Below are 69,819 nucleotides of genomic sequence, written 5' to 3'. Positions count from 1 at the left end.
TGCCCAGTCTCTCTGTCATGCTCTCAGTCTCAGCCGAGGCCCGGGTGTCGATCCCCGAGGACATGACGCTGAATGCCTATCTCAGGCGTCAGCATGTGGGGATTGGGAACAATCTTAGATTCAATACTGTTTTCCAAATCAAGCCTGAGGAATTAAATGAAATCTTACAATGTTATCTCAGGTCGAATTGGTCACTCAAGTGTGCTGCCCTGATAGACTGAAAACACAAGCCACTTACTTTTTATCATCCACATGCCACAGATTGCATTAGAGACTGCGTGTGTGCACAATGTGTAAATAGTGAAGTGCCTGCGGATAGTTTATGTCATCCAGTCCTTTAGCTCTTCAATGAAAATTGTGTAGCATGTAGCAATGCAATTCAGTGTGGTATTCAAAGGATAGATTATAATACACAGGACAATCCTCATATTCTTCCCTGTAATATGCATGCAAACAGCACCACCGTCCCCAGCCATGCAAGCTTTTGTGGGTTGTCTGTGTTCACCAGATAAAGAGGAAGAATGGTTCTAATAAGCAGCAGAGAGTCTCCACAACCAGTGTTTCCGCGGCGCACATTTGTTCTCACAAAGGCTAAATGTATTTTGAGTGGCAGATTAAGGATATTGGTCAGGGGTTCTGCATTGTCAACTCTGAAAAGTGGGGTAAATGTGTGTTCGGATGATAATTCACACATTCATAGGCTCAACGAGGGACAAAGGAGCCGTAGTGTTCTCGGTTTTGGGAAATGTGTTCCACAGATTGTTAATTATGGGTAACATAATCTCATTAAGTCCTTTTGCTTTGCGACTCAATTTCTTTTACAAGCATTAGTCATGATTGAGTAGTTTAGGGTTTTAAGTTCCTCTTTTGTTTGAGTTCAAAAAATGTCCGTCTTCATAAGGGCCTGTTTTGTCCAATTTGTATTCCACGAGGATTCCTAATGTCCAGCAGCAGCACAGTTTGTCTGTAATATCAAACCGTCTTGGTCTGGTAAAGACATCAACATTCAAAAATGCTATTTATCCAAAGATTATTGAGATTCACATTTCCATTATGGTTTTGGCATGTTTTAAACTTCATATTGATTCTCAGTACAATACACCAGTGGTGTTAGAGGTGTTCAGATCCTTTACTTAAAGCTATAATCCATATTTTAGAATAAAAATGTATCAAGTGAAATTAGGTCACTCACTGTTGAACCGACTTCTGGAAACTTCTCCCTTATGCCAATAAATCCCCCTAAATCCTTTTAAGAATGGCTCATTCAAATTTAATAAAAACACAATTATTATTATTTTCATGTATTTATATATTAAAGAAAACATACTCATTAAAATGATATTCAACTTTAGTCAATATATATATATATAATGCAGACACGGCCACTTTAGAATGTTATATTATTATATCATTGATTATTATTATAGAACCATTAACATGTTAAGCATCATTGTAATATTACCGATGGTTGAGGTGGAGCTAAGTATACTATAATAATAAATATAATCGTGGGTAATTTAATTCTGGGCGGAACCAATAAGTTGATTGATCTAATAATTAATCAATAATCAAAACTTTCAGCTTCTATAATTTCTCGATTTGCTCTTTAGTCTTTAATAATGGATTTCATAAGCTTATACAGCTGCTCGATAAATAAAGTAAAAAGTGCATTTCCTTTGAAATGGAATGGAGTAGAAGTATAAATTAGCAGCAAATTAGATTCTGTACCTCAAAAACTGAACAGTTACTTTAATATATTTACATAGGTAGTAACCACCACTGTAGAACAAAGCCTCAGTTTACAATTGTTCTTTCAAGGTGAACATTAACAAGTATAATCAGCTATCTGGGTGTTTTGTAGAACAGAAATCTCTCATCTGATTCAGGCTCTGAAACAAAATCTAGACTTCCTCTGTTTGTTCCCTCTACACATTCAGATGTTGACCGCATGTACAAGAGAACATCTATTTTTCAAAAATATCTGATAAATACGGACGATTTTACGCCACATAAATATCAAGGCGACCACGATCATTGTTACGGTAGCTGTTTGCAAAGAGGATTGATTTTGAGAGTAGGGTTCTCTGTGCCTCGTTTTCACCAAATGATCTCAGTAAATCTTGTGCTTCATCAGGGCCGACAGTCAGTTAAGGCACACTGCAAAACATGGTGTCTCTAGTCTCCGGAAGGTGTGATTGAGTCCTTGAGAGCTCCTTGGATAGACTGACATGGTAATCGCTCCTCTGTCAACATGTGTATCCATGTTAGCTGCCCTGGCTATCCATGTTTATTTTAGACCAGCGATGTGTCATTAATAGCTCCGTCCACAGGACTGATGAATAGACTCTTAAGTCTCTGGTGTTTTCATGACGTTGCCTTCCCTCCGAGTGCAAACATTGTGAAGACAGATTAGTGCTGCTGCTGTGGGTAAAGAAGATTAGCAGAGATTATTAACAAACATGCTGGATTAAAATGACAGTATCACTCCCCTCTTTACAGATATCCCAACTGTGTGGTTAAAACAGAACTTTGCGATCAACTGCTCGAACCAGCAGCATGGTTAATTAAAACATTACGTCTCAGCATGGTAGCAGTCATCACAGGGATTGGATGCAGCGCTGCCTGGATTTAATCGTCTTGGTCCCAATTAAAGTCAGATTTACTGACATCAGTCACAGTTTATCACAGTGATTATGCTCAAGCTCTTCAGCAAAGAGATGATACAGAGTTTATGGGAACTGCCACTAATTGGAGATCTCACTTTGTGTCCACTCGTCATTTTTTTCCAATATTGGAATCGATGAAAAATGTGTCACATCTGCATAACTACGTTTGTACCTATATTTGTTTAAAAGACAGATTTAAATAATGTTATCATGCTTCACTAAACTAAAATATTGTTTGATTGCAATGACTACTGATTATACGTATGTACTTTTACTGGAGTAACATTTTGATTGCAGAACTATTACTTGTAATAGAGCACAACTAAATATACTTTTGTGGCAAAACTTAAGCTTTTTGTGTTTAACACCACTTATTTTATTGAAATGAAATCAGCATCCAAAGAGAAGACTATACCCACATTAGACATGGACTCACACTGTTTATCTGATTTTCAGATAATGTTAACTTAGGTTATAAATAAATGTATTGATTCCCTTACTTAAGCAATTTTCATCCATCTGAAAAAGGAAATCAATATGCATCTTGCAGGGACGTGATGACGATGGATCATTTAAGCATACATCTCTAATAATGGCATCGTGTTTTCCCTCAATGGTTCCACTGTGTATCTTTGTACTGCAGGTGCTCAAGGTGTGGCATGAATAGGCTAAAGCAGTATGTCAGAATATAAAGCCGGACCTGTAATGTGTTGATGGGAGCCGGCAAAGGATGCAAATTCTGTCTATCAGATACTTTCCCTGTGCGGTTGTTGGATAAGGGAGAATCCTTGATCATGTATCGTTAGGTTCTTCACAACATATAAGATAAATGTGTATCAGCTGAGAAACAACTGAAAACAGTATATTTCAAGGCCTGGCCTGTAGCTACAGTATGATAAATGTGCGGGTATTGCACAATACTTTTAATGTCACAGAGGTTAAGTAAAACATTTCACTTCTTCACCTACACATGCAAATGCAGGCGTTTTATTAAATGCACATAGGTTTCCAAAGACTTATTTAAAGGTTTGATGCTGAAACATTTCCATAACCTCATACTGAATTTTTACGACTGTACTAAAGTGAAGCCGCAGTACAGATCCCCATGGCATTGAAAATGTATTTTACTGTAGACTAAAACTTGAAGAGTGAATAAAGATTTTTTTTTCGGGAAGAGTTGGAGTTAAACTTAAAGACAGCAGGAGGGGATTTCAGGAAAGGTATTTTAAGATGTGGTGTGGAGACAGACATTTAATTCTCTCATATTCTAATTGCTTCGCCCTTGGTAACACATTCCTAATATCTGCCAGGCCATAGGTGGGTCACAACCCAGACTTTGGAAAGCAGTGCTGTAAAGAACCAAACCACCAAATGAAGATGCCTTTAGATTAATTGCAGTTTAATAGGGGAGATGTGTTGCACCTTGAGGTATCACATGGTAGAATCCAGTGCCATCTAGTGGTAAGAAGATGGCAGTAAACAGGAGTAGAATGACTGTGTTGCTGGGATTTCATTCATTTTATTTTATCAGTCCCTCAGGAAAATTATTTATTAATTCAGCCACTAGAGAAACAAAGAGGACCCATATTAAATGATAGTCATTATGATAAATGCATTGGAAACTGCAAGGAACTGCAGCATTTCTGGATGATGTATGAAAGAAGAGTAGAGTAACAGTTGACACATGATGTAATAATATTTTATTATTTTTAAAATACAGTCTTTGTGCTTTCTCGCCTCGCAGGTTTCCATGGATTGTTGTTACACATGGACCGAGGCCGTGCCTCCTGTCTTGGCCCTGCCTGACACCTACTGCTACTAATATTATTATTATTAGTCACATTTCTATTGTTACTGCTCCCATTAATGCTTTTATTATGACTATCGTTATTTTGGTTCTATTACTGCTGCTGTTATTATTAGTAGTAATTATCATTATTCTGCTTACTACTCATATAAATCATTTATGTCATATGCATTGACGGTGTTGTAGTTCTACTATGTTGTTCAATCTGTACACATGACATCTACTGCACTTCTGGTCGTCCTCTCAGAGGGATCACTTCTCTGTTGCTCTCCCTAAAGTTTCTTCCTTTTTTCCCCCCGTGTAATTTTATTTTTGGTTGGGGGGGGGTTCCTGTTCGGATGCGAGGGTCCTGGGACAGAGGATGTTGTAAAGCCCTCCGAGGCAAATTTGTGATTTTGGGCTCTACAAATGAATTGAATTGAATTGAATTAAAGCCTGTGCAGTGTCGTCTGTCTATCCATAAAAATAAAATCATACTCAGCATGTTCATCCATCTGTTTCATGTGCTGTATTACCATCCTGGCCCGTTTTAAGTTTTACTGCCTCTTCACAAGTCCTCAACCCCACAGCCACACTCTGCCTCTGCTCCTCGTCCAGTTTCTTGTAGTTGAAGTAATGCATGATGAAGAAATATATGCCAGGCACCAGCATAAACACTCCGCACGCATAGTACATGGATTTATACTCCCCATAAATATCAACCAGAGCTCCTGAAAGAGAAGATGCACACTTCATTGGTCACCATATCAATTCCCACATTTTGTTTATGGACTTATAATCTGAAATAAAAAAAAAAAAATAATAATGTCTCATAAGTACACAAACCTGAAAGTGGAGGTCCAAGAAGCACCGGTCCACACTCAATAATGGTGACAAGTCCAACTGCACTGGAGAAGCGATGAGCTCCAACAAGGTCCATCAGAACTTCAAAAAGCAGTGCACAAACCATCCCAAATGCCAAACCAAAGATGACCGCATACACAACCAGACCCGCATATCCAGGTAACAGTGGGCATAAAAGGTGGCACACACCATTGAATGAAACTGCAAAACTGAAAAAGTATTGGATCCGTGGCCGAATCCACTTGCTGTTGCCAATGAAGCCAGTTAATGGTCTCACAAACATGTCCACCAGAGCAAAAATAGAGAGCAAGAAAGCTGCTGAATATTCATCAATCCCTTGATGTTTTGCATACGGAGCCATAAAAACCACAGGCGCGAAAAACCCAAAAAACATGACCACATTACCGATGAGATAAATGAGGAAGCCCCGGTGTTTGAAAAGTGAGAGATCTATGAACGTGTGCAAACAGCCCTGCCTCTTGCTCTCATCTTGGTTTTCTCCAGTCAGGAGGTCAGCAGACTGCTCACTGGTGTCTGAAGCAGCAGTTTCCACAGCAGATGCCTTGTTACGCTCTGGTGGTTCAGTCTTTGGTTGGGTATTTTTATTGACTGGTCTCATCAAAGCGCCAGCTACACAGCAGTTCAAAACGATGGATCCCAGGATGAGGAAGCTGCCTCTCCAGCCAAAAGAATCAAACAGAAACTGATTGAGAGGAGCCAGAGTGAATAGAATAACTGGACTTCCTGCCATGGCGAGCCCGTTCGCCATCGGCCTTTTGACCTTAAAGTAGGTCCCTATGATCGTCAGGGCCGGCTGTAGGTTGAGGGCGAGTCCAAAACCTGTTGAAAGAATGGTTCATTGATTTACCATTTACCAAATAATAACTTATTCAAATGTTAATATTCAGTGTCACACAATACAAATTTATAAAACTACACCATAAAAATTATACTATAATTGTACAACAATAAATTGATGAATCGACAAATCAAAAGAATTATCTGCAGATGAATCGGTAATGAAAATAATTGCTTGTTTCAGCCCTAATTACTATTTTTGACACGTTTCATTTTATGGCCATAGGGGTCGAATACTTTCTAATTCCAAGAGAAAATCGGCCACTTCACGTCTGTAGAGTTATTTTCTGTGCCACAGTAGGTGAAGCGCTTGCACGAGATTTAAGTTTTAAGTCTTTGTTTACTTGGTGGTATTACTATGACCGTGTGTTCTGGCGTACATGCAAGCATGTGGGGATTTTCTAAATCATCGGATTTAGTAAGACATTCTCAAAAAGAATAAGGTCACTTAACACAAGTCCTCGTATTGTTCTAATGGCAAAATATTTACACATTGTACAGAAGGTGGAAGTTAACCCCCCACAGTGGCAGAAAACATCACTAGTGGACTGACTTTGATGATCAAAAAACTCCTGCATCCTCCCTTTGTCAGCTGGTCACAACCAGGCCAAAAAAAGCAAACATTACAAAGAACAGCAGCAAACTTTGTAGTAAAATTCCTCAAAATCTAAATGAACTCCTGCTCATCTAACATGATTTCTACTGAAAAAACTAAAATTGTAATTTACCACCAATAACCCCAACACAAAGATACAGATGCATGATAGTCCGGCCAAAAGAAGCAAGCACCATGCATCAGCGCTGACCACGAGCCCACCGACCATGACCACAGGTCTGCTGCCAAAGCGGTTGACCAGTACGCTGCTCACAGTAGGTGGAGCGTCTAGACGAGATTTAAGTTTAAAGTCTTTGTTTACTTGGTGGTATTAGTATGATCGTGTGTTCTGGCGTACATGCAAGCATGTGGGGATTTTTTAGAAAAATATTTACACATTGCACAGAAGGTGGAAGTTAACCCCCCACACAGAGGCACAAACGTCACTAGTGGACTGACTGATGATCAAAAAACTCCCTTCATCCTCCCTTTGTCAGCTGGTCACAACCAGGCAACATAAAGCAAACGTTACAAAGAACAGCAGCAAACTTAAACATAAGCTTAAGCAAACTACTAGCAAACACTTGCTCATCTATTGTGATTATTATTAAAAAAACTTAAATATTATTTACCACCAATAACTCCAACGCACAAATACAGATGCATGATAGTCTGGCCAAAAGAAGCAAGCACCATGCCAGCGCTGACCATGAGCCCACCGACCATGACCACAGGTCTGCTGCCAAATCGGTTGACCAGTACGCTGCTCACAGGTCCTGCACAGAGAAGAGACATATCTCATTTTCTTGGTACCTTCTTTCACTGAAGGTTTACAGCTGTTTTTGGTTAAATAAAAAGGACAACAAATGTATGATAGAATAACTTTGCTCATCCAGAATGTAGATGGGGAAACATGAAAAGGTATGATTGCCACTGACCTCCAGCATACATAGAAGCGAGCATGACGGAGGACAGCCAGGCAATCTCGCTGTAGGAGACGGAAAAATATTCCTGAATCTCCTTAAAGTAGATGGTGAGGGACTTGGGAAAGGCATAGGAGAATCCTATGGAGATGAAAGAGCCAAAGACAACAGCCCAGCCCCAGCCTCCATCTGGTGGTGTGTGGCCTACTTTGGTTGCTGTTGCAGGGGGCATGTTCGATCCACCGGCTGAAAGTAAGAACAGTTAAAAGAAGTAAGCAGAGTTAAAAAAAACAAAAAAAGTGCACATTTTCAAAGCTGTGGTAATTCTTACATGCTGCAGACCTTAATCACAAGAGCTCACCTCTGCACGATCCCTGAAACCGTAATGGTCACGCTATGAACCTTGTTGTAAGAGGCTGTGGCTGCCTCACAACAGGAGGACCCTGCTTTAATTAAGGCCTTTGATCTCATCACGTGTGCTTGCATGCCAAACACAAGTGACCATATAGAGCAACAGCCCTCCTGGAGACAACATTTATTTTGTTTGCATTCAACAAGAACATGAGTCGCTTGGGTCTCAGCCACAGATGTTCCGTCGAAGCCTTGCGGGGCTTGTGGCTGTTGAATACCAACAAAATAAGCTGTCTTTTATCTTAACTAAAATGACGAGGCGATATTAGCTTAGAATATAACCAGAATACCCCAGTAATTTGTTTCAGCTATTCAGAAATAATTATGAAGAGCACTGAGAAATCTTTAGTAAATTAATACATTCTCAAATAACACTAAACCATTAAACTTACAAACAATGTATCTATCTCCAAAAGACCAATAAAAGATATCCCCTATGAGAAATGGGTTATCTTTAAAAACTAGTGTTCCCCTTAATTCCGCTGACAAAAAAACAGAGTGGGACCTCTCGCAAGAATATCACTACTCTGGAGCGACACAGTCACCACGCCTCCCTCCGTCACGCTCTCCCGGTCAGCTGCAGCGACTAATTCATTGATACAGTTTGAATGAATTTTACTTTATTTTACTAAATAAGCGAACGCGAGGACGCGAGACAGTTTTAGATGTTTTCTGTCGAGCGTTTGCGTTGAACACCAGTGACCTCTGTTTGTGTTACTCAACCGCTTGTGCAACGCATGCATTGTTGGCTGCTAACGTCAGTGGAATAGTAAGTGCAGTAACCATCTGTGTAGCCAGTTATCTGCCTGTTTAATCAGTAACTTTGCCGCTGTGGTTGGTCCAGTGTATATTTTTGGAGATGTTGTCCCAAATGAGAGTATGTTTAGTCTCGGGTTTGACCAGATTGCCCGGTTGTGTAACGTTGACGTCCAACTCAAAGGCGGCTATTAGAGTGGCTCCTGCCCTCTGCAGACATCACCAGCATCGGACCTTCAGCTCGGAGTCTGTGGGTGTCAAGGTAAACCTCTCTGTGTGGTAATATAATACTGTACATATAGGTGCATATGCTGGTGAAGGAGCCCAATAAAACAAACAACAAATTTTAGTTATTGTGGATTTTGACTTTTTTCCTTAGTTAATATTTCTTACTGTTTATTACTTATTTATAATACTTGTTTTGATCTTGTTTTATGATGTCTCTTGTTTGCACTATCCACTATGCTGCTGTAATAAATAATAAAATGATTAGCTTATCTTATCTAAGCTTCTTCATAGTCATTTTTATGATATTTTCCTCTGTAAGCTGCAGAATAATTGCAACACAATGTTTGCTTTTATGCATAATGTTCAGTTTTTCAATCAGCGCTGGGACGGAGCCAATTAACGTAAATTGGACAAAACTGATGCGACAGTTGAATGGTGAACTTTATAATAATAATAATAATAATAACTTTATTTATATAGCACCTTTAAAAACAGAGATTACAAAGTACTTTGACAGACAAAGACTTTCCCTGCCAAGTGTTTGTACCTTAGACGTGCGCCACTTTCGGTCAAAGATGCTTGCTTAAAGAAAGTCCACCACTCTGCCGCCTTGATAGCAGAATATAAGAAAGATAAAATAAAAAGTGAGTGCATTGGCATTTTCTTTTCTTTTTTGATACAGCAAAAGGAAAACGGAGTGGTACGTCTGTCTCCGAGTAAACACTCTAAACACACCGCGTGAAAAGCACGTTCATTTCGAAAGCGATATTTCCTCAAAGTTCTATGTGTAACAATTTTCAGAAAGTTAGCAGCTAACTCGTAGCTGGATTGCAGTCGAGTCCCGACCAACAGTGGAGGCCAGAGGATAAACAACAAGTTTTTTTTTTTTCCCATTTAACATAACTTTTAAACAAACATCACGTCAGTATCTGAAGCTTGTCACCTTGACGTCTCTGAATCCTGACCCCCGGAGTGAGTGGGACCGAGCAGCCTCGTGTCCTGTCCCGTGATGCTATAATGGTAACTACAGCTCAGCTGCAAGAGTGGAGACTGAAAATATCTTGTGAGCTACGTTAGGGGTCGTCAGATATCCTGAACCTGGCTCTAAATGTCAGGTGACGTTATTCGGAAAAAAAGATTACAGTATTCAATAATGCAAAATAATGCAGCTTGAGATATGCAACTTAATATACTAAATGCAAAGTATGCATTTAGTTGACGTCCAACTCAAAGTATGCATTAAATGACCATTTTATTTAATTTTGACTTAACTTTCGTTTTCAGGTCATACTTTTTCACTGACTGCGTTATTAGTTATTATGGTTAACCTTAGTTTTCATCTATGTTTTCATATGTTTTCCTGGTGGATATGGTTAAGATTATTTGCAGTTGTCTTTCTAATAACGTTACTGGTGAATCAATTATACTGTTGCAGGTAAACCCTTATGAAATACAATTTATTTTAGGCTTACATCTTTCTTGATTTTTTTTAATTCATAAAAAAATGAATTTGATTAGTGTAATACAAAACCAAATACATTATGTTTAATATCTAATATAAGTATATAAATTGTAATATTTTTGTTGAGCTCTACAGTTTACACAGTATTTTTTACTGTCCCCCGTTAGAGCATCGGTTATCTAGAAAAATAGTAATGAGACCCCCTCTAAAACGAACCTGCTTCAAACACTTAGTATCCCACATTCATGAATATGCAAGTTACCAAAGTCCATATCCTGCTCTGTTTCAGGTGCTGTATGATGGGCGTTGTCTTATATGTGTGACAGAGATCCAGTTCCTCCAGTTCCTGCAGAGGAGCTGGCGTGGGAAGGTAGAGTTTGTTGACATTGCCCTGCCAGGCTACGATGGAGAGAAATACAAGGATGTCAGCTACGAGATGGCCATGGAGGAAATGCATGTGATTGATGAGAAAGACGAGGTAAACTTACATTTCGCCGGCTTTACTGGGACTGTAATATTCTGCGTGTCAGGTTTACATTTTGGAAGATTTTTGTTTTGATTAGCCTACATGTATTTTTAAATATATAGTATTATGCCAGTTGTCTAACGTCAGGTTTATATGCAGGTTCATCGTGGGATACCAGCTTTTGCAGTCATGTACAGTGCAGTTGGCCTTGGCTGGTTGGGAAGCCTCATGATGTGGTCACCTGTGAGACCATTCATGGACAAGTCCTATGCCATCTTTGCCAGGAATCGCTTAAAGTGGACGGGGCGTGGGGAAGAGTGCACCAAAGGACACTGTGAAAAGAAAACACATTGATTCGAGACCACAGAAAAAATTAACTATGTTTAATTGTGTAATATCCATTCAGTCATTATCTTTAACCCACTCATTCTGTTCAGAGTTGTAATATGTTTTAAGTTAATGGAACGTTAAGAAGAACTGGATAAATACCACGTGGTCTGTCCGGTTAACCCTCAATATATTATGAGCCTGTCTGCAAAGGTTTAAAGGTTGTTCTTAGCTGAAGGGAAATATTGGCAGCCTTATTAAATATGCATGTTAGAGCCAAAAATGGTATTATAAATACAACTGTACTTCTTTGTGTGTACATTGGGTGGCGCTGTATTCCTGTCCGGGGCTCGGGTATATAGGTCCTGAAATCACTGTGTTTGTCAGGTGTTTGACCCCGGAAGGGCAAAAGGTTTTGACCGCGATACTATACACATTTTACTGCATCGTGAGAAAGAGTGGCTTTCTGTACATTGTTCCACGACGAAAATAAATGTGCTATCGATCAGCAAACAAAGGTCTCTGTGATGTGTCAAAAGCACCACACCTCACAGATAGTTTAGCATAGCCTACCGCAAGCGCGTCAACCAGGCTACTCCGAGGGAGGAGCACCTCAGGAGCTTACAGCCACACGACTGGGCTTCTTTAACAATGCATATTTCGAGGCCATCATTTGATGCAACATGTCTTTACTTGTAAGACTGTGAGTTTGATTAAACATGCTTAAGTCAAAGTAAAGAAAACAGTAACTACAAATTTATCCAAAAATTAAAGTGACAGTAATAGAGAGTCATGGAGATGTTGAGGTTTTCCAATCTACTGGAAATGGGAAGGTTATCAAAAATGGATGTATTATAGAAAAAAACATATAATTATTAACATCACCATCTTCTGGAGTCTCTTGAGTTCTGGACAAACATGACGATGCAGAGAAAAAGCTTTACTGCAAACGACTGAGGGTTATGGTGTACAATGTACAACACTGTCGTACTATGACACATATACAGAATAGAGAAAACCGTGGCAGAAATGTTGCACAACATTCAAAACCAGATAGAGAACTAAACTGTCAGGAAGCTGCCACTAGATGTCAGTGTAAGTCTAAAATAATCACCTTTGAGTGAAAGTGTTCCTCATGAACTGTGCTGTATGGCAGTCTTGATTATTTGCCAGATAATGATTGACCAGTTCATTTGAAGGTGCCTTTTAACAGATATCAGCAGAACAAAATGGGTGAAATCATTATCTAGCGTTTCTGACATACAAGGAAACAACTGAGTGAATTGGCATGCTATTTGTAATTCAATCCACTCCTTGTTAGTGATGTGTGTGTGCTGGTGGACAGAGCCTCTCGTAACGATTGCAATGCAGAACAGCGTGTGCTTGTCAAAGGTTATGTCAGTTGTGACTGTAGGACAGCAATGTTGACAGAACATACTCTGTGATACAAGGCAAACACATTTTTGATTTACACACTTCTCGTAGTTTGGTTTTCTTTTCTTTAAATTACAGCTTGCAAATTACTTAATAATCATTAATTGGCTACGACAAAAGGTGAGCGAGTAAGGGACGGTTTGTGCACTTTGTGTTTAAGACTGATGCAGAAATAAATAACAAGTGTTGTTGTTTTATTTAATTCTGAGAACGTTTTTGATAATTGCAGGGTAGTTATGGTTTTACTGAGTAATGACGCAGGAGCAATCGAAATTAAATTAAAGTGTATATTGTTTTAAAATTATGATATATTTTCAAAAAATGACAACGATATACTAAATAGTTTCATATGTTACATTTTTTTAGATTATGAATAAATGCTTGACTGTAAAACAATGTTCCACTGTGACATTGTTCACACCCTTTTAACTGTACATTGTTAGTTACAGTTTAAATTAGATGCTTATTTCATGACGTAGCTGCTGTGAAAGGACCCGTTTGTAATTACTCAGTCTATACTTCTAAATAAAAATACCCTACACTATACATAGTTACACTGTAACTTGTAGGCTCTAATCTTAAGCATGACTGCATTCATTATATCTATTAAGCACCACAAACTTAATTCGACGTAATTGTTTTGTATCACATGTTGTGCACGGTTTCTAAGAAGCCTTTTTGTTTTCGAGGAAGGTATGTTTGTGTTGTACTGTGATGTAAGCAGCAGCTATTTTCAGCTCACTGAGACCCTTGAATTGTCACCCCCCTCTCTAATATTAGCTTCCAGTCTGGCAGTCAGCAGTGACAACACATGACTTTAAGCCTGTGTGGGCTCACAAAGCATTGGTTTATGCTTGTCCACCCCTCAGCCCAGCTCAACCAATAACAGTTAAGTACTGCATGAGAGAAAGTTTTAATTAAGTAAGGTTTTGTGAAAGTAAACCTTTCACAAAACCATATTGATGTTCCTCTTAAACCAATCAGACGTTCAAGTTAAACTTGAATCAAACACGTGTTCAGAATTCTTAAAGTTTTAAAACTTCACAAACCTGTAAACAGGCGAGAAATAATGAGACGGGTGACAGGTCCTCCTGCTCGGTGCAGCTTCGCTCTGCAAAATGAATAAACGACGAGAGTCCGTCCACAAAGAGAGTCCATGGGAGAAGCAAAGCGCCACACTGCCTTCTGCTGGCCACTATGAAATACTCACTGTGTATTATATTATTCTATATAAGAATCTTTGAAGTCAAGGCAATAATTGACCACTTTGGCTCGTATTAGAATATTCCTTTCTTAGAAATACCCCCCACCCCCCCATCCCACCCACCCAAAAAAACATTTTTTTGTGCGAATAGTAGAGATCGTGATATTGCAAGATACAAGCAAAGACAATGTTGTCCAGTCAACTGGAAATGGCCAGAATATCACAAATGTATGTATAATGTTGTGTTAACTTGCTTGTTTTGATTTATTAGTGGACAGTACACAAGCTACTGCGGGCCGTAGCCTACACCAAAACAACAGTCAACACTGCTAAATGTTCTCTTAACAGGTTTGACAATCCTCACCCGGGCATAGAGTAACTCTCAACAGGCTAGCAGGACAACAACAACATCCCACCTCACTCGCTCTGCCAATCCCAGGTACGCTCCCTTGAGCCACCCACCCCCATAGGTCGCTAGAATGATTGACAGGGTTAACAATTTCACAGGTCATGAGACCCTGGCTGACCTCCTGAACTCAGTAAATGCAATAACCATTACTCTGGAACAACTTCTTCCTGTAAACACAATAACACTTATAACATAACAGGTTAACATTACACGTCACTCAGTCCGTTACAATATTAGCATCCAAAGAAATATGACTAAAAAGCATTATGCTATTTCAAAAAACATCTTAAAATCAGCACATCAACACAATTTTCTCCGTTTTGTGATCAATAATTCAAATTATTATTCTCATCATCTAGAACTCTGTGTAAGTCAGTCTGACATGTTTCTTCTAACATGAACATTGGTAGTAGACAAATAAGCAGACAACAGAAAATTTGGATATTGAGTTAAATATTGACATAACATGATAGTGCAGAGAAAAAGCTCTGCTGCAAAACAGAGAGAGTAATGATGTACTGTATACAATACTGTCACATATCCTGTTGCATAAATGGAGTCAGCAAAATGCAAAAAAAAGTCAAATATCGTGTTGCACAGCATCGCAGATTTAAGTTCACTCAAAAGCAGATAGAGAACCAAACTGTCAGGAAGCTGCCACTAGATGTCCTTGTAAGTTTAAAATAATCACACTTGAGTGAAATTGTTCCTCATGAACTGTGCTGTATGGAAGTCATGATTATTTGCCAGATCATGATTGGGCTGTTCATTTATCTGTTATCAAATTTTTTTTTAATGACATTGCTGTTGTAAAAGGACCAATTTGTACCTTGTAATTACTCAGTATATACTAGTAAATAAAAATACCCTTCAGCAACATAACTTGTAGGCTGGAATCTTAAGCATTACTGCATTTAATTGTATTCATTAAGCACGACAGACTTTATAAGACGTAATCGTTTTTCATCACATGTTGTGCTCAGTTTCTAAGAAGCCTTTTTGTTTTCGAGGAAGGTGTGTTTGTGTTGTACTGTGACGTAAGCAGCAGCTAACTTCAGCTCACTGAGACCCTTGAATAGTCTCCCCCTCTCCAATTTTAGCTTCCTGTCTGGCAGTCAGCAGTGACAACACATGTCTTTAAGCCTGTGTGGGCTCACAAAGCATTGGTTTATGCTTGTCCGCCCCTCAGCCCAGCTCAACCAATAAGAGTTAAGTACTGCATGAGAGAAAGGTTGAATTAAGTATCAAAACACTGAAGAAATAGTACCTCTGACAGTTTGTTAAAAGTGGTGTACTGGATACTGGAGAATTGTGAAGACAGAAGAACTAGGTGTTGTGTTTGAGGTAAATCCTTAGTGTATGTTATTATCTGGCATTTCCTGTCAAGGTTGGAGTAGCTTTAAGCTACTTTGGTTCATGACCTTCCCTCACTCAAGAGGGAAACAACCTTTGTAGATCTGTGGTTATTGTAAAGTCAAGCTGTTTGCCTTTCTCTTTGTGAAGGCACCACAGAAAGTGTTCATGAATGCATTTTATTTAACATAATAGAATAGTAGAAAAATGCTCGAATGCTTGTAGAGATCTCTGGGTTCTCAAATTTCTATCTAACATTGCAGAAATAGCAGATCTATTTTTGTTTTGGATAAATTGAAGATCGACGTTAGTATAATTTGAATCCAGTTTTCTGTAGAGGATGAATGCTAATGACTGTGGTGATCCCTTGACTTTACGCCACCAGTGGGATGTCATTCTTTGTTGTTATTGTAATGTCTCTACAACTACTGGATGGATTGCCATTAAATGTGGTACAGGCTCTCATGTTCCCTGAGTATGAATTGTAATCATTTTGATACCCTGATTTTTCATCTGGCGCCAGGTCAACATTTCAAATCGTCCAATACTTTTTTGACCAAACACCTCCAAAAATTCCATTACCATCAGCCTCAACTGTACTTTGTTTTATGTAGTTAGCACATGCTGACATGCTTACATACGGAACTAAGATTCTGAACATGGTAAATATTATACTGCTAAACATCAACAAACTACACTGTCCTTCTGACCTTGTTAGCATGCTAATATTAGCATTTAGCATCACTGTGCTAACACAGTCTCACAGAGCTGCTTCTATTTCTCTAGATTCCTGTTGAAAATGCTGCTCCGACCAAAATCGATGCAAGCTCAAGCGTGACCTTTGGACTTTGATTGCTGCTCACCAATCCGGGTCAAACATGGGTCGCTACCTCAGCACCAACTTGTGTTCAAGTTCGGTGAACAAGACATTGAGATCATACTGCAAAGTTAGGTACCTAATGAGCCTTCTTAGAAAGTACCCTTGTCTGGCTAAAGCAACACTCGGCCTGGACCTCCACAGATATTACCTGCTATCACCTCCTCATCTGTCCAGATTTACAAGAAAAGGTATATTTAACAATTTAAACCACAGTGCTGCAGGCTCTGCTTCTAACCACTTCCTCAGAGATTATACCAAAGAACTGAATCATCTCCAGGTGGTGCATTTTTACTCATCCTCCAATAGGAATACATTCAAACCTGACGCTCCAATTGGGATTTACGAGGAGGCTCAGAATGGTTTCCTTTCGAGTTCACTGGGAGGACGTCTTGGTGAATCATTTAAAAAATTGTCCAGACACATTAATATTTATTTCCAGAGAAAGGATGTTTCTCTAGCTGTAAATGCCGGCCTTGTTGTCACAACTCCAGAATGGCTTGGAAGGTCACAGAGGCGTAGTCAGAGTCAAACTGCAGTCAAAGAGCAAAATAAATCAGGCAAAGACACAACACAGACCTTGAAAAGCAAAGAAACACAGAATAGCTCGGGAATAAGTCCTTCAAAACAAGACAACTTTGGACTGCAACTATTTCACATCAGTTCTTTGGCGACAAGATTTGGAGAGAGCTACAGTTACGTTGCTGGTCACGTTAACTCAGTCTTCTCTCGCAGTTTTAAGAAAGTTCAAATGCAGGAAAATTTGGAGACCATGTCTTCCTCAAGAGGGAAAAACAGAAGGCTGAAGAAGAGACAAATGCAAAACACTTACATCATGAATTCTAAAGAAGTTGAAATGTCTGAAGTCAAATCAGGTGCCCATCAGCCAACAGTGGAAACTAACAATATCTCCAGCAGCTGGGAGGAGGGCTACCTCCATTTTGCAAGACACATCAATAAATACTTTGGTGCCAAAGTTACCAAAGAAGTTGATCAAGATCAAAATAGGAGAGAAGAACTTCCTGGAGAAAAGAATAGCACTTACAAGAAACACTTTTCAGCACAATCTACCTCACAAACCCAAGGTGCCATGCCACACCTGAAGCAGGACGAACCTATCGTCCATGAAACAGGAGGCCTTTTCCACAGCAGTAATACCACTAACTTCGGAGATAACTATTTGCAAACGGCCGGCCACATCAATAAGTATTTCAAGGGTCAAAGTGGATTGGATGAGGACACTGATGGAAATCTCTTTACAGAGATGGATCCTGGATCTGCTACCTCTGAGAGACTAAAGTCTGTGTCCTTTATGGACTGCCTTTACAACCCCACAAGCGCCATCCCTGACTTGCTGGGTGCTTATCTGAAACTGGGCCCCTCGAATCAGACTCGTAAGCCTGCTATGACTTCACCAGAGACAATGCTGAATAAAAAGGTGAGTTGAGGCTTCATTGTTCAGTGATCAAGAACATGAGAAACTGAGAGTATAAAAAGAAAAGGATTGTTAGTCTTGAAAGCGACACAGTGTGTCCCTTATAACATGAGCTGACACGTCCTATTATGCCGAATCTCATTCTCGTTTGTACAGCATTGCTAATTAAAATGTAATACGATTTCAATTTTAACTTGTGCTCAAGTCCCCTACAGTTTGCAAAAACATTGGTGGTATCGTTACAAAAGCTAAGCCACATGCATGCAAAGTTGTATCCAAATGTTTATTAGTAATCTTTGGTTGTGTGTTCTCAGCTGGTATTGAGTCGGAGGCAGGCAGAGGAAATGACACGGGGGTTGATTGGCACTCTGTCACAGGTTTCGCCTCCAGAAGCTCTGGCTCTCTGCGTGGAGGCACTCAATGAACATCTCATCCGTTACCCATCATGCAAAGCAATAATGTGGCAGGTTTGTTGGAAGTGAAACAACATTTTTGACAAACAACAAACGTTTGACAAACTGATTGGACCTCAGTGAATTCTCAAAGAAGTTTCTGTTTCCAGGAGAGAACTGCAGTCACATTGTTGAGAAAGCGACGGGCCTACAGAGATAACCAGGTGCTGCAGAGTGCCTTAAGAGAAAGCTTGGCTCTAATCGGCTACGTGGATCCAGTCAAAGGTTGTGGGATAAGAGTGCTCTCAATTGACGGTGGTGGCACAAGGTAACTGACTTCAAATTGCGTGTTTCATCCAACCAACAGTTCAAAACACAGAGAGAGAACTTACTAGAATATAAAAAGACAAAGGAAAGTAGCAAAGAGTGAATTTTTGACAAGTATTAATCGATTATCAAAATAGTTGTTATATATATATATATATATATAATATATTTATCAACTAATCGTTTCAGCTGAACCCTGTTTAAGATGGTCTCTGTACTGTGCTTTGTATAGAACTACTTGACTTAATCAACTCATCTTAATATGTTTATTCTTCACTTAATATTCATGATATTCAATATTTTCTCCCTGTCTTTTCCAGAGGTGTGGTGCCTTTGCAGGTATTACAGCTACTGGAAGCTCAAACAGGCAAGAAGATCCATCAGTTGTTTGACTACATCTGTGGAGTGAGCACAGGTGACAAACAACAGACCGGAGAGTTACTAAGCCAATATTAACGATATAATTTATGCCTAACAACCTCTCGATGCTTCTGAGTCTGAATCTATCTGTCTTTCTCTGCATGTGTTTATTAAAGGTGCCGTTCTGGCCTTCATGCTGGGTCTTACCCATTTTTCTCTGGAGGAGTGTGCGGACATGTATCGTCGTTTTGGCTCTGAAGTGTTTCGGCAGAACCCGCTGGTCGGCACTATGAAGATGGGCTGGAGTCACTCTTACTATAACACTGAGACCTGGGAGAAAATACTACGGTATGCACAGAATGGATTCTAACACTATGTACTCCAGTGTATGTGGTATATTCTCAACATGTTAATAAGACAGCAACAATCTGGTCTGATGGAATTTTCTATTTTCATCCTGTTTAGAGAAAAGCTGGGAAATAGAGTACTTATCAAAACAGCCGGAGATGAGTTGAGTCCCAAGGTAAGAATACAACTATTGCCGTGGTGGTTGATTTCACGATTTTTGTGTCAAATCACCACGAAGCTCACAGCATTGATAAAATAATGTTGGATTGATGAGGTTACAGCTTATTAAGTAGAGCACGCTATTGTGAAACAGAATATAATCTGCACACATTCTTTTATTTTCAGCATTAAAATTGCAGTTTGCACGTGGTTTTGTAAACATCTCACAGAGGGTATTGTTGGCATCTGCTCAGGTTTCAGCAGTCAGCGCTGTGGTGAACTGGGGCACCAGTCCAAAGGCCTTCGTCTTCCGCAACTACAACCACAAACCAGGCTCTCTCAGCCGCTACGCAGGAGGCTCAGCTTGCCAGATGTGGCAGGCAGTGCGAGCATCATCAGCTGCCCCAGGATACTTCCAGGAGTTCCCCATAGAAAGCGACATTCACCAGGTAGGAAACTGCTATTCTGCATTTTCAGTGAGTTTTCAGTTCAGGCTTTCAGTGACAGACTCAACATTTTGCTGCTAAAGACAGAGAAGACATTTGGTAAATGAGTGATAAGGGAGTGTGTGAAAATAATTTAGATGGGGAGGGGGGCTGAACCTTCTGTGTCCCTTCATAACAAAACAAGGTCCTCCCTAGCATCAACACCTTTTTTTTTTAGTCCTTCCTCTTGACTAAGAGAGAAAAAGTAGTTCACCATTAATAGCTTGAAGTGCATACAGGATTTTAGATGGTGTAACCCAATTATGTTTTATTGGTATAATGATTTTAACTTAGCCACTAATTACTAAAATTATTGCAAGATTGTTGTCCACTGCAAACACACCTTTATGACTGGTAGTGCACACAACAGCCATGTTTTTAATGCAACTTAGATGAAAAAAGATCTGGGATGAGTAAACGTTTGAAGACCTTTGCCTGCTCTGCATTAAAAATATTTCTGCCCCCCTCCCCGCCTACTAATCAATTTCATATAGTACTATGAAATTGCAGTTATTGCTAAAGCTGTTGAGTTCCATCATCTATTTCAAGCTTTAATCAGCTTCGATCAGGATGTTAAAAGGGCTCTGCATTTTGGCTCACACACATGGTTTATTAACATATGGTGTATATGTTAGAAAGGTCCTGTACATTTTTAGATGGATTTCTGTACGTGTTCGTAGGATGGAGGAATCATCTTGAACAATCCCTGTGCCTTGGCCGTCCATGAGAGCCGTCTACTGTGGCCCAACCAGCCCTTCCAGTGTGTGCTGTCCCTTGGCACTGGCCGCTATGACAATGCTAAGAGGGGACCTACCACCTCCACCAGCCTGAGGGCCAAAATCAGCAACCTGATCAGCAGTGCTACTGACACCGAAGGGGTCCACACACTTTTGGACGAACTGCTGGCTCCAGACGTGTACTTCCGCTTCAACCCCATGTTGAGCGCTTTGGTGTCCCTGGATGAGAGCCGGCCACAGGCCCTGGACCAGCTGCAGAGAGACAACCAGATCTACCTTGAGAGAAACCGGCCCAAACTGGCAAGGCTCTGTTTGGTGCTTGGGGCGGAGCGCTCAGCTGCAAGCAGGACTAAGGACTGGATGAGTGAGAGGGCCTGGGAGATGAAGCAGAGATGGGTGTGAGTAGGTACAGTATGAGGCATGTGTACACAATAATGCATACCGAGTACACACTGATACCCAGCGGACAAAATAACAGTTTGCAGCTGAATTCACAATTACAAAGCAAGGTGAGTTGTATTAAGTTATGTAGCTTACTGATCAGCAGAATGCATCAGCCTTCAGAGGGGGTTCAGTAGAAGACAACTTAAAGAGAAACAAAGAAACCAGATAGTTGCTGCTAAGCTTCATGAAATTCATCAAGGTTATTATATAATATGTTTCTGCTCTTTGGTCCACTTCTTGTTATACATGCAGGCTACTTTGAGCCAAATCAATATGATGTTGTCAACAAGCCTCACTTACAGTATACCACGTTCATGCACTTTATTAAAAAAATGTGTAATGTGCGCATGTGACATAATGCCCTGTCTAATTATTTCTGTTAATGTTGCACTTCTCAGTGTTGTTGAATGTGACATAAAATATAAATTATTCTTTCATGTGACATCACAGATAAAGTAGTATATTATTGTGCAATCGGGCATTGTATCATTGTATGTTTTGAATAAATTCATATTTATGAAGACTTTTGTTCTTGTCATGAGAGTTTTTTTTTATTCTGTACACATAAAACCAACACCATTTTTTGCCAGCCCAGTAAATAAATCACCCTGTTCTTGGCAAGTTGTGTCAAACTTTATCAATGAGGGAAAAGTCATCCAATCATCTTAATGTGACGGGTTAAATCCCCCCCCCCCCCCCCCCCCCCATGTGTGTGGAAGCTGTGTCCTCCCTGTCCACAATAGACTGACTTTGTTCCAAACAGAAACGCTTTGTGTGAGAGAGTGCGCGTTCGTGCCAGCCAGAGTGAAGATACAAGGTCAGTAACCCACTACGCATCTAACGCACTGCAAACCAACAGCACACATGAAAAAATACAAAACAAGACTTGATCTCTTAAGCAAGCTGCAGCTGATTGTTGCTAGATAAGAGCTGAATGGCACCTAAGCCTAAACCTCAAACTAGTGTACGACATGTTACTTTATTTAACTATTTATTCACTGTGGAGATGACGGTATACTTATGTGAGGATTTCACAATGGATTTATTATTATAAGCTCTCAGGCCCCGTTTGCCAGGCGTGTGACCCAGACTCGGGACAGCCGTCCTGACGGGCCACATGAGCCTCTGTTATCCTGCGTTGAGCTGATGGAGTGATAAATAACACAAATATCAGATGCTGCTGGAAAAAGTGAAGCTCACTGTGAAGAAGATGATGTGAATCTACTGTGACAGGAAGAAGAAAGGAGGGGTCTGCTTTCACTGCACCAAGGAGAAGGGGCCAAGGAGCAGAGAAAACACCTTAAACTACACTCGAAGGTAGGACCACTAACAATCACCATTTTCTACTTTGTTTAGATCATTTTGAATATCATCTTTTGGATATTAACTACAAAGAATTGGAGCTCATTAAGACACTTTAGAGTAGCATATAGTGTATCGTCATGTGAAGGAGTGCTTTAGTCCTTACAGCTGTTGGTCAAGACGGCTCTCAATGGAAGTCAAGGTTTTAATGATGTCATAGTCTGAGTTGAGAAGTGGGACGGGTCTACAACTGCATCAGCAGATTTGTATCAATGAACACAAGATTGTTCAGCTTTCACGCCTTTCAGATGACTGGCATGAATTCACTTTTTATGTGGCGATGTTTCAGTGACAAGTGTGATGTGCATTTCACTTCATGAACTACGTATCTTACTGAATAATGTCGGGAAATTAACTTTAAGTTTCCCTTAAATGTTGCACATAGCACTAAATATCCCTTGGTCTTTATATTTTTTTTGGATTCTGTGAATGGTAATGTAATATATCTATATAACAGCAATTTAATGGATTGCCATGATAATTTCTACAGACATTCATGGTCCTCAGACAATGAATCCGAGTGAAATGTTTAAACAATTAGGCTGAATTGAACTTGGTTCAGACATTCATTTTCCCTTTTCTTTGGTGATCCTCAACAGTTGCCACCATCACATCGTCCAATACTTTGTTTTATAACCAAATACTTCCAAAACTAAATACAAAAACTCTATTAGTTAACATTACACAACATGTTAGCATGCTGAAATGAGCATTTAACTTCAAGTACCTCTGTACCTAAATACTGTCTCACAGAGCAGCTAGCATGGCTGTTGAATCTTATTCTTGTTACAGGATGCTCTTGAGAAAATATTCTGTTACTGTGGATTACCGTTACCTCACTATAAAGTCAGAATCGCAGAGAACTTGAAGTTTGTGAGACAATAATGTTTTGATAGCACAGTGGTGATGACTCAATGCAGCTCAGTGTCCCGGAGTCTCTCTCTGGCCTTTTCTTGTGAGCCCCCTGATGCAGTGACGTCAAAGTGCAAATGAAAGGTGCTCCGAGTCTGAAAAGGCAACTTGTGCGGTCGAACATTCCCTCCCACATGCCATCTGCTTTTACCCGAGCCCTGGGCACACGTGCCAAAGGAGACCCGCGAGCATAGAGACCTTCTTGTCGCCACTGAGCTGGCTCTGTCCGTCCCTCTGCCTCTTCACTGTGCAATCTGGTGCATGGCACTGATCATTGCTCACTGCCAAGCCTGCTTTAGTCCAATGTATGGGGGATGTCAGGTTGTGTCTACGTCACAAGTGGTCTGATACTCTTTCCAAATATGAATGAAAATATGTCAAATCCTTTATGATGAGGAATATGTTTATACAAACTTTTCAATTTTAAGTTGGATTCATGATTAGACTTCCAGATACAAATCTTCATTCCAAGTTTAATTTCATCTGTAGGTAGAGCCACCTCATTTTATCCCCCCTCCTTCCTCACCACCAGGCTATTGTTTGGCCCAGTCAGTGCTGGTTTGTATATGCAGCGCTGTGTGGATGCCTGGAAGCCTACACAGATCAGGACTCTGTCGACAGCCTTGAGATGTCTTTTGTCTTACACAAATACAGCTTCTCCTGCGACTTTGGCACTTTTTCGAGAAAAGAAAACTGCTGCTTCCCCCAATAGGATTTTCTCAGCTGAATGGTAATGACCTTTTCCTCCTCTAGGGATATGCATGTGAATAGCTGAGTGTAGAAAAAAAAAAGTCTTACAAAACAGAGAATAAGTTCTAATTGGTATAATGGAAAATCTGGGAAATCTGAAAATACAGGTGGTGTGAGAAGGGAGTTATTAAACATAAAGTATTTCATAGCAGAAGGTCAACAGTACAAAGTAATAGCCAAATTGTTAATGAAAAACATTGAAATGCCTATTTCCATCCTTTGTCAGAGCTATTATGCTGGAGTCATGTGACTTGGGATTTGTCACATGCAAAATTCATATGAGAGAAACAAACATTGCTTTCATTCTCTCCAGTCAACAATAAAGCCCACATTTTCATGTCATCAAAACCAACAAGAATGCAAAAGCTTGTTGCTTTGAGAAATAAAAAAGCCAGGCTCAAGAAAAATATGACCTGCCTTTCTCAATCCAAATCATGTAAAAATACCCCAACTGTAATGAATCCAAACCTTAATTTAATTTCTGGAGAATATCCGCTTTTTTATTGTGTGAACAAACTTTGAGACTGTGTTTCATTGAGAAGGATTGTTGAGAATCGTGAGAGCCTTGTCGGAACAGTGAAGTGATGTGGGTGAGGAGTGGGTGGTGTATGGCGCTCATTCATTATTCATGAGATGGGTGGGCAGAGTGTAAGTGGCAGTGACAGACAGAAACTTTATTACTGAAGTGTATCAACTCTTCTAGGGGTTCTTGACCTGATATTTGAAGGACAGAGGCTCTAATTGGTATACTGCACGAACAAGAATCATTTTGTTGAGAAAAATCATTGGAATTATTGATGCGTTGGGGAAGCCAACGAGATGGGGAGGACAGAGCCCTGATTTGAGAGCGGTAGGTACTGACAACTTGTTGTTCTAGTCATACTAACATGACTTGTGGTTCATTGCATATTTACATTAATAATGTGGTAAACAAAGATTTGAAAAGTCATCTAATAGAACTACATATTGACTCCACAGACATTCAGGGAGTTCATTATCATGACAGCTTGAGACACAGTTCAATCACCTGTTCTTATATTTGTGTGATAAACTATTCTCTTGGAGAATGTGATAGAGTGGTGTGATCTAAGTGGTGGAGATGTTAGTGGTGGGAATAACTAAGTACATTTATACTCAAGCATTGTACTCAAGTACAATTTTGAGGTATCGAGTATTTTCATTTGATGCCACTTAATGCTTCTACTCCACTACATTTCAGAGAGACCTTTTTTTACTTTTGACTCCACGGTGTTTACCTGACAGCTATTACTTTCCAGATTAAGAATTTTTAATAAAAACATTGAAGCTACAATACATTGTGTAGAGGGATTATCCCCTCTAAACTTTTAAATGGTTTCATTTGTTTGACATTCAAAGGGTTATTGAATTATTCAATATTCTACAAAAAAACAACAACATTGAAGGTTAATCCCCAAAATGAATACCAATTTATGTATCAGAACTTTTTTTGTTCTTTTCTCTCCCATTTATCACAACAGAACCCCTCAGATTAACTGTGTGACTCTTTGGAGGCGGCCTGACCCCTAGGTTGAGAACCCCTTGATTGAACTACAACTAGCCACCTCGATTTACAGCAGTAAAAAGTTGCCTAAACATTAGTGCATGAGTTATAATAATCTAATTGTAATTGATGTATAATAAAACATTTGAAGGAGACATTTTTTGCATTTCAGCAGAATGAGTGCAGAATGTAGTTTTACTTTTGATACTGGAAGTACATTCTGCTGATACTATACTATGTTCTTTTACTTGAGTAGGATTTTGAGGGACTTTTACTTACTAATGCCACCATTCTTACATTGCGGTATTACCTATTCCACTACTGTGCAGATGATTTGTGAACCACTAATACAATCCATTGTAAGAAGTTTCATTTACAGTAATTTGTGCTGGATTTTATTTGCATGACATGACTGTGTTGTAGATATCCTGTATTTTTCTTAACTCAATTTGAGAACAGGAGAGCTGGTGAAGGAATACGTTGCTTGGTTCCATGTACTGTAAAGATGGGGACACTGGTCGAACCAGCACTGCTGCTTCTTTTATGGCAGAGTGTTTGGGCTTTGGACATACCTCTGGAAAGTGAGTCAGTAACTTAATGTGCATGTAATTTATGATACGTATTGTCTTAAGCTATACGTCTCTAATAAACTAAGCTGATTTATTTCTCTGCCTGCAGTCAGACAGCCCCCGACCATCATAAAGCAGTCGATGAAGGAGCATATTGTTGACCCCAAAGACACCATGGTCATAGAGTGTGAAGCCAAAGGAAACCCTCATCCCATGTAAGAGCTGATGTAGCCCTCTGAAGAGTTTTGTTTAACACTCGTATAATCATCTGCAAACCACCTCACTGTCTTCTTTTACACTTTTTACTCAATAATGAAGTTTCTCATGGAGACGTAATGGGAAGTATTTCAACGTGGCACGTGACGCTCAAGCTTCGATGCGAAGGCGTTCAGGGACTCTGGACATCTATGCCTGGAACAATCCAGAACAGTATGAGGCAGAGTATCAGTGCATTGCCTCCAATGAGTATGGATCCGCATACTCCAACAAGATCAGACTACGGCTATACAGTAAGATCATTATTGGGCCTGTTAGAGATCAAACTATTTATTTGTAAATATAAAGTGGCCTCATGGTGTGCAGTGACACAATATGGACATTACTTTGGAATGAATGCAAACTGTTTCAATTAAACACGAAAGATCTAAGCAGCAGCATTTTTTCATATTTTCTATATAATATGTTGTGTAGTGGACGTGCAAAGCATGAATGTCTACTTATTTGATTTGTGATGATACTTTGCTTCTGGCCTACACTTTAATTTGACTTTCTTTGAGAATTCAGCTGCATTACTCTTTACTGTTGAGTGGATATTTTCTTAAAGTGCAAGAAGAATTATACCAAAAATCAACAACAAAAATACCTTGAAAATGAAAGGATGAGTCAAGCTATATTCTGTATTGTGGCATTGGTAGTAAACCCTATGAAAAGACCAAAACTAATAATGTGTTAGTCTGTCCTGCAGTACTTTACAACATCCCTACCCTGTTTGTAGCACATACATCTTTAAAGACACAAAGTCACAAATATATACTTTTTCTTTATTTAAAAAGCTGTAGTGTAGTTATTTTTTAGCAGATATTACTCAAACAAGAGTATACAGTGTATTTGATAGGGACTATATTCAGCTTCAGATTTGATGCTAGTGGCGGCAGGACGGTTTAGATGAGATTGACTCAAAATAAATTACGGTGAGGCTTACTGATGAGCTTAAGCTACAGAAACAATACATGATGGTAGGATGAATTCACTGCCTGTTTTTAACTTTTCATGAGATTCTGAGTATTACCAGACAAGTCCTACAAGATACTATAATAATATCTGATAGTTGATCAGCTCAGTTATTAATATGTTGCCGTTCAGATTTGTAATGTGTTCTGTAGCCTACTGTTGTGAAAATAACAAAACCCAACCTTGCTGCTCAGTGGAGACATGTAAACCTCTGTGTTTGTGAAGGAGCTCCTGTTTGGCCAAGGGAGGTTCTGGAGCCTGTGGTGGTCAGCGCTGGCTTGCCTCTGGTCCTGTCCTGTGACCCACCGGTAGGCCCGCCGAAACCTGAAACCTACTGGATGTCCAGCTGTAAGAGTCTCTAAATGTTTGAATCAATACGGTTCAACAAGGAGTCATTTTAAAGATCTGCCAATCAAACAAGCTTTAAAGACTTCTAGAAATTCCTGTGAACTGACTTTATTTTTTACACCATCTCAGGCTCATATGCGAGACCTTTCAACTGGCCCGTTCAGACCGCTTTCCCCACCATGCAGCCTGTGCGGCCGGACCGCAGGGTATCTATGGGAGTAAACGGAGATCTGTATTTCTCTAACGTCCTGTTCAACGACTCTGCCGCCGATTACTGCTGCAATGCCCGCTTCCCCTACAGGAATGTCATCCAGCAGAAGATGCCTGTGGTCGTTAAAGTGCTTACAAGTGAGTATGATTGTGTGTTCACAGTGTCCATTTTTTTTTTTGGTTCGCAAAATATTACTTTACAGTTGTAATGTGCAGTGGTGTAAAGTAACTAAGGAGATTTTATCAAGTACTGTACTGAAGTACAATTTGAGGTACTTGTACTTTATTTTATAATTTTACTCCCAAGCTGCTCAGCAGTAGTTAACATAAAAATAAGACCCATCTTTACCAGCTGCAACATTAAAGTAAAGTACACATAAATGCATCAAAACATTATAATTCAATATCATGATATACATTGTTCTAAAATGGGTCATTCTGCATAATTAGTACTTTTTTATATTTTAACAATATTTTGATGCAGGATTTTTACTATATTTATACACTGCGGTATTGCTACCTTCACTTAAATAACTTTTACTTCAACTACTGGTAACCTGCAAGCTGCATGTGTACACTTCAGATATGGGCCTAACCTAAAAGCTCAGCAAATTACTAAATGCAATGGATGTACATGAAACAAAGACCTGTGGGAGGAGATTTGGCTTGATTCATGGCGGGGCTCTTTGGCCTGTTGTCGGTCAGGTTTCTATTCGTACCCTGTGGTAATTGCAATAGACCAATGAAAAAAAAAAAAAAAAAAACATGCACTCCATGCAGAACATTTTAGAAGATATTTAATTAGTTGTATTTCTTATTTTCTTATGAAAAATTTACTTCCGTGTGTAGTTTTCCTGTTTACATCTTCATACTGCATCTCTGTTTTCTGCCAAAAACACATTAATTGGGAAATGATTTAAAGGTTTACAAACCAAAATTGTTCTGTTCATCTATAATACCTTGACTTTTTCTAACCAAACTGATACACTCATAACAATATATGTTTTTCCCTTTAACTCCTTGTGTTTTTTTGTGATTATTATTTTTTTGTGATTATTATAAAATGGACCGTTTTGTTTTATGTCAGACTGTACCCTAAAAAGACTCCTTGTTTGCTCCAACTAAACTTACCTACTGTGGTGAGTGTGTGCACTGCTTCAGCTGTCCTCTCTTATTTTCTGAGTTGTATGTTTCATGGTCAGACAGGGTGTGTGACTGATGTGTTCTGGTTTGTTTTGGTTTGTCTCCTCTGCAGCTCGCACAGTAGCCGAGGCTGCCCCCTCCTGGCTGTCTCCCACAGGCTCGTCCAGCTCCATACTGGTCCTGCAAGGGGAAGAACTTCTCCTGGAGTGTATCGCTGCAGGAGTGTAAGTGTCAACTCAAGATATTCTGTAACTGAAGGTCTTTTTTTTATAGAATATCAATGTTACAGTTTTTTAAAAAAGCCACTTTGTCTATATTCTCTCTTTGGTATCATTTTTACTTTGATTTCATGAAAGTGGTTCTGTGTAAAGCCTTGTTTATCATCATCAAGGCCAACTCCTCATATTACATGGACCAAGAATGGTGATGACCTGGTGGTATCGCCCCGCACGAAAGTAAAGAACTTCAACAAGATGATTCAAATCCCAAAGGCGTCTTTTGATGATGTGGGTGAATACACTTGCGCTGCTACGAATAAGATTGGATACATTGAGCGCACAATAACCGTCAGGGTCAAAGGTGAGGGTCACTTTCAGATACGATTTGTCGTTATCTACTTCACAATAGTGTTGAAACAACTAAATGACTTGTATTTGACAGCGGCTCCCTTCTGGCTGGAAAAACCCACTGATCTGGTCTTGGCCCCCGAGGAAAATGGACGCCTGTTGTGTCGTTGTGATGGGGCTCCGCGTCCCACAGTCAGCTGGTTCATCAACGGGGAACCTATTGAAAGTACGATTTTGGAGTTCATGGGTACTGGCTGTCAAAGTGAATCTAAATAACTCTTGCCTGTTTTGTTTTTTCCAGCGGCTACACCTCAGCCTAACAGACAGGTGTCAGGAGACACGCTGACTTTACAGAGTGTGACCGCTGCAAACACTGCAGTCTATCAGTGCAATGTTTCCAATCAGTTTGGGTACATGATGGCCAACGCTTTTGTCAACGTGCTACGTAAGTTACCACACAATTATTTTTGAACTGTAATATATTAGGTGTCTTGTTGATTTGGTACATAACAATGAACAAAGTGCAAAGGTAACATTAAAGTAGAGAAACAATATAAAAAGATAAATGTACATTAGAAGATAAAAGAAATACGTTAAAGATACATCTGTTTTTAAAGTGGAAGAGCTCTACAGTTTTGTGCAGGAATGTGTAAAATATTGACCCATGATTGTGCAAATGTTAATTGTATAAAGAATAATTATTAATAATAATTATTATGAATTATCAATGTTTCTCTAGATGCAACGCCGCGTATTGCTGGGCCCAGGAATGAACTCATCAAAGTGATAGAGGGCAGTCATTCCTTCCTAGACTGCCGCTACTTTGGTTCTCCGGTACCCGAGTTGCGATGGTGAGAAGACGCCGTTAGAGAATTTAATAGTGTTCAGACATTAGCTCACAGTTTGTGTGTGTGTGTGTGTGTTCGTGATTCTGCCCAAACAGGTCCAGATATGGACAGGGTACTCTTGAAGGAAATCGTTTTAAGACCCACAGTAACGGGACTCTGGAGATCAAACAAATACGGATAGAGGACCAGGGAACTTACCTGTGCATAGTCAGCAACGTCGCAGGAAGAGATGAGAGTCAAGTCCGAATAGAGGTCAAAGGTGAGGGTCACAGTTTTATACAAAAAACATTTTACTTTAAATTCTTTGATTGTGTGATCCATCATGTGTTTTTGCATCCACTCTTCTCAGAGCCCACTTTAATTGTCACAAGACCACAGAGCATGAAAGTCATCCGTGGAAGCGATGTGCGCTTTGAGTGCGGTGTACAAGCAGATGCAACTACTCCCGTCACAACCAACTGGATGAAAGACAAAAAGCATGTCACTCTTGGCTGGAGGTATGTCATTTTATGAATTCTTTATTTCTATTATTTAAATTTTTGTTTTAGTGTGGACCAATCAGCGTCTTGAGCTCACCAGTTAGTACTCTTTTGTATCCTCAGGATCAGTCTGGATGAATCAAATCTGGTCATCAGTAATGCAAACAGAGGTGATGAGGGTAATTATACCTGTGTCATCAAGAGTGAGCTGGACCAGAAGTCTGCCTCAGCACGCCTAATGGTGATGGGTATGGCATTTTAAAATAAATGACATTTCATCAAACATACGGCATGTTTGGCTTTTTAATTGTTTATGCATGTTTGTGTGTAGACCGTCCAGATCCTCCCACTAAGTTGGAGTTGTCCGATCCATATGAACGCAGCGTAAGACTGAGTTGGGTAGCTGGATACAGCAACCACAACCCTATAACAGGTAAGAGCTATTCAACTGAATAAACTCACAGAAATAAGTCTTGTTTTTAGGAAATTATTGTTGTATTTATCATACATTTTCAGCTATATTTCTCCATTTATTGCTGTGTTACAGACTACTTAGTGCAGTATGATGATGATGACTGGTTGCCTGGTAAGTGGAGAAACCTCTCAACATACCCAGGGAACCTCAACTCTGTCATTCTGCATCTTACACCTTTCACCTACTATGAGTTTCGGGTAATCGCCATCAATGAAATCGGAATGAGTCGCCCCAGTCGTCCATCCTCGCGCTTCCAGAGCAGCGGTGCTCGTGGGTTTGATTTTTCTTAAATACACACTTGTTTGCAGACACATATTTTAAGATAGCAAACAGCCACTTGTGTAGCACATTTTCAAGAAACAGTTCGACATTTTGGGAAATACTTTGTTTTCTTGCAAAGAGTTAGATAAGAAGATCGATACTACTCTCATGTCTGTACACAGACATTCATGCTATGGTATGCTAACATCTCCTGGCCAGAGCTTTACATTTATTTCAATACATAGTGGTATCAATCTTTTTATCTAACTTGCAAGAAATGTAATAAGTGTATTTCCTGTAGTGCTGGACTCTTTCTTTAAAGCTAACACCTTACCACTGCATTGGTTTTCCTGCACAGCCCCAGATATCATCCCAAAGAACGTGAAGGGTGTGGGTACATGGAGGAATAACATGGAGATCAGCTGGGAGGTAAAGAACCAAAACAAAAACACTTTCATATGTATCTTGACTGTTGAATATTTTAATTTCTACAACAATGAAATCGAACTATGTCCCTGTTGACCATGCTTTCAGCCTCTGACCTACAGAGAGTGGAACGGGCCCCACCTGAAGTATCTGGTGTGGTGGAGAAGGAGAGAATCCCGAGAGGAGTGGAAGAATGCAACCACTAAATGGCTGAAGTACTACATCTACGATGCAGATACCTTCACTCCGTATGACATCAAAGTCCAGGCTGTCAATGACTTTGGGTTGGGTCCAGAGTCTCCTGTTGTCATCGGTTACTCTGGGGAGGACCGTAAGTGCCTAAATCCTCTGCATTATATAGATGAGGACCAAAGACAGGAAAAACTAACTTCATGTGTCTTTTGGAGAGTCCGGCGTAGACAGCGGATATCCGGGTCAAGACTTCCTTTTTTTCCGTGCGCTGCTCATTATTAACAGTCTGATTAGCAACTTGAGATGCCGGACTGGAGTTGGGAGTTGAGAGACAACGTGTACGACCAGATTGTTTCGCAAGTAGCCAGTTAACGAGCAATTTTTAACCCGATTAAAAGCTAAATCATCGTCAGATGATAGCCAGTGGGTTCTGAGATTGCATTTCAGCCGCCTCTTTTGCTCTCCACACCGACTGTTTACCTGCATTCAACCAAAGCCTGCTTGAATGTAATTGGTCAATACTACTCGGAATCCAGAAAGATGATATGATTCCCATCATTTTCATACACATTAAACCATTCAATGACCAGTTCTGACCTTTATGGAAGCCTCTGATGTTATGTTTCTCCACTAATTTATTCAGGTTTTTCTTTTCATTTAGTTACTCCTCTCTGAATCCTAATCCACAGGGAATCATGAATGGTTTCAGACGAATAAACCACTCACACCTCTTATTGTTTATAATTAAGTTTAGTTTTTTCTTATTATTTTTTTTACATCATGGGGCCAAATAGTCCTTCTCATCACCTCTCTGTGTGTTCACTGATGAGCAAAGACAACGCCATCTCTGTTTTCCTCAGGTCCCTTAACTGCACCCCTGAACCTGAGAGTGTCTGACATCGAGAACACTCAGGTGACTTTGCACTGGGATTCAGTGACACGCGGCTCAATGATGGGCGAACTGAAGGAATACAAGGTGTGTCTATAGTACATGTTTTACTGGATAATGGCCTTTGAATAAAGCTTGCATTTATGATGATAGACAACAATAGAAATTGAGAACACACTGTATGTTTTGGGAGAGTCCACTGTCCACTTTTATAAATGCCTTTCTGTTTCTTTTTTTCTATGTTTATTTGTTTGTTGATTTGATTTGTTTCAACTGATTTTAACAAAAAGTATATTGTTTTAAGAATGTTTTGGTTTTTTTCACCAATCATTTTTGTGATAATTAGCTCAGGTGTTTGAGATGTGGCTCATGTTTTCAGTGGTTGTTACAGCCCATGACTTTAGCATAGAGATGTTGATGTAAATGAACAGAACTTAACAAAGCATACATACAGTATGAATTATTGGAATTTTGTCTTGAAAAATTGCTACCAAAAACAGCAATACAGTGCTTTCAGCATCATCAAAATGCTGGGTTTGTTGCTTCTCATCTCTCAGGCCTACTATTGGAGGGACACCAGCCAGCTGAGGTGGCTGAGGGTCAATAGAGGGATGAAGTCTAAAGCGTTTCTAGACAATGATCCAGAACCCTCTGGGGTCCTCACCGGGCTCATTCCCTATAGCAACTACAAGTTGTATATAGTCGTGGCAAACAATCGATATGAAGGGCCGCCCAGTAATAGTATCCACTTCTCAACGCCTGAGGGAGGTAAGAAAAAGCCACAAATTCAACAACCAAGGAACAAGTGAACAAAGCTTATGTGCGTCGTCTCCTGCTGTGTTTTTTGTCTGTAGTACCATCTGCTCCCAGATCGTTCAGGATCCAACAGCGACATCTAGACAGTATTTATGTCGACTGGGACCTTCCAGCAGAACCCAACGGTGTCATTACTGGATATTCCCTCAAGTACCAGACAGGTACCCGAACCCAACATCTGAAACACTGTCAAATAACTCACAATTTAGTTTTCTGCACTGTGCCTGGGAGAAACAGCAAGGCTTTAATGATGGAAAAGAAAAACGCTCATTTTACTAATGCAACAAAGATTTCCACATGGCACTGAAGTCCACATCCCTGTAGCACATAATAGCACACTTAAATATGCACATAAAAAACTAAATACCACTGAAGTATGTTCTTGAGAGGGTAATGAACACTTGTGTGGGCACTCTCCGAGCAGGTAAGCTACTCAATAGCTCAGTTGTGTGCACTCTACCGGCATCAAGGGTGCTCCTAACATACTGGAATGTCCACTCTCTCCACAGTGAATGCCACCAGGGGAGAGGAGTTGCAAGTTGAGGAGTTCACTCCAAATATAACAAGTTTCTCACTCCGGCGATACGACCGCTACACTCGCTACAGATTCTCTGTGGCGGCACGAACTCGGATCGGGATAGGGGAATGGCATACGGAGGAGTCGCCCCACTACACCACTGAAAGTACTTTACTGCTTCGTGCAACACATTTGGTGGTCTACCAAATAAACACTTTGCAGTGCTGAGTGGATGCTGACTTTGATGTGTGTGCACATATTTGTGTGTGTCTCAGCGTACGCTCAGGACCAGGTGGACATCACCACTCAGGGCTGGTTCATCGGGATTATGTGTGCTGTGGCTCTCATCGTGCTCATCCTCCTCATAGTCTGCTTCATCAAGAGGAGCCGAGGGGGGAAATACCCAGGTATACATTGGTGATTCCCCTTACTACGCCATGCCCAATAGCACCACACTGTAGCTCTTATTACAGTGTAGCTTGTTGTAATTTCAGTACGGGAAAAAAAAGATATTTCATTGGAGCCAGTGGATGACAAAGATCAGGAGGGATCATTTGACTACAGGTAAGCATTACAGTGGACAGAAAAAGATACTCATTTTTGAATTTAGCACTTCTTATTGTCAAGTTATCGGTCTTATCTACCGAATCTTTCCTGTTTCCAAGGTGTGCAACAGCATGTACTATTATTTTATAATAGCGTGGTAATAATACTCATTATTTATCACCTTATTTATGATAACTCTTTGATCACACTTGAATTATTTTCTGTTTTTTTTCTATTTACTCTACCTTTTCTATCTAAACCTTTATTCTCCCCAAACCTCAACCCTGTTCTTTCCCCACTGAACCACTCAAGGTCTCTTGAAAGGTATGAAAAGACTAAATATTGACACATTGATACTTGTTTGGAGCTATAAATAAAATATTCACAACATAATATTGGAACTGTAACAAGCATTTTATGAGTGGATGATAAATGAAATGAGATAAAATCATCGATCCTGTCACACAAATGATCTCATACAAGCTCTCTTCATATTCTAGGATAGCACGTATCTCCACTCTGCCTTACCCCCGGCGGTATGTACCTGACCATCTTAAATGTATTGATACATCAGGTTTAGTTGAACCCTTTATCATTTATTTCTTCTAGTGCTGACATAATGCACCAAGATTTTATTTGTTTGCACTGTTTTGTAGAGAGGAGGAAAGGGGGCTTCAAAGAGGCCATCTGTCCAGGGAGGCAATGATGAAGCGGTCAGACAGTGACGACAGTCTGGTGGACTATGGTGAAGGAGGCGAGATGCCGTTCAACGAGGACGGCTCGTTCATCGGCCAGTACACAGGAACCAGGAGAGACGTCAGGGAGTTGGACTTTGGTGCAAGTCTGGAGCTCCACTCTCCAATGAAAACCATCTACTCCCTGGCGTAAAGCTCAAAATTCAAACTGCCTCCCTGTTTGTCATGTGACTTTACCGTGCTTGTACCCTCCACCTTGAATTAAGAACTTGTGGTGCTTGTGGTTTGTCTGCAGAAGGGAACAGCCGGAGTCTGAGGTGCTGTAACCCCCTGTGCCCATGCAGATTAAGCAACTTTCCTGCATTTAAAGAAAATGGCAAAATAGTTGGGACAATACTAGAGATGAGATGCTTGTTCATCTGATGAAAAGCAAGCTTTACCTTTTGTGTTTTGTATTGCATTTCCTGTAAATAAAAATGCTGTGTGTTTGTGCTTATGCATGAGTACATGTTCAGTTATCCTGTCAATGGAGAGACACTCGCTGCACATCAGAGGAGACAGAAGTGGATCAGTTTATCATGTTGATAAAAGCAGTTACAAGGACCAACTTTACTACTGTTTTTACATATTTTTCTTTCAGCTAATTTCAATAATCAGATTTGTGTTTTTTTTAAGTGTGTTGGCTGTTTAAAATAAGGGCGGCATACCATACGTTTACGATCAAGGAGGCCAGAATATACTCCCTGAACTTAGATCACGTGCTCTTTGTTTTGTACGCTAGAGTTTATGGTGCAATGTGAGAACATAAAAGTGTTGTTGGTGATAGCTGGAGGATTATAAAATATCTCCAGGCACTAATGATTCATTTGCACAGTCTGTTTGCAAATTGTTCTCTGCTGGGAGGCAAGAGGTCAAACCTTTTAGGGAATCATAAAGCCGCCATAAACCAGCTGTAAAATCAGAAGTTGCTTATGTTTCTCTATGAACTTGACTTAACTGTATCCCCATTTTCCTCACGATGGAGATGGGTAGAAATCATTAATCTTGATGTAACAGCTTTAGTTTATTTGACCCCTAACATTATCTGTGTATTACCACAGTTATGTCCTTAATGTAAATAAAGTGGAAATATTTATTTCTAGCATGTTTGTTGTGACTATGAATGTTGAATTCAGCTCCTTTGTTTCCTAATTTTAAAAGGAGTGATTTATTAGTCTTTGAATATAATTAGTTTTGAACCTTTTTCAGGTATCTGTGTTCACATCCTCAGGACAATTTATCCAATGTGTTTCAATCACAGAATACCTGTGAGTGTAAGATAACTTTAACGCTTCTTGCTACAACCAGAAGCCGGCTAACTTTGTTTAGCATAAAGACTAGAAACAGGGAAACAGCTATCTTAGCTCAGTTCAAAGCTAACAAAAACTACCTAAGAGCACATGTACAATAATGACAATTCACTGTTTTACAGGGGGTTGCTGGTCCTGTTCTCCCCCTTTTCCAGTCTTTGTGCTAAGCTATGTTAGCTGGTTGCAGCTTCATATTTACCATAAAGATGACAGTGGAATCAGACTTCACACCTTATTCTTGCAAGAAAGGGAATATGCGTATCACCCCAAGTGTTCCTTTAACTGTCGGCATCACTTGGTCTTTCAAACAGCTTAAAGCAAAACCTGAAAAGATATTCCTATCTTATTGAACTCTGGCCATTTTGTTGGCATTCAAGATAACCATAGTTACATCATCAAAGGATCATACATCTTAATGGAAAAAGATATCTTATCTAAGAGGTCAACATTTATCAGGCCTCTGATATGATACTGTGGTCCCTGATATTTTATTATTGCACCCCTCTGATTATAGGAGGGAACAACCAAATCATAAAGTATATAGATTAATATACAAGGCTTTTCCTTTGTTGAGTTCTTAGTTAATGCAATATCAAGGGGGTCATGACAAGGCCAGGGCAAACAACAACAAAAGTAGCAACTCATAATGTATAAACTGTGCGTGATGTAATAACTGAGCACAATGTAATGATTCAAATTAATAATAATAATAATAATAATCAGTTCAATATCATCAATCTGTTCCAAATTGATGAAGTCTCTTGAACGTGTGACAAAATTAAGGACTACAAGAAATCCAGTGACCTGGACAAAAGAGAACCTTTACGGAGAATATGCTGATTTTAATAGAATGGGTGTTTCTTAGCATGTGAAATAATTGTTCCATGCATAAGCCTTCCAGTTATTTTAATATGAAGTTAAATTAGTCTCAAAACAGAAAACACACAAGTATCTGCAAGTGGAAAATTGTCCTCGCGGGGAAGCATACAAGCTGTTCAATACGAAGATGAAAAAATGCAAGAAACCAGTGTCTTTGCAAATGTCATGCTCTGGAATTGTTTTTTTCAAGGATCAACCTAGATGCATATCAATAGTTGTGCTGAAAATGAAAAGTTGGGTTGAGAAAGGTGTAAACATGATCAGTAACAACTAGAGGCTACTAAAGTTGTTGTTACCATGGAAACCATTTCAATCCTAATGTCATATAAAATACAATGCATCACACCATGTGTTTATTTAGGTAATCTTATCTGCATGAATCGACCAGCTCCCTTGATCTGAGCGACTTTACAGAGGCAAGTTTACATAATTGAATGCACTCTGATCCAGTTTTATCTGGCAATAAAAATAGATACCATCTTCAATTCATGTCATCTTCAGCCTCTCACTGTAGTGTAATGTGACCGATTTCACAGCGACAGGTATCCTCTCCTGAAGGATCCATTGCACCTCACTGTCATGCCGCCCTTTGTCCCTTTCTGATCATACCTATAAAAAGGACTCCCAGGTAGATCATTGGCACATCCAGCCAATCACTGGGAACAGGTAAGCCTTCAGCACACAGGTTTTAGTAGCCTATATTTTATTATGTGCAGCATTACCTATAGTACAACCTCTAGATGGTAAACTGGTTCCAGTCTACAAAAACTATATTGCAATCTCATAAAGATTCATAATCCTTTATTTTTTATTTTTAAATTGCAGCTCTGAGGTAAAGACTACAACAACATGGCTCGACTAACAATTTTGGCTGGTAAGTTACATTATTTCAGTTCATTCCTTCAAATGCAAATTGTGCAAATTAAAACAATTATAATTAAATGTTGTTTTTAAGGTCTGTCCGTTTTGATGTGTCTCCAGATGGGTATGCATTCATTATTTAACTTCTTTATATTACATTGTCATTTTGCTTCTTAATCCCCATGACCTGAAATAGAAACTCAACTCTAATCATTTTGACCCTCTCCAAAAGTGTCTTCTACCAAACTGGTGTGCTACTTCACAAACTGGTCCCAGTATAGACCAGGTGCTGGCAAATATCTGCCTGCCAATGTAGATCCCAACCTCTGCACACACCTGATCTACGCCTTTTCAATAATCAACCACGCTAACGAGCTGTCGCCCTATGAGTGGAATGATGATGTCCTCTACAAATCCTTCAATGGCCTGAAGAACAGGTGAGTTGTACTTGAAATGGAATATTCCTACATTGTGGGACTGCTACTTTTACAGTAGCAGTAAAGGATCTAACTTCTTCCTTCACTAATTCATTGCTAATCTACATGTTTATCCTGCACAGAAACCCCCAGCTGAAGACTCTGCTGGCTGTTGGGGGGTGGAACTTTGGAACAACACAGTGAGTCAACAAGGTTTTAACAGCAAGGCATCCCGAGGCTGTTAATTATAGTATGTCATATAAGAATGAGAACAACATCAACAGTGTAGCTATAACTTTTTTCACATGATTACAGATTTACCATCATGGTAACATCGGCTGCCAACCGCGAGAGATTCATCCAGTCTTCAATCAGATTCTTGAGGCTGCATGGCTTTGACGGGCTGGACCTGGACTGGGAGTATCCTGGAGCACGAGGAAGCCCACTGGAAGACAAGAAGAGATTCACAGTGCTCTGCCAGGTCAGTTTGTAAAATCTACACCTCCCTTAGTCCTGATCACCATTGGCATAATCCCGCCGGATGCCGCACCAACACAGCATCCTTGTTTGAGATAATACAGCAATGTGATTATAAATATTCTCACACCGTACTCATGATTAGCCTCAACTATTTCCTCTTGCATTTAGGAAATACTCGCTGCCTTCAAAAAAGAAGCCGCTGAGACCAGAAAACCACGATTGCTGCTTACAGCTGCAGTGGCTGCAGGGAAAGGAAACATCGACAATGGTTATGAGATTGCCGAGGTCTCCGAGTGAGTTCCTGTGACGTAGTCATTTAGTTTCAAAGTTGATTAAAAGAAATGAGTTTCTCTCTAATTTGTGACATCATGCTTGTCTAACAGGTTCCTAGACTTTATAAATGTCATGACCTATGACTTCCACGGAGCATGGGACCCGTTCACTGGTCACAACAGCCCTCTGCACCGCAGCTCTTACGATCAAGGCGACAACATCTACTACAATGTGGTGAGTGAAATTCTCAACAAAATTCTGTTATCATCCTCAGTACCCAACAACCTGAATACCTAACAGGTATTGTTTTTTAAGACACAATGAGTAGGACTTTCCTAAAAAGAAATGCATAGCATAAATAATCCTTTAATTCCTTATAACCCACTAGAAGTGTGTGGAGTGGTCTGTAGGGACCCTGCCCTCTGCCTATATTTTCTCTTTTATTTTCATTTTGCTGTGTTTCGGGCTCTTTCTGGACACCACCTCTATAAAATCATAGCGATCAGGTGCCAGGTTATAAGCATGCATTCAAAAGTAAGCTATGAAAATGTCGAAAATGGTAAAAAGCCAAGCGGACAATGCTCGTTCCAAAACGAGTGATTCTGTAGTTGGCGTTCTCCTTAACCCACGTTGAGCCGGGGAGGAGGGGCCAACTTTCAATGTTGTGTTAACAAACCCTACAAATTGTTCCTTTAACAAATGCTTGATTTTCTTTTTACATTTTCTTTTCAAAGGACTTTGCTATGAAATATTGGAGAGACCAAGGTGCTCCTCTTGAAAAGCTCATAATTGGATTTGCTACGTATGGACGCACATTCCGCACATCATCAGCAGCTAACGGTGTTGGAGCATCAACCAGCGGACCAGCCTCTGCTGGGCCCTACACCCGTGAAGCTGGGTTTTGGTCCTACTATGAGGTCAGTGAAGGTTCAACACAAGAGCAACAATAAAACACAATTTAATACATAATTAATATGAACTTAGCGCAAATTCAATTAATACAAGGTCATCAGAAATGTTGAGGGTGTTTAAATATTATTTTCTTCCATTTTTACAGATTTGCACTTTCCTCCAAGGAGCCAGTCTCCACTGGATTGATGAACAAAGTGTGCCCTATGCCACAAAAGGAAATGAGTGGGTTGGTTTTGACAATAGGCAAAGCTATGAGATCAAGGTAATTAGTAACATAGCGTCCTCCACATCTATGTGTATGGAGATAATAAGAACAAAGTAAAAGTAGCATATCGCTATCACTACTTGCCAGCTATCGGTATCTTTGCGTTCTAAATGAGTATGTGCACTAGGTACAGCTGATCACTATGAAGCTGCACAGACAGAACAAACACTTTTCAATACCTTGGATTGACCAGAAACGTTATGCTTTAGCAAACACAACCTGTCTGGAATATTTTCGCTGGGTCATTACAGTTGTTTTCTTTTGCATTTTTGCTTCGTCAAAATTTTTCATGTACACAACACAAAGATGAGCAAATATATACTTAACAGCAGTCACAAACACATTCACCACTCAGTTGGCTGAGTGCAATCTGCATGATAGAGAGTCAATCTACTGTCAGACTGAACCACTGAGAGCAGAGCTGGATAACCCTATCAGATACTCAACAAAACAAGCTTTTATGGGAAATAAAAGATTTATTATACATGTATTAGATCCGTTATGTCATTGGATTATTATTAAAACAACAACACTTGCATTTTCAACTGAAGCACTTTCTCTAACGTATCTTCCATAGGCACAGTATTTCAAGGATAACAAATTTGGAGGAGCCTTCATCTGGTCTCTAGATCTGGATGATTTTTCTGGACAGTTCTGTGGCCAGGGAAAATATCCACTCATTAGTTATCTGCGCTCTCTTCTGGATTCAGGTAAATCAGACTACACCACTGCACAAAACGTAAATGTTTCATCATCTTCACTTAACAAATAAAATCTTCCACAATCTATTGAATTTAAATTCATTTTTGTCTTACTAGATTTTCCACCTCCACCGCCTGTAACCACACATGTACCAGAGATTACTACAAATCACCCAGCCAACAGCACAACCACTACTGCTCCAACCACTACTGCTCCAACCACTACTGCTCCAACAACCACTTCTGCTCCAACCGCTACTGCTCCAACAACCACTACTGCTCCAACCGCTACTGCTCCAACAACCACTTCTGCTCCAACCACTACTGCTCCAACAACCACCGTTCCCCGAACAACTACCACTGACAAAACAACTACCACTGCCGAACCAACAACCACAGGTGTCTCTGGAAGTGGTTTCTGTACTGACAAGCCTGACGGCCTCTACGTAAATGAGATGAACCGCAACTCCTTTTATCAGTGTGTTCAAAGACACACTTACATCCAGCTATGTCCAGTTAATCTTGTTTTCAGTAAAAGATGCAACTGCTGCGACTGGGCTTAAATAAATGTCTTCCTTCATGAAACAAAACTCTTTCATCTCTTTTGTCTTTTATTTAAAAAATGTTCCATTTGATTTAATTGTATAGACTTTTTAAATAAATAAAACAGAATTACACGATTCTGACATGAAACTTCGCAAAAAAGGCTGCAGAACACAACAACATCAACTTGTTGCTTATGCACTCCACATTAGGGATTCCATTTGAAATGAATGATCTCCAAGTCGTATGGAAAACTATTTATGGACAAGATTGTGTTACTATATTAGTCTATTTTCTACTGTACTATACATTGAGACACACTTCTGGCTTCATACATCTGCCTGGCTTGCAGTTTGTAAAAAGAAGATTCAGTTTCTAGCAGGACACTGACCCTGAACACACAGAGAAGCTTTTCCTGGTCTGTCTAAACAAGTGCTGTGAAGTCATCTGATATCAAAGCCACAAAACATCTGCAGGCGAAACATGCTTTTAAAAATGCTGAAATACTACACATTGAAAGCTTTTAAAGAAATGGGTGAATTGATGCCAAACAAAGTGTGAGTTGTAGATTAATACAAATGTGAGTCCAAACATTGAGAAATCATCTGCGACAGAATAATTTGGGTTAATAATTAAGTTACAATGATTTACTCACAAATTGTTTATTTTATCTGTGTGTGAAATGACTTTGACCAGTTTCTGTTATTTGGCTTTCTTGGATGACGCAATAACTGATAACGCAACAGCTTGAAGTCCAAAACTTCGGGATGTATAGTGTGTCATTTTGTTCCGAGTTAATCATTATCATAGTTTGTGTATTTTTCATCAACAAAAAACTATTCAGTGATCTTTTCTTGACATGACAAGAGCTCAGCCAGCCACAAACAACATGTGCAAGTTAATTCTAATTGCAGGTAAGGCACAATGAAAATGTTATTGTTTTTACAAAACCTGTTTTACCTAATATTTACGAACTACATCTGTAACTTTGAAGGTCTTTGTCTTTCCTTTGGCAGTTTGGGTGAGTTTACGAGTTAAATCAATCATTATTATTGAACAACCTTAGTAGGAACTGAACAAAGTCATTCATTTATCCTCAAAGATTAATAAATAATATTTCTGCTACTCCTTGAATAGTGTCGTCCTCCAGACTGGTGTGTTATTTCACTAACTGGTCCCAATACCGACCTGGTAATGGGAAGTTTATGCCTCTAAACATTGATCCAAACCTGTGTACCCACTTGATCTATGCCTTTTCTGGTATTAATGAGGCAAATGAGTTGGTCACCATAGAATGGAATGATGATGAACTGTATAACTCCTTTAATGGACTCAAACAGAGGTCAGTCTAAAATCATTTTTTTGCATTATCTTACTAAAATTGTTGTGATTGGGGCAACTAAATTTATATATTCCCATAGGAATCCAAATCTTAAAACACTGTTGGCAGTCGGAGGCTGGAACTTTGGAACACAAAAGTAAGATATTTAGCACAAAACAATCAATTAAGATCAATGTTTTGTGATTATGTCTTCTTGAAAGCAATCTTTCCCCCCAAATTCTACACAGATTCACAACAATGGTGGCAACACAAGCCAATCGAAATACATTTATCCAGTCTTCTGTCAAACTACTGAGAAAATATGGTTTTGATGGACTTGATTTGGACTGGGAATACCCCGCTGCAAGAGGAAGTCCTCTGGAGGACAAGCAGAGATTCACGTTGTTATGCAAGGTCAGATCACAAATAACCGTTCTGGTGTTCAAATTATGTTAAACATGAACCACAAATTGACTTTACCATGTTTCTATGGTGTACAGGAACTACTAGAGGCCTATCAGGCTGAGGGAACAGCAACTGGTCGGCCCAGATTGATGGTCTCTGCTGCTGTGGCGGCTGGGAAAGGAACCATTGATGCTGGTTATGAAATCGCAGAGATGGCAAAGTACACCAAAATGTTACTCCCCACAGTATCCTCATTATTAGATGTCATCGTGTTTTTGGTGATCTTGATCTCACATCCATTTCATCAGGTACCTGGACTTTATTAATGTGATGACTTATGACTTTCATGGCACCTGGGAGAGTGTGACAGGACATCACAGCCCTTTGTACAACGGATCCCATGACACCGGGGACCATGTTTTCTTAAATACTGTGAGTACGGCATTCATTTTTTGCATTTTTTGCATTATTATGATTATTATACACTCCTCTAATGTCAACATCCATCAATTGTTTTGCATTATCTAAATCTGCGAATTAAAAAAAATATATAGGAAATGCCAAACCCTCCAAAAAAGTTGAAATATCGGAAAACTCAACATTCGTATAAAAGTAGAAGATAGAAAATGCATCAATTTGCATTTTCTCTAGCAGATTTCTGTACATTTATTTAAATGTTCAATACATTTGATTGTATACTTGGATTTTGTTTGTCTCTTTGTGTTCACATTTCAGGACTTTGCCATGAGATATTGGCGGGACAAGGGGACACCTGTAGAAAAGCTAAATATGGGCTTTGCGACATATGGGAGGGCATTTCGACTGTCTACTCAATCCAGTCAGGTTGGAGCACCAACCAGTGGTCCTGCTGCTGTTGGTGTTTTTACAAGGGAAGCCGGCTTCTGGTCCTATTATGAGGTGAAACTGGCAACAACTCACTGACTTTAACTCTGTCGATGTTATATTTGTAACTCTATTTTACTAATAATATATAATAACACATACATATAATGTTATTTTATTATGAAGTTGTCACACAGAATTTCAAAGATGCTAAACGCAAAATTCAGAGCATATCTATTGCCTCACCACGGCTCTCAACACAGCAATGGCTGAGCATGCGTCTCGCAGCTCACACTGCTAACAGCACTGACAAACATCAACAGTGTTGACAGAGCTAACAGTGTTTACCTGAGGGGGGATAGTGCCAGGCGTCAACCTCCGCATATGAAAAGTGAAGGCAATGCCTTAAACCTGTATTCTTTCTAAAGGGGGTGAGTCCTCTGGTTGCAAAAAGAAGTCTGAATGTATCTTTGATAATGACCTTACTTCTTATTTGATTTATCTCAGTAAATATTGGAAACATTAATTTATGGTCTCAACCGAAAGTATCAAGTCTTCTTCAATACAGCATGATGTTCATTTAGTAAATTATGGTCCCATTTAAAGTAACATTTTAGAAATACTTTCGGTTGCGGCTACCTTGTGATTGACAGGTTGTCTGGTCTGGGAGTCGTTTCCGTCATAGAACTTTAACCCTTTCACAATGTGTTTTCACTTTTGTAAAGTTAATTGTAACATTTTTGGTAATCTAAAAAGGTGTTATTTAACATTCCGTTGTACTTAGCTCCACCCTCTTTTGTCACTTCTGGTTGCAAAAAACTAAAATGGGTGCGGACAAAAACGAAGATGGTGAGAGGGCCAAAATGCCAAAATCAATGATTTATAACAGCAGTCCACAAATCAATGGGTGACGTCATGGTGACTACGTCCACTTACAGTTTATGGGGTGGGCGCTACATTACCTGATTCATGCTGTTGGTTGAGACGGCTTTATCAGCTGTAAACGCTGTATGAGAGCAGTGCAGTGTGGCGGCGATGAGCACGCGCACATGCATGAACATGTTATAAGTCACGTGCACCGGCCCGGCTATGTAAACAAAGCACAGTGAAGCCCAAATTATAACACACACAGACAAGGAGAGCGACTTCATTCTCTGCTCAGGTAGACATTACTCCACTATATCTTTACATAGCGAGTAGTTGTTCGCTGCTATGTTAGTACTCTGAATATTGAATACAGACATTTTCATATATTAGTTAAAAATTTGAAATTCAACCCTCTACCATTCCTTTTCAGATTTGCACTTTTCTTCAAGGGGCCAGTGTCCAGCTGATTGAGGATCAGAAAGTTCCATATGCGGTCAAACTAAATGAGTGGGTTGGCTACGACAACAAAGACAGCTTTGAGACTAAGGTTGAGCTTCTACAAAACGTTGCTGATTTCTTTTGTCATACCAAAAGTTAAATACAAAGTCAAAGCGAGTACATTGTTGTTGAAGTGTTTGTGTCGCTATTCATCCAGGCCCGTTACCTAAAGGACAACAGATTTGGAGGAGCTTTTGTCTGGTCTCTGGATCTGGATGACTTTAATGGACAGTTCTGTGGACAGGGACACTACCCCCTCATCAGCTACCTCCGCTCTCTTATAGCCCAGGGTGAGTAGCAATATTTACTGCCGTATTAACCCAGTAATTATTTTTTTGACACTTGTAAACCTTGACTGTACAGACTACAGAAAATGTACTATTATTTCTACAGATCTTCCTCCCCTTCCCACAAAAGAAACCACCCCAGATCAAGTGACTCCGTCTATAAACAAACTTCCACCTCTCCCCACACCTCGTCCCAGACCAACAATCACTACTTCATCCAACACCCCAGACAATTTCTGTGCTACAAAGACTGGTGGGATTTATGCCAAACCTGAAGCCCCGGGTTCCTTTTACAGTTGTGCCAATGGCATCACCTGGATCCTTAACTGCACAGCTAATTTGCTCTTTGACGATGGCTGCAAATGCTGTAATTGGCCCTAAATATTTGACAGGCTCTATCTGTTCAATAGTGAGCAAAAAATGATGTATGAATAGTTTGTTAAGATAATTTAACAATGGGAATAAAGTACCTCTGAGACCATAAATTAATTATCTTAAAATTTCTTGTGAATTAGTTGTTTTTCAAAAAAACAATTAAAGCCTATTTAATGCATTACACACACAATGGTTATCATTACTAACAATTACAAGTGTCAACTTGTTTTTTTTCAACTGGGAGCCAATTAAGTTGTTAAAAATATGCTGAATCACTAAAGTGGCCTTCATTTGGATCTGAACTCCACATCAGTAAAGTTTTGTGACTGCACCTTGCAGACAGACAGATAATTGAACAGGTGGAAAGTACCCAAAACTGCTTCTGTGGAAGTTAGGTGTCAGGAACACATTTTTTCATGATGAGTCACACTCTGACTCACACAGTGAGAACAACACCACTGTCTCTATTGCGGTTGGTAATTAATGATTTTGAAACACTGGATATCTGACTTTGCACCTTTATGGATAATTAAAGCACAGGTTTGTGGTATGACATAAATTATTGATTGACCACCACACAGTTATATTTAGCAGCAAAAGCCCCAGGCATATTCACACGTCATAGTTAGATTCTCTATGACCAGACAACTAATCTGCCGCCAACAGTCTGGGTGTTTTTTTCTAACTAAGCAGACCAGCCTAAATTGACTAATTTGAGATGGTGGTTTAGTAACACTAATATACAAGTTAATACTAACTTTGAGGGAAAGAATTATTTGAATGGTATATATGAAATAATTTGAAGAGACACATTTGTGTTGATATGTGATGATATGATGTGATGACATGTTTAAAGGTGAATAGCATTAAAAAAACTGACTATCTGCGACCCCATCGTGAACAAAATACTTTTATAAAATACTTTTCATTTTCAACAGCATTACTCCACATTGTTTTATCTGAAATCACATGAATAGGCACTAACAACTGGTCAACTTGAATCGTTCTTTGCCGCTTGCTGTCATGTAACTATGACTTGTGTTTTAACAATGCACAATGGGGTGATTTTGCGTAGTGACGTCACACCAACACTAACTCTGCTCAGATGTTTTACTTGGTAGTAAGTCCTAAGTAATTAAGTCATTATCGTCTTCATTATTAGTCACAGGTGTAACTAATATTGTTGATGATTATGATGATGATCATGACTTCAATCAATTAAAGTTTCCAAGTTAGCTATGCTACCGAGCTAGTTTTCACAAATTAACACTGAAACTAGGCTGGCTGTGTGGTTGGGGCTATGCTATGTCATTAATTAGACTACACCTTTGCACTTCCCGCCCTGACATCTCAGTATTCCTGCAAACAATACCTATTGTTTCGTCATTGAGCAGCCAAAATGATATAATGATGAACTTTATTTTTATGCCACCTTTCAAAACCAGAGTTGCAAGGTGCTTCACAAAATAAAACACCAAACAATGTAGGTGTAAAGACAGCGAATCATAAAACAAAAAATGCAAAAACATTTAAAAGAACATCAATGAAATTTGAACAGGGATTTCAAGAAGTGGTCGAACACAGAGAGATAAAAAACTAAATGTAAAAAAAACAACATACCAAAAGTTAACAAATATTATAAATGTCAGTCTAGAGCAGATTAAATGATATAATAATAATACTTATGAGAAACTGGTGTTTTTGACTCTCAAATAAAATGTATTGTTTTGTCCTTTAGATTTCTTAGAATCTTTGTGTGATGAAATTTGATTCCCCACAATTAAAGGGAGAATGAGATTTATTTTTACAGGCACTTGCAAATGACAAGGTAGCACAAAATGTGAACCAGACTTTGGTGTTTCATTTTTACCTCTTTACTTTTCTTAAACTTGTTTTTTTTTCTTTTTACAAAATGTAACAAAACACTGGCAACGAGAAAGATCTTGGGTAGATAATAATAATAATAAATATGAAAAAAATGTAAATCATACCCTCTAAACTAAAAAGGCAATCTGGTTTGAATTGACATCAAACACTATGTGGCACTGCTACTGCTGAGGACATCACTGGAGCTGGAGTTTATGGTGGTATTGCACTGGATTTGGATTATATTGTGATTTGTTTCTAATATATATAATAATAATATCTATAATAAATAATAAATAGGTGTTTAGAAACGTTCAATATAATGCAACTACAACAATGCCAACTACCACAACTCCCCCTACCACAACTACAACAACCACAACTCCCCCTACCACAACAATGCCCCCTACCATAACGACAACTACTCTGACACCCAATACCATAGTTAACAATGTGGAAGATAATTGTAAAGGAAATAGAAATGGGCTATTTCCCGTCAACGGTCAAATGAACTATTTTTCCAACTGCACTGGTTCAGCAGCCATCAAGCAAAAGTGCCCAGACGGTAAGATATTCCAGGGAAAAACGTGTAAAAACGTGTAATTATATGAAGAAAAAAAAATTCAGGCCTCACTAATCTACTCTTAAGTGATATATTTTGTACTGTGTATTTACAATTGTGTTCCTGTTGCTACCTTTTCATTGTAGGTGTATCTATAACAGTTGGGTGTGTATGTTCTTGTTTATTTCACTGCCATCCTTCAATTTGACATGCCTTAATTATACGGTTGTTGCATATCTGTGTAATTATGGGTGTGTCTAACCCTATTGTATGGGTTTGTTATCTGATTGAATAGGCACATGCGCATTGATTTAAGACTTCACCACCCAACTCCTGCAACCACTATATTTAACGGACTACTTTGTTCATCATAATTGACACTAAGTTGACCCAGAAAAGCCAGCAGCATCTCTTTTGTCTGGGGAAGCTAACCAAGTTCCAGGTTGACATCAGGTTGAGTCAATTTGCTTTGATTTGCTAAACCTCAAAGAGAAAAACTCAAGAGGGACGAAAGTCGGCAGCAAAATGATTGGCACTCGGCAGAAGTATCTATCTGAACTGTCCAACAAACAGTTGTCTAAGAAAACAGAATTCATTATATCTGACAATACCAAACCCTTGCACTTAAAATGTTCCACCTCTGATTCTTGCCTCAGACAACCATTAATCAAAACTTACAGTTATAAATTATCTTTCATACCTTTTGCCATCTAACTGCTCAACTCTGTAAAGTACAGGTAGTATCAGCACATCTCCAACCATGCCTGTTCTTTTGGTTGTATATGTATGAATGTGTATGTTATTATATGGTGTTGTTGTTGTTATTGCTACTGCGGCAAAACCAATTACCCCTCAGGGACAAATAAAGATCTTGAACTTGCGTGATTGGATTTGTCTGAAATAATGGTTTTGTTCTTTAGTTGTTCTCGGTTGTTTATGAGATAATAGACACACTAAACAGTGAAAACAAGCTGCCTTCCTGGAACTCATGAAAAAGCAATTCAAATGATGGCATGAAGTAGAAGTCAAATGAGCAAAACTTGATTGTCAAACATTTCTTGACATCAGAGTCATTGAGCAACACTGCAATGTAATAATCCCCTTTGAGGTTTTAAATCACATATGAAAAGATCTGCACGTGTTGACTCCTAGGACTATATCAGTGAGGGGTTATATGCATCATCTATTTGTCATACTTACATTGGCAGGAAACATTAGGAGCGAGTTTAACAAGAATGTGAGAGAAAGTCCAATGAAGTGCAAATTTGTATATCAAAAAGCTATGAATGCTGCCATTCTTAGACCAGTCAACAGCACTATGTTGTTCTAAAATGTTTTCTGCTCACTCAGGTTGCTCGACCGACAAACTAAAACAATACTGGCACACAGAAAACTTCTACTAAAACGCTACTGTAAATAGTCTCTGTTCAACAGAAGCAATAACATTAGTTTAACTGTTAATCAGATAAAGACCTGCTGCAGATGGAAACCAATTGGATTTTTTAATTTGATGCTTTAGTATATCTGGGTTCAAATGAAGAAATAGATTATAAACTCTTTACTTAAATAACTTTCTTAAAAGGTACTTTAGAGCTTTAGAGCTATTTATTCAATGTTAGTATTCAGTTATTTTAATCATTCGAGATGTTTGCTTATTTAGATTCGATTTTTTTTATATATTTAGATATATTTTTCTTTTGATGGTCATTCAATTAGTTTAATTATTTGTTGTTTAGTATACTTTTAGTATAGTTTTTTGGTTTATTCATTTGTTTATGAATTGGGTAACAATGTGGGCACCTGCGGTTATATATAGGAGCAGGCAGGTACAGGACCAGCATGCACCGGGGTAGCCCTATGCTTTTTTTACTAGAGCAGGAGAGGCAGCGACAGTATTTTCTTTGTTGTTTTGTTTGACTGCTTGTTTTGTTTTGTTAAATAAATCATGAGAAACACAGAATCCTGTATAGACAATGAACTATTTTGCCTACGTAAACCACAAACCCATGGTGCATCAGTGTCCCTTTGATCTGTGTTTGTTTTTTCGGACAAACGGCGACTACCTAGTGGTGTGATTTGTATGGTCATTGTTTATTTTTTATAGTATTATATTCATAATTTGTTATCTTTGTGCTGTAATACATGGTCAATGCTGAAATTTGAGCAAGGAGGAACCCAGGACCAAGAGGAAGATACTGACCATCTATCAACAGTTCTGTTACACAAGATAAACCACACACAACCAGCAGGTCTGAAGAGAAGTACACAGTACCCAGGCCTGAGTCAGTGCAATATATAGGCTGGTGTAAAAATAGTGTATTATGTACTGTTATTGTATACTTCAAGTTTGGATTGAGTGTAACATTGATAATGACAATGTATTGTGTCAGTTTAAAGATGATTGCACCTCGTTTTGTCCCTCGGACAATGACATTTTACAGCTGTCAACACAATTCCAAACAGCACAGACAGATATCTGTCAGTCATCCATCAGTCATAGTAGAGAGTAAATGCTTCTTTCACCATCGTTATCTTTAAAGATAAAGATAAATCAGGAACAGTTGCTATTTGAATCCCTTTCCATTCCCTCTGCCCCTATTATGCGCGTCTTCACTGGAATGCCATAAAAGACAAGTTGCATGAGACCTAAGATGCCATCCTTTGGTAAAAGGAAAATGCTATTCGATAGTTCAGCACAAATTAAAGAAAATATCCTTATAAGAGTCTACAGCCAGCGGCACTTTGGGTTTAATGCTAGCATCAGTATGTGTAGCGGTGCACAGAATGATGTCACACAGGCTCAATCTGGTGCTACACATTTAATGAAAATGTTCTGCAAAATACAAAAATATGCATTTAGGTATACAGTCGCTCCACAGCGTTTTCTGCGTCTGCCCTGTACATAGAGATTCTCATCCTCTCGTGAGACTTCCCTGTTGCTCTGGTCACAGACGCTGCTCATGTCGCAATACTGACACCTACTGGCGATCCACTGGATCTACTGCCTAAAAATGTAGCTGGTGATAAATAACGCTGTACCCTAAATTGTAACTACAATGAACACTTCCTCCTCATAAACACATAGGAAATATAATAAACTCTCTTAACTTACATTACACCCAAGAAATGATTGTACTTACTGAACTACACATGAATTATTGAGCCACATATGCATTCTCCCAATGACAATGCTAACATGCATTTAGTTTAGCGTGTAATTTTAAATTTTTAATTTATTATACTATATTGATCCGTTTAAGGGGGAAATTTGTCTCTGCATTTGAGCCATCCCTGTATATAGGGAGCAGTGGGCTGCCAATGACAGGCGCCCGGGGAGCCTGGGGTTCAGTGTATTGCTCAGGTACACTTCGACACGTGACACCAGTCGAGGATCGAACCGTTGACCTCCCGGTTGACCTCCCTGTATGTTTGTAAATTGTATAATATCCAAGGAATGAATGTTTCTCTTCTAGCTTGCAGACTTGTATTTTTCCTTTATTTGGTGCATGTGTGTTGTAAAAAAAGAAGGGTCTTTCTGACATGGACCTTTCCCCAACGGACCCGGTAGTGGGTTCACCCCTGTAGTTACATTAAGTCACATTTTGTTACTTTAGCTAAAATTTGCAGATTTAGTTACTTCAATGATTAACATCCAGAGAGTCACAGTGATCCGCTTGGAGAGACAGACAGGCCACCATATTGGCTCGGCCTGAAATTCTGCTCAAAGCGGCCTCCTAGTAGAACGTCTTCTACTACGCTGTAGTGCAGCGTAGTAGAAGACATTCAGTTGCATCAATATTCATAGATCTTGGTTATAATGGTGATATTGCCTTTGAAATTAAGATGATATACTAGGAAAGGATAATATATATATTTTTTTTCCTTTGTTGCATCTCCATTTACTCTGGAATAAGTTTACCCTCAAAGGAATCACAAATTCTTAAGTTTTCTTTTTTCTCACCTTTCAAAAGAGACCAGAAATATGCATTATTAGTAGATAAATAATGACTAACTAAAACCATCATTATTTTCTTCCATGTCTCAGCCTCCTCCTCCAGGCTGGTGTGTTACTATAACAGCGAGGCTGGAAATAGAGAGGGTGATGGGAAGTTCACGACTTCAGATATCGATCCGTACAAGTGTACACATCTGATATATGCCTTTTCTGACATTAAAAACCAAAAAAGTGCTGGTGCCCAGCAATGCAGCTGACTTACAACACTATCTGGCATTCAATAAACTCAAAACCAGGTCAGTGCTTTAGCCTATACACTTTGTGGAAATGATGTTGATTTTGTGTCTTGTCAAACAATCATTACGAAACCTTTATGCTCCCACAGCAATCCACAGCTCAAAACCCTGCTGGCTGTTGGAGGCTTGACCTTCAACACACAGAAGTAAGTTACTGCTGTAAGCAGTTTACCCCTACTCTTTTATTAATACTTACTACACTAATAATGAGTTTAGTAACTGCACATTATAGGTATGTAGATCATAGTGTGGTTTATTTTCATCACTTTTCCTAATAAATGAAAAATCGTGTTGACCAGTTCGTGCCTATGGCTGTATATTTGTCTTGCCACATATTACTTTGTGCTTTTTGTTGCTCTTCGTGTTATTAAAACAGAACATTTAAATGCAGTATGTGTTGTGTTTTCTTGAGAGCACTGTTTGGTTTAAATGTTTACCAGATTCAGTACAATGGTAGCAGCAAAACCAAACAGAGAAAAGTTCTCTACCACAACTACAACAATGCCGACCACCACAACTCCGCCTACAACGACCACAACTCCCTCTACCACAACTACAACAATGCCGACCACTACAACTCCCCCTACAACGACCACAACTCCCTGGGGGGGGGGGGTTGTCAAAAGCTGTTACATTTACTTTTGAGATAAATAAAATAAATGCTTTAAAATGTATCAATACACCTTATAGTGTATTTACAATTGTTATCTCTTAATTGAAGGTGTATTTAAATCAGTCTGGTGTGTATGTTCTTGTTTTTCCACTGCCATAATTACTTAATTACTGATTTATATGGCTGTTACAAATACTTAAGTATGTGGTTGTGGCATATCTATTTTATTGTATGTGTATCTAACACTATTGTATGGGTTTGTTCTTGTTGGTTTAATTTAGCTATTGGGAGATTTGTCCTCCATAATGACACATATGTTGCATATATTTACATAGTGGACATGTAGATAAATGCAAATGCATGTTACTAAATGTTAGTTAATACTGTTGATAAGTCGATCAATATTAGAAAAGAGCACTTTCTCATCGTTGTTATTATTGTTAATAAATTTAGCCCTAAATTTAACCCTAACCCTAAACATTAGCATTCAGCATTTCTACAGAAAGAAGCTTCTTTTTATATTTTCTGTTATTAGCAGCCAAAATGTATTTATGCAGTCATTTCATTCATGTTATATGTAGCGTCATAATTTCAAGTATATCAATATTATTAGCAGCCCAACAAAAAAATGTATCAGTTATTTCATAAAATTAGACCATCATGATTTAAAATTGTAAAAATCATTACAACACTATCGCAAAATCGTTATCGCAAATGCAGAAGAGCTCTACATCGTGATTTCATGATCATTTGTATCAGAACAAGGTCAATACTGTATGTCATCAGACAAGATTAAAGAGTCTTTTAATGTAAAGCTATGGAAAAGTGTACCGTCTCGCGCTAAAATGCAGAATGACATCATTTTATTTTAAATGTAGTGACCAATACATTAAGTCAAGGTCCCGTTGGGTGCTGTTGAAATTAATCAGATTAATAATAACAAAGACTTTTGGATTACACTTTTACCCAAACTGTCTATTCCTTAGAGTTCATGGATAGAGCTGTGAGGCTCAGGGAGCTTCTGAATGTCACAGTTTTGAATCAGACTGAAGTAAAATACTACAAGCTCCTCGTAGTTCTTTTTGGAAATCCGTTCATTGATGCCATGGAATCTAAGAAAAAGAAAAAAACAACTTATGGTATCTAAAGAGGAGAAAATACGTTTTATGTTTACAATTTCCTTGTGCTGGTCTTGCAGGATGATAGCTTTTTAATCCCCAAAACTGAGCGGCAAACTGGGCTTAAGGTTGGTTCCATACATACAGTAAAACACTGAATAATATTATAGTTGTTCAACCAGGACTTTAAGTCTGAACAGTACAAGTAGGTCACATCATTGCATCACAAGTTTGTAACATAAAAGTGTTACCATCAGCAGAAAGCTCTTTTGTGCATTTTTGCCTTCTAGTTTGCCAGATATTACTCTGGTCAAGGAGTTTATTATACTTACTGCAGCAGGTTTTGTTCAGACTATTTTTATGCAGTATTAGACAAACTAAACCCTTACCTTTGAGCGTCACCTGGTTTAAACCAGACAGGGGTGAAGCGATAGATATCATTCGTCAGGTCTTTAAAGTGTCGACTATCTGTGTTTCCAATACAGATACCTGAACATACAAACATGATATCAAAACATTTCATATTTTGACCTTACCAACCACATTTTTATACAATTACGTCCGTCTGGATTCTACCTGGAGCAACTGTAACTGTTGGAAACATGTCCAACACGGTTTTCTTAATGATCTGGTAGCCAAAGGACTTCTCATCCATAGAGCTCACAGGCAAGGGGTCAAATCCATCAACAAGCTCTATCTTCACTCGTTGGTCCCCCACTGTGGACTGGATTAGGTCCAGGACCTAGATGTGACAGCAAAAACTCAACTCAGAATATTCATTTAGAGACATAAGGAATTCTCAAAAAGGAGAATCAAACTTCTGACTACCTCTTGTAGGGACTGTGCTGAGTGGATTCGTAGATTTACATAAGCTTCAGCGAGGGACGGGATGATATTCACCTATATGGTGGGAAAGAATTTAGGTTTGATTAAGGAAAACTAAAAAGGCTTGCAATCTAATTCACAATCAATTCCTGTGAATCATCCTTTATTTCAGAATGAATAACTGTACCTTAACTCCTGCATTAAACATGGTGACTGCTGTGGTTGTCCTTACAAAAGCATTAGTGTCTGGTTTTCTTTCAAGTACCCTGTAACGTAAAACATGCTAAATGGTTTAGTCCAATGCACACAATCGGAAGAAAACGTGAGAAATCAATTTTAGGATGTAATCACCTGCCTAGGAGTGGGGCAAACAGCCACAGATTTGTCATTATGAACTTCATTGGGAGTCCGAACTGCAAACAAAGAATGAGTAAGTGCGTAACAACAGAAATGATCTAATATGCTATTAAAAGTGATGACAACGATTATCAAGTAGCTGCCTCCTCTTACCTTGTGCGCCAGATGCTCAAATGTTCCATGTTCAGGCCCATGACCAAATAATCTTGGCATCGGGTTCTCCTCTAGTCTGAGAGGCAATAGCACGACACAATTACAATATTAGACTTTGTTTGAAGAGGACTAAAAAATGTAGAATGTGGTTAAACATATTGTTCTGCAGAAACGCAAAGACTAACAAGAATTCATAGAAATGAAAACAGTTTTAAAAAAATCTCAATTTGAAGAGGATGAACCTCTCACCTTTTGACTGCTGCAGCCAAGATCCCAATGCTGGTCTCCCTGGGAGGCATTGAGGAGTGACCAGGGACCATAAACACACTAAGCTTTACAGTCGCCGAACCCTTTTCACTTATCCCAATTCTACAAAACAAGTACAACACAAAACACACAGAAATTACTGTTAAAAAACGAAAAAAAATGTAATGGAGACATGCAATTTTATGCTGCGCTTGTGAGTTTGTTGTGACGTCAGGCTCGGTCCACTTGTTTGCTTTTAACATGTAAAGTCTGCAAACTAAATGTCATGTTTCCACAAGAGAATAAAAGGGTTCTCACAGTGCAGCAGGTCCTTCAAGACCACTGATGACTCCATCAAGTACAGCCAGGCCCTCGTCCAGGACAAACGACAGCTGCACACCACGCAGCTTCAGCTCACGCACTATGTTCATTGCCCCCTTGTAACCACCGACCTTTAAAGAAAGAAAGAAGATAAGGACACAGACATCGATAATAGTTTAAATATTATCTAAGTTCACAATTCCAAAGAGTGAGAGTTTGAAGAATATCTTAAGTACTTCTTCATCATGACCTAGACCGATGTAAAATCCTCTGCATGGAGCATAGCCTTTCATCAGTAAGTACTCCAGTGCCTGAAGAATTCCCTGGAAGAAATAAAGAAGTTTGGATTAGTCTGGTTGGCACATGAAAAGTGAATAATTCCAATTCATCTCATACAAAATATTACATGTTGTCGCACCATTAAAGAGCCCTTGTCATCCATGGTCCCTCTACCATAGATGAAGCCATCCATCTCCTTGGCAGAGAATGGTGGGGCCTCCCAGCCATCCGATTCGGAGGCAGGTACTACATCTATGTGGGCCAGCAGCAGGTATGGCACCAGGTCAGACCGTGATCCTTGCACCCAAAACAGGTGGCTGTAGTTGGCCACCAATTCATGACGAACCAAGCTTGAAGAGAAAACTGTCGGGAAGGCTGACACAGGAAGACAAGTAGAAGCTTAAAGGGTGAACACCATCTATTTACAAATTAAGGTCAGTTTAATACTGAAAAAAGGTGTATAACTTCATGTGTAACTCGACAGGAGTGCGAGAGTCTACAAAGATAACCTGTGTGGCATGAGGGCTGAAACATGGGTCTAACAAAAAAAAAAAAAAGATGCTTTTCGTTGCATTATGGCAAATGTAGGATCAAGCGTCTTTGGAGCTTAACACATACAAGGGACTAAAAGTCATGATAACGCAGCCTCTGTAGCTTTAATATTTTATATATACATATATATATATGTATATATATATATACATATATATATACACATTTTATATTTGTCTGCTGTGAGCCCACAAAATTAAGGAACAAATACATTTCTTTAAATTTACAAGTCTGTATTATTATACAGTAAAGTAAAGCTGAAATCAGTTAATTCATCAATTAGTCAATGAACAAAAAAAATATTTAAAAACTAAATAGAAGGTATTTTGATAAGTGATTCATTTTCTGAGTCATTTTTAAAGAAAAATTAAACTGAATATATTTGGGGTTCTGGACCACCGGTTGGACAACATAATTTGGCCTAAATTGAAACAATTCAAGTGTAATGACAAAAACCTGTATTAAATATCTGTTAACTGTCAGCAAGGCTAAAGAGTGATACACTTGATTTTAAATGGCAGGAAACCTTCCTTAAAGAATGTAATGGCATGAATTGGGCTTTATTGTGTGATATAAACAAAGGACCTGTCATGGAAGTGAAGCCATTGACAGAGGAAGTCTGGTAAAAGCACGGAACTAGCTCAACTGTTACGCTACATCTACCGTATTTACGTAACACACGTAACACCTTTCAACGTTAGTCGCAGCGTTTTTAATTAAACGTTACCTTTGCGGAGGAACCTGTCAAATTCAAGCAGCGCGGTGGTGTTGCTCTCCTGTGAAAATGACACGGTGGGGATCCGGACTGCCTCTGCACACAAATAAACAAGAGATAACGCTCATTAGTGTCGGTCACTGGCGGCTTTGTTTCCAGCTACTGTCCACGCAGTGCAACAAGCATTTACACTTCATTCGTTACACTAGCGAGCGAAAAATGACCTTTAAAATTTGCGAGCAGCTCCTCTCGCTGTCGGTGGCCTATGACGAGCGAGATGTTATTCGTCTTTTCCCATTGTGCGAGTTGAAGTCCGACATTTACGTCCAGCGAAAGCGTCCTGATAGACGCTATGGTGAGCAGCAGCAACACTGCAATGAGGAAACTACTTATAATAATCTTTAAAAACTTGAATATGTTAAACTTTGGCCCCGAGTCTGTCATTGTGTTGTTGTGACAGCGGAACTCGCTCACTGTGACTGCGTGCAGAGTGCAGAGTGAATGAGTTTGGGTTTGTTGAATGAGAGCCACCTGCTGGCGCCAATATTAATTGCACTTGCAATCTTCCTCACGACATTTATCAGAAGTGGATTATACTATGCGAAAGATCCCTGCTGATTCGTATATCTGCATGTATTGTTTTTCAGTTTAGTTAGGACAATTAGTTGCACAAACAAAAGTATAAAGCAACACATTCTTTATTTAAATATGGTTCAAATATACTTTAAAAAAAATGCATACATCACATAAGTACAGTGGCGCTAATTCATTCATAATGCAACATTACACAATTTGGGTTAGGAAATATAAAATAAATATAGCATTATCATTTATACATTTGAGAACATCAAGTCTCAGCTTAATTTCTGTGTTTTAGAAATTGTTTCCACAATGCCGACAAGAGCAATTGATAACACATTCATAAGCATAAGTTATAAAACTGTAAAACTAGACTTTGAGGTTTGCTCCCTTAAAGACAAACAGTCAATGGTAAAGCAGTATGTGCTCCCTGAAGATATCCCAGGACAGGGTCATCTTGCATCACCAAAAAAAAAAAAAAAAAAGCAACCTTCACAGCTGTAAATCAATGTGGAGGATTAAAGAGTTACTCCAGTCCAGAGAGTGCTGGTGCATCCCGTGTCTCAGCCTGAAGCGAAAGCCCCTCCTCGCTGTCTGTACCCTGGTTTAGACCATCCAGTAAGGCCACAAATGTACTAAGTGAGTCGTCCTGAACACAAACATAAATGAGGTACAAGAGGCACACCACAATGAGGAAGACCAAAATCTGGATCTGGACTGGCACAAGGCGTAGTTCAACCTCTCGTCTCTCCAACGTCGTGGGACTGGCAGGAGTGTCTGGGTACGTGTACTGGACAGGTCTCCCTGCTGCACCCTTGATGGCTCTCCGACGAGTGGCACTGAAATAGAACAGAGTACATGTGCTGATAACCCAATCACGATACTCCTTCAGTATGTGCTGCGTCACCCACCACCAATTCAAATTCCTGTATATTTCTTGTACTTGAGTGAAACCTTAAAGTCATTCAACAACTTCAAAAACGGTGGCACACTGTCAGTGTTGGTGTGGCACTTACTAGATCCCTGTGGGTGTGGCATTAGTGTTTGGAAGCAGGTCCCTGAAAGTATATTTCACGGGCTCCTGAGAAAGCTAGAAAAGAGAGCAGAAACTACGGTCAAAGGGGACCAGTGAAAAAGAGAAATATGCCCCAGTCCAACAGAGACCCGGTGAACTGTGATGTAACCACCAGAGATCTGAAAAACACTAACATTTAAAAAAAAGAGCAACTCTTAAGTGTGTATTTTTTTGTTGTTTCAGTTCCACATAGTAACACGGACATTTGAAATGCACACGCCCCCATCAAAAACAGAAAATGTATATGCCTTGATTTCCCAATCATAAGTGGATGCCTTGGGCGTGTAGTACAGGGACTGGTTCTTCAGGTTGTCCTTGTTAGGAGTGGGCATGTCCAGCTAAGGAAACAAGACGTAACACATCGTGATTTCTAAAGTACGAGTTTCCTCCAGTCTCCAGTGAACCTTTCCAACAATTTTGACCCCCACCAAAGTTTGAGCCTAAAGTGCAACTGAATAATGTGAGCACTACTGACCCCGCTGGAGCGCGAACAATGCTCCTGCACATTGCACCCATTCAAATCCCTCTCAGTGTCTATGCTCATGGAGTGTGACCTCGAACTCTCCATCTGTTGTTAGAAGTGATAATGTAAATGACCGAGTGAACGCTCCACCGGCGATAACTCGCAACCTTTAAAATAAGAAGAATTCTTAAAGTTCAGAAACTGTGTAAGATTAACTTTCCTCCTCAACCATCTGGGTGATGCTGAAGGCCTGAGAGGAAATCATTGAGCCATCATTGGGCATAACTGATCCAGATGGAAACTGCAAGAATTAGTATTATCATGTTAACAGAAACATGCATCATTCATCACACAATCTTAACACCAGTGAGATACCAATACCCATTACTGTAAAACAAAAACCCATCGGTGGCTTGACAGGCTCACAATGAATTTGCAGTGTAAGTGAGGAATGCAGAGAATTTAAAATCCGTGAGAGAAGTGAAATAAGACCAGCCTACCCCTGATCCTAATCCCGAGCGTTGATCTACAGAGGATGCTCTACTAATTCCTACGGGAATCTGTGAGCAGCTAGGACGACTCCGCTCCAATGGTTGTATCGCATTCCCTGAATTCCACTTGGGACTCAGTTCCCTGTTTCTAGAAGAATGAGCATGCTACGAAAGGCCAACCCAAGCAAACATCACGGGGAGAAAAAACACACATATCAGTGTCCCCTGAGAATTCAGTTTGTCAGAATTTTGTACAAAAGATATGTAGTATTTACCAGCCTTGATGGGGGTAAAAAGCACTGCGGGTAAAAAAAAACACCATTCTGAAAACACATAAAACTGCAAGTGCTTACTTCAAAAAATGAACAGTTCCAGTTAGAACACAAGTTCACAGTTGCCCTCTGTGACCACTAAGTGGCACTGCAGCGATGTGACGCAAGAAAATATATTGAACAGCAAAAGCATACAGATAGTGTGAGCTCCCCAGTCAAGTGGTACTAGTCATTAACACAGGATGTCTAAATCAGTTATCCAAAGATATCAAGAACTTCCTACAATTTGCTCACCTGGCTGCTCCCTTGTTGTGCCTGGTCTGACTGTTCATGCGTTTCTTCTTCTGCTCCTTCGGAACCTGTGCAAGTCACAGAAAACAATGAAATACAAACGCAGAACAAAAAATGGGCCATGACCACGAAAATGGCCAAGACTATTGTTATACTGTGCAAAACCCATCTCTTCATCAACACTAAAGTAGCCTTTATGTTATGTTAACTGATGGTTTATCCATATATTAATCACTGTAATACAGCTTGGGCTAGTACCTATCAGACAGAACTTGAGTCCATATACTGTCTTCAAAAACCATCACTGAGAATAATAAATTGTGTAACATGTCGGTAACATTACTCTGAGCCTCTTTTTCTGAAATTAGGTGTCCTCAGAGTTTAAACCAACCACAAAAACTAAAAATCCGGACTGGTCATACCTGACTCTTCGTCCTCTTGTTCCCCATTTTCATCCTCGTCTTCACTGTCAGAGTACAATACACCTTGCTCTACTCCGTTCAGACAGCCATGTCTATCAGACTGAAGCAGTTTCCTGAGCTTCTTCTCATACACGGCTCTGGTGGAGGCTAGCATAGACAACAAAAAAACAATACTGTAGCGATTAGTTCTTTTAAGACAGGGGGGCAAACTAACCTAAAAAAAAATAGAGCGATGCTGAACATTATGTCTCAACACATCCATTAAAACTGAATTGTTGATAGCAACAATTCAGTTTCTACAATGAAAACCAATTTTCAAGACAGTGATAAGTGTAACCTCACCGACTATGGGCCCAGCTTTAACCCCGTGTTTGAGCAGCGCGGCCATGAGGTCATCGTCAGTCAATCCACTCGGGCCGGGCATCTCTGCCTCCTCCTCCTCCTCCTCCTCCTCCTCCTCATCCTGGCAAAACACAAGTTTCTGAATTAATGCGAATGCTGTTCGAGACACGACAAAGACTGCAGCTTGGATGCCAGCAGTTTCCAGGTGTGGGATATAGAGCATATAAACAAAAATGCTCATATTCATCTAATTTTTGCACTTTGTGAATCTTCTGCTTATTAAATGTAAAACTATTGTAAACAACCACAGAAGAAGAAGTTATCAGTTGAGACTGGCATATCATACATCAACTAACAGATAATTATGATATGGTTTATTGTTCCACTTTGTCACAGCTCCTAATAACACGTGAATGATTGCTTCTGAAAAAAAATCATTCAATTAATCTGGTAATTATTTTAAATTAATTATATGAAATGTCTGAGAAATAGTGAAAAAAAGTGCCAATCAATATTTCCCAGAGCACAAGGTGAGATCTTCAATTTGCCTGTACCACTTATATATAAAAAACAAAATAAAAGCTGCAATATATTAGATTTGAAAAGCTGCAACCTGCAAATGATTTAAATGCTGAGATGAACATCAAACTAGTTGAAAATGTATTTGCTCGACCAATAGATTAATTCAGCTCTGAACATCAGCAGGGTCTAGAGTGCAAATCCTGCAGCAGATTCTAAATGTGAAACTTTACAGTACTGTTGATTAAATAGGCTAAAGCAGACTAAACACAGTCTGGACGGACTGTCTTTCTTCCCCTGTGACACAGCACAGAAACAACCTCCAGACTTTAAGTGCTGGCGCTCTTCTTGGCACACTTGAATGAGTGCGACAGGTGTGGCAAGCACATGCACTGGACTGCGATGGCACAAGCCAACTGCAGAAGCGTCTGATGTAAATCTATACCTACTGTACAGCTGGTGGCTCAGTGGTCAAGGACCTCGAATGCTACACCAAGCTGGACAGGACCGTTTGGTAGCCGTGACCCAGATCACCAGCTCCACAACCCCTCCACAGCTACGGAGCATGCGCAGCATCGGTTTAAATGAGTTCATACCAATTATTACGATGCACAACGAGTCCTGCTTATCAAACACAAATGTAGCCCTTAAATGCAGCATCGTTGACAAGTCTTTTACCAGGCAACATATTTATAATGGCAAACATTTTGGAGCGTCATTTCTTCAGACATGTAAATAAGAAGTTCGCCACCACAAAGTAGAAAGCACCATCTTCATGCGAAGTTACAGAAAGTTGCGATTGCAAAAGTAACTTAAATTATAATATATATATATTATGTGACAAAAAGACCAAAAGTGTGATCAACTCACTGCCACATATCGTACTTGATCCTCCTCGTCGCTGGAAAAATCCGCTGAGTTTTTCTGATTGATGTGTTTTAAGTGCAACTCCACATAGATCTCCTTTTTGCTCTTGGCAGGTGGCAGCGCGACATTGTGGGCAACCAGATCCAACTTCAGTCTAGCTTTAGAGAGGTGAGCCGGGTCCTCCGAAAACAGCGACATGTCACGAGTACGACGCGGAAAATAATTAAATGTAGTTCAACTTCAGCGGCTGCTCTTCATACGTGTGAAGGCAGATGCTACCCGACAGAGCTGACGCCGTAGGAATCCCTCTTGCTCGTGGTCTGAGGATCTGAACTGAGAAGAACAGCTGCAACCGACGACTTGATTGACAGCAATTTAACAATTCCGGCACTCAGTAAAGCACCGCCAGCGAAAACATTAAATTGAAATCCTTTCATGACCTGATGATAAACTAGTTTTAAGCTTAGTTAACATTTAGATATATCATAGTCGGAAAAGTACAGGCGTTACTAATTAACAGTGTTTTTACATGGACATGAGTATCCCGGTTATGAGGTTTGTACCGGTTTTGATCAAAATAAAGGATTAGTTGTTTACATGATGCTTAAACACAAAAACGGTTAACTTCAAAAACCCCAATCTTAAACACGATATTTGTGTCCGTGTGAATACACTCTGTGAGTCATTTCTATGTCCCAGTAAGCCATGACAATTTAATTCATTGAAATACATTGTATTATTTACACCTGGGCTTTTATCTCTAACATGTCAAAATGTATTCAGTGAAAAAAAAAAGAAGCCTATTGGTTACCTAATTATGAAAGTTTGAGTTGTCAGTGCAAATTCCTCCAGCCAAGCCACAGCAATTGAAATGTGTACCGTTGACCTCCAGGCTTTGGCTGCTGTTGGTGTGGTGGTCGTCTCTCTGGTGGGTGAGGCTGCATTTTTACTGGAACGATGGATATCCACCTAGTGCATGTAGAAGTGGTGAGTAGTTTCCTTTCCTAACATCTGTTAAAAAACAAAAGACAAGAAAAAGCACTTTGTTGAGGTGATTGTCTGTAAAGCAGGAGGTGCTGAATTGTTCTATTAAGGACTTTTTCCCCCCAACTAAACACCTACAGCAGGTATGTGTTCTAAAAAACATTTCAAATCATCAGCGGTCAAGATAGAACTCAGTAAACCTGCTTCTTGGAACAGGCCTCTGGTGCTTTCAGAGATCTTATCAGTATACGAAATAAGTGAGATCCCAGAAAAGCTGGGTCCTGATTACCGACAACAGATGTCCTTCTCAAAAAACATGATTATTGAACATGTGTGGACGACTTTATAGAGTAAAACTAAACAACCCCTACCCCCTAACATCTGGTACTGCTGTGATTATTTCTCAACAATTATCCTGAAGCAGAATTTTTAGCCAATAAGTAATTTTTAATGCTTTTTTTATGCCAAATTACATATTTTCAAGAAACTTATGAGCACATATCTGGTGAACACAAAATTGAAAGTGGTGTTTTTTGTGATTCTTTGTGGAGAAACTCAGTTTGACAGATCTGTCGATCAAAATCAACTAATCAATTAGTGGACAAAGTCGTATTAATGTTAGTGTTAGTGTAATGTCATATTAATGTTAGTCGACACGGGAATTTCTGTGATCGAAAACTGCCCTATTATAATCATAATTATAATGTGTTGTAATCTGCCTCTAGCACTTTTAGATTATAGTCACAAGCACTCATAAATATTCATACTCAGTGCTTATTGTTTGTTTAAAGTAAAGCAAACAAAATGTCATTAAACTTATGCGAGAACAACACATAAACATATTTGACTTTATATAATGACAACAATGACTATTTTTAGTAATTTATAGTCAGATGATGATGCATAATAACAGTGATGCATTATGAAAACATTAAAATGTATTACAACTATGGAAATTATATTACCAGCAATTGTAAAGTATCATAACACTTGACCTTATAAGTCATAATAAAATGCTTTATACTGTGTTATGGTTATTCTTTTAAAGCACTATTGATAATTGTGAGTGCTTATAGCTATACTTATACTGTGCCATGAACAGATTATGATGCATTATAATTATGTTTATAATACATCGTAGACATGGAGCTTTTATAGCAAATGGTTCCTTCCTGTTTTGCTTAAGGTGACGCAAAAACACAAGAAAAATAAAACAAAATGAAACAGCATAAGATGTTCCCACTGGATTGTATTCCTTAAATGCCACTCAATGCCAGTGGAAACATTAACAGATGAAGCACAATGGATCTCATGAGCCAAAGATGGGTTCATTTGTTTGTCTTTGGCGCAAATTGTACAAAACAGCTAAGAGATATTTAAATAGATGACTTTGCTATGTTTGTGCTCATGAAATGACAATACAGCAGGTGTTTACATTGCTTTGCAGTGATATTTGAGTTTGAGTTGAGCAGACGAGATCGCATGCTGTGCTGTTTACTGTTGGGAATTTGAACTGTATCATTTTTAGATTGATCAAGTCCGTGTGACGTGAGAAAAACAACATTGGTTTTCAGTGGGGGCCTCCAGAGGGATGAGTGGATTGACTTTGCCTGATTAGGATCCATCAGTATTGAACATGTATACTGTTTTATTGTTAGGTATAAAAAAAACACAACTGGCCCACCTGGAATTTGAATCTGTTTTTTGATAAATGTTTCTACTTCAGGCAACATAATGCAAGAACTGGTATTCTCCCAATTTGGCGCCCCTACAGTTTTGGAGATGTACACCATTGTCGTACAAATAGCCAAGATATGCTGCAGCGAGTTACCTTTGTTGCATTGTGCCTTTTGCTGAGTAACAGTGAATGTTAACAGGGATGTTTTACTGATACAGTATTGAACATATCAACATTTAACAGTAGATTGAAAGTTAGGATTGTAGCATCAAGACATTGTCATAGATTGTGTTTTAAAGGCATACAAAACTGTTAACGGTTAATACAAAAAGTCTCAAATCAAAGTGGTTTGAGTCCTGACTTGCTCATATTTGCTTTGCACCGAGAATTAAGACTTGATTCCAAAAGTCTGATATGGATACTTCCAAGTTCAAAGTCAGGAGATATTCAGAGTTATTGCAGTCAGAAGCCTGAATGCTCCTGGAATCCTTTTGAAAGATCCACAGGGAGGGGGTAGGAACCATGAGAGGCCACATTTGAAGGGTTTTATAAAAGAGCTGTGACGGCTCAGCTGGCTGCGATGCACACAAAGTACCTGTGAGGGTACAGTTCAAAGTGTATAGTCTTGTTGCACGGTGCCTTCTTCTAGCCTCTATCAAAAATGAGCAATAATAATATTAAAATCAAAATTACTATTAAACGGTGATTTGAATGTAATTTATTTAACAAATGTTTGTGACTGATATGCAGTTTAGCACTGCCACTGCACAAATAATATTTGCTTGAATTTCAACTCGCATTCAGTTAATCAGAACCATGATGAATACTGAACGACCAATACGTCGTTCTTTATGGAAATCAGACAAATGAACAAAGTAAACAAGATGAATGAAAAGATTACTTATTTTTCAGTTTATAACCTGAATCCAAAGGTCAGGCCTTTTTTCACCTCTGAATATTTTTTTTCCATATATATCACAGCTGGGGCATAATATGCTAGTCTTCACATGCTGAAATGATGTCATTGCTGTAGATAATAATTTTATCGAATAGGAAACCGGAAAAGCAGGCTGGTGCAGTTGGTTCATGATTTGGGTGATAACTTCTTAAAGTGTTCGGCCTACAGATAAAAACAATGGAGTGAATTATGTTGCCCCATTATTTTATTAATAGGAACACATAAAAGCATTTCATTTTATGTAAAAAAAATAAAAATAAAATCTGCAGCAATGATGTAGGTCTAATTCTTTGCAAATGTGATGAATGCATTTATCGGTAGGTTTATGTAAAGCTTTATGAGGCAGTAGCGATGTCATACAAGTTTAGGTTTGAAAACGTGTTAATCGTCAGCAGGATATAGGCTTAAACAATCCTGAACTTTCACTTTTACATAACAGGTTGTGTAAAATATCCTGTTGAGACATCCAGAGTAACGTTCCAGATGTATGTAATGAGAGCTCTAAGCTGTTTATTGAAGTTGTAGAACAGCTGAGAGCAGCAGGAAATAAACGCTTTCATTTCCTTGACCATCTGCTAAGTCACAACTTTTATGAAAACCAGGCAGCTGTCCAGAAAGAACTGCAGGGAAATATGTAGCTCCAACTCACAATATCTGTATTTGCACCACAACTGCAAACGTTTGATGTAAGGAGAGATGCGTGACATAGATGCTGTTGACTACAGTTTTTGTTGATATCATTACAAAATATTGTAGATGCCACAAATAGCTGTCAACAAAGTCTTTAAACCCACTTCCTCAGGTGACTGTCCACTGTGTGTCCAATGGCTTTAAACCCTACATGAAATGTTAGAAGGAACTCACATAGGAATAGAAAGCCATAAGACGCAGTTGTGGTTTGATTTGGAAGAGAATAACACAAAATCAGTGACTGATGGAGTTTGAGAAAAGCTGAAAACTTGAAAGTGAATAGAGGAAAAAAAACATGGCCAAGCTGCAGAAAGTATTCAGGATTTAAAACTGACATTCGCATGAATAATTAACCAAAGAAACTGTAAGTATTCATCTGAGGCCCGGGGGAGTAAAATGAAACTGTCTTGTTAGTCTTCAGATGGAAGGAATTGTATTTTTCAGAGCACAGACTCAAATAAATTGACCCCTGTCCGATGCGTGAATGTTACAGCAATACCCTGCAAGCTATTCAATTCCTCAGGGGGCTCTGCAGAACAATCTTTGATTAAAAATGCCATTTAAACCAGAGTCTACAGGGGAAAGGTGCAATGGTGATCAAAAGGATTCTGTCTCTGAATTCAAAACAGCTTTTGTAAAGTATTCTGTAGCAATCCTCTCTGCCTGACTTCCACAAGCACAAAGAAGATCATCACTTCAACATTTTGATTCAACTACTGGGCACAGGAAGGCTAGCAGTTTGTATCGTCTTGTTATGTGGTGACCGACACAGTTTTAGCAGATATAATGTTCAACATTTCCATGCAGTAAATCTCTTGTGCCTCTTTAATTAATCAAAGAGTCAAGCGTAATTAATGCACAGAAAAACTAACGTACTTAATTGATTTCATACATATTCCCACGACTCTTTAAACTGAAAGAAGTTGAACAGAAATCATATCTTTCTGTGTTGGACTGAAACAGCAGACTGTTTACCACTATATTAACTTGTTG

The 69,819-nt window shown here is 39.2% G+C and overlaps 8 protein-coding genes across 11 annotated transcripts; 5 read left to right on the top strand and 3 right to left on the bottom strand.

Moving 5' to 3' along the window:
* Positions 1–4,349: 4,349 nt before the first annotated feature.
* LOC142957505 (monocarboxylate transporter 2-like) lies at positions 4,350–10,351 on the bottom strand. 4 transcript variants are annotated; one of them, XM_076099392.1, is made up of 6 exons: positions 10,031–10,219; positions 9,635–9,696; positions 7,708–7,938; positions 7,402–7,545; positions 5,299–6,156; positions 4,350–5,183 (listed from the first exon to the last, which is right to left on the bottom strand). In XM_076099392.1, exons 3-6 carry the CDS (start codon positions 7,922–7,924, stop codon positions 4,960–4,962), a joined length of 1,443 nt encoding a protein of 480 aa, XP_075955507.1. In that variant the 5' UTR covers positions 7,925–7,938; positions 9,635–9,696; positions 10,031–10,219; the 3' UTR covers positions 4,350–4,959. The 4 variants fall into 4 exon arrangements, with proteins under 4 accessions (XP_075955507.1, XP_075955513.1, XP_075955521.1 ...); XM_076099398.1 differs by lacking the exon at positions 9,635–9,696; XM_076099414.1 differs by having other exon boundaries at positions 5,041–6,156; positions 10,031–10,351.
* Positions 8,875–11,956, top strand: LOC142957530 (uncharacterized). Its single transcript, XM_076099427.1, has 3 exons — positions 8,875–9,121; positions 10,839–11,027; positions 11,175–11,956. Exons 1-3 carry the CDS (start codon positions 8,963–8,965, stop codon positions 11,367–11,369), a joined length of 543 nt encoding a protein of 180 aa, XP_075955542.1. The 5' UTR covers positions 8,875–8,962; the 3' UTR covers positions 11,370–11,956.
* A 5,414-nt stretch (positions 11,957–17,370) lies between these two features.
* On the top strand, positions 17,371–21,264 carry LOC142950198 (calcium-independent phospholipase A2-gamma-like). Its single transcript, XM_076092113.1, has 8 exons — positions 17,371–18,057; positions 18,369–18,521; positions 18,617–18,774; positions 19,094–19,188; positions 19,310–19,481; positions 19,599–19,656; positions 19,895–20,089; positions 20,806–21,264. The coding sequence occupies exons 1-8, from the start codon at positions 17,371–17,373 to the stop codon at positions 21,262–21,264; spliced, it is 1,977 nt and encodes a 658-aa protein (XP_075948228.1).
* Positions 21,265–26,342: 5,078 nt separating this feature from the next.
* On the top strand, positions 26,343–36,255 carry nfascb (neurofascin homolog (chicken) b). The gene is made up of 26 exons (XM_076092102.1): positions 26,343–26,433; positions 26,531–26,636; positions 26,740–26,930; positions 27,877–27,999; positions 28,129–28,347; positions 29,465–29,576; positions 29,744–29,931; positions 30,013–30,144; positions 30,220–30,363; positions 30,658–30,769; positions 30,862–31,025; positions 31,116–31,263; positions 31,369–31,493; positions 31,577–31,678; positions 31,793–31,990; positions 32,340–32,410; positions 32,516–32,738; positions 33,460–33,575; positions 34,046–34,256; positions 34,343–34,465; positions 34,814–34,987; positions 35,097–35,228; positions 35,316–35,385; positions 35,680–35,691; positions 35,868–35,903; positions 36,024–36,255. The coding sequence occupies exons 1-26, from the start codon at positions 26,358–26,360 to the stop codon at positions 36,253–36,255; spliced, it is 3,540 nt and encodes a 1,179-aa protein (XP_075948217.1). The 5' UTR covers positions 26,343–26,357.
* A 2,881-nt stretch (positions 36,256–39,136) lies between these two features.
* LOC142950188 (acidic mammalian chitinase-like) lies at positions 39,137–42,761 on the top strand. Its single transcript, XM_076092089.1, has 12 exons — positions 39,137–39,164; positions 39,246–39,275; positions 39,384–39,588; positions 39,711–39,767; positions 39,883–40,048; positions 40,216–40,340; positions 40,431–40,554; positions 41,055–41,237; positions 41,378–41,494; positions 42,075–42,207; positions 42,316–42,406; positions 42,548–42,761. Exons 1-12 carry the CDS (start codon positions 39,140–39,142, stop codon positions 42,759–42,761), a joined length of 1,470 nt encoding a protein of 489 aa, XP_075948204.1. The 5' UTR covers positions 39,137–39,139.
* An 839-nt stretch (positions 42,762–43,600) lies between these two features.
* LOC142950181 (acidic mammalian chitinase-like) lies at positions 43,601–47,343 on the top strand. The gene is made up of 11 exons (XM_076092076.1): positions 43,601–43,655; positions 43,736–43,762; positions 43,879–44,083; positions 44,163–44,219; positions 44,311–44,476; positions 44,563–44,687; positions 44,776–44,899; positions 45,203–45,385; positions 46,608–46,724; positions 46,833–46,965; positions 47,069–47,343. Exons 1-11 carry the CDS (start codon positions 43,601–43,603, stop codon positions 47,341–47,343), a joined length of 1,467 nt encoding a protein of 488 aa, XP_075948191.1.
* A 5,226-nt stretch (positions 47,344–52,569) lies between these two features.
* On the bottom strand, positions 52,570–60,246 carry pm20d1.2 (peptidase M20 domain containing 1, tandem duplicate 2). The gene is made up of 13 exons (XM_076099378.1): positions 59,420–60,246; positions 59,208–59,291; positions 58,068–58,303; positions 57,886–57,972; positions 57,647–57,780; positions 57,332–57,451; positions 57,083–57,158; positions 56,924–56,985; positions 56,760–56,838; positions 56,576–56,647; positions 56,324–56,489; positions 56,137–56,236; positions 52,570–55,741 (listed from the first exon to the last, which is right to left on the bottom strand). The coding sequence occupies exons 1-13, from the start codon at positions 59,637–59,639 to the stop codon at positions 55,612–55,614; spliced, it is 1,566 nt and encodes a 521-aa protein (XP_075955493.1). The 5' UTR covers positions 59,640–60,246; the 3' UTR covers positions 52,570–55,611.
* Positions 60,247–60,293: 47 nt separating this feature from the next.
* On the bottom strand, positions 60,294–64,714 carry lemd1 (LEM domain containing 1). Its single transcript, XM_076102785.1, is given in 11 exon segments — positions 60,294–60,613; positions 60,791–60,864; positions 61,098–61,187; positions 61,325–61,417; positions 61,515–61,613; positions 61,813–61,968; positions 62,079–62,126; positions 62,370–62,434; positions 62,789–62,935; positions 63,131–63,251; positions 64,535–64,714. Coding segments are annotated over 11 exon segments (1,386 nt in total). The 3' UTR covers positions 60,294–60,300.
* Between the last annotated feature and the right edge of the window lie 5,105 nt (positions 64,715–69,819).

This window comes from Anarhichas minor, unplaced genomic scaffold, assembly GCF_050575085.1.
Source record: "Anarhichas minor isolate MPS153535 unplaced genomic scaffold, ASM5057508v1 ptg000003l, whole genome shotgun sequence".
NCBI lineage: Eukaryota > Metazoa > Chordata > Actinopteri > Perciformes > Anarhichadidae > Anarhichas > Anarhichas minor.
The sequence above is the reverse complement of the archived record's forward strand: the minus strand, read 5'-3'. Positions and strand labels throughout refer to the sequence as shown.

Excerpts from the sequence above, each read along its gene's own strand:
- LOC142957505 (XM_076099392.1), bottom strand. The coding sequence starts at position 7,924 with ATGCCCCCTGCAACAGCAACCAAAGTAGGCCACACACCACCAGATGGA. Across the intron at positions 7,546-7,707 it reads CGCTTCTATGTATGCTGGAG|GACCTGTGAGCAGCGTACTG; the intron begins GTCAGTGGCAAT and ends TTCTCTGTGCAG. Across the intron at positions 5,184-5,298 it reads TCTTGGACCTCCACTTTCAG|GAGCTCTGGTTGATATTTAT; the intron begins GTTTGTGTACTT and ends CTTCTCTTTCAG.
- LOC142957530 (XM_076099427.1), top strand. The coding sequence starts at position 8,963 with ATGTTGTCCCAAATGAGAGTATGTTTAGTCTCGGGTTTGACCAGATTG. Across the intron at positions 9,122-10,838 it reads CGGAGTCTGTGGGTGTCAAG|GTGCTGTATGATGGGCGTTG; the intron begins GTAAACCTCTCT and ends GCTCTGTTTCAG. Across the intron at positions 11,028-11,174 it reads TGATTGATGAGAAAGACGAG|GTTCATCGTGGGATACCAGC; the intron begins GTAAACTTACAT and ends GTTTATATGCAG.
- LOC142950198 (XM_076092113.1), top strand. The coding sequence starts at position 17,371 with ATGCAGGAAAATTTGGAGACCATGTCTTCCTCAAGAGGGAAAAACAGA. Across the intron at positions 19,657-19,894 it reads GAGATGAGTTGAGTCCCAAG|GTTTCAGCAGTCAGCGCTGT; the intron begins GTAAGAATACAA and ends GCATCTGCTCAG. Across the intron at positions 20,090-20,805 it reads TAGAAAGCGACATTCACCAG|GATGGAGGAATCATCTTGAA; the intron begins GTAGGAAACTGC and ends ACGTGTTCGTAG.
- nfascb (XM_076092102.1), top strand. The coding sequence starts at position 26,358 with ATGGGGACACTGGTCGAACCAGCACTGCTGCTTCTTTTATGGCAGAGT. Across the intron at positions 31,264-31,368 it reads CATGTCACTCTTGGCTGGAG|GATCAGTCTGGATGAATCAA; the intron begins GTATGTCATTTT and ends TTGTATCCTCAG. Across the intron at positions 35,904-36,023 it reads ACTCTGCCTTACCCCCGGCG|AGAGGAGGAAAGGGGGCTTC; the intron begins GTATGTACCTGA and ends ACTGTTTTGTAG.
- LOC142950188 (XM_076092089.1), top strand. The coding sequence starts at position 39,140 with ATGGCTCGACTAACAATTTTGGCTG. Across the intron at positions 42,208-42,315 it reads GCGCTCTCTTCTGGATTCAG|ATTTTCCACCTCCACCGCCT; the intron begins GTAAATCAGACT and ends TTGTCTTACTAG. Across the intron at positions 42,407-42,547 it reads ACCACTACTGCTCCAACCAC|AACAACTACCACTGACAAAA; the intron begins TACTGCTCCAAC and ends CACCGTTCCCCG.
- LOC142950181 (XM_076092076.1), top strand. The coding sequence starts at position 43,601 with ATGACAAGAGCTCAGCCAGCCACAAACAACATGTGCAAGTTAATTCTA. Across the intron at positions 45,386-46,607 it reads GCTTCTGGTCCTATTATGAG|ATTTGCACTTTTCTTCAAGG; the intron begins GTGAAACTGGCA and ends ATTCCTTTTCAG. Across the intron at positions 46,966-47,068 it reads CCGCTCTCTTATAGCCCAGG|ATCTTCCTCCCCTTCCCACA; the intron begins GTGAGTAGCAAT and ends TTATTTCTACAG.
- pm20d1.2 (XM_076099378.1), bottom strand. The coding sequence starts at position 59,639 with ATGACAGACTCGGGGCCAAAGTTTAACATATTCAAGTTTTTAAAGATT. Across the intron at positions 58,304-59,207 it reads TGACAGGTTCCTCCGCAAAG|CCTTCCCGACAGTTTTCTCT; the intron begins GTAACGTTTAAT and ends TTCCTGTGTCAG. Across the intron at positions 56,237-56,323 it reads AACAGTTACAGTTGCTCCAG|GTATCTGTATTGGAAACACA; the intron begins GTAGAATCCAGA and ends TTGTATGTTCAG.